Consider the following 60,683-nt stretch of genomic DNA (forward strand, 5'->3'; position numbering starts at 1 on the left):
CCTAATACAAGAAAGATAATTGGTCCGGTGTCACAAATTGATCTTATATTATTCCAATTAGCTTTGAATATTGAAATGATGACAATTTAGCACTACCTAATCTCCTTTTGCTACAGGATTTTAACCATATGATTCAATTGCATTACTTCTTGCTTGGTGTATATCAGAGCTTGCAAATCTATCATTACCATATTCATTCACATCTTTTTTCAAGAAAAAAAAAATGGATATTGTTGGCACAGTGCTATCAGTTGCTCAAACTCTGCTTACTGCGTTGCAGTGTTCAGAGCTTCAAGAGATCCTTACAGTCTTTGGCTACAAATCCCAGCTAGATGAGCTCCGACGCACCGTCTCTGCTGTCAATGCTGTGCTTCTTGATGCAGAGGCCAAGCAGGATCTCTCCCATGAAGCACAGCATTGGCTCAAGGAGCTCAAGGGTGCGGTCTTTGAAGCAGATGATCTGCTGGACGAGTTTGTCACTCTTGCTGAACAGAAGAAACTCTTGGAGGCTGGTGGTAGTCTCTCTAAAAAGGTGTGTCGTTTCTTTTCTGATAACCCACTAGGTGTTGCTTATAAGATGTCTCAAGGGGTTAAGAAAATCAGGAAGAAACTGGATGCTATCGCTTACAGTACTCGGTTTAGCTTTAAGCTTGATCCCGAGCCTATCCGGAGGAGAAGGCCCGAGACCTGTTCTTATGTGGATGCAGGTGATATCATTGGAAGAAAGGATGACTTGGAGAAGATTATTGGTATGATGCTCGATTCTAATGTGCAACGCGACGTATCTTTTCTCACGATTGTGGGAATTGGGGGGTTGGGCAAAACAGCCCTTGCTCAACTTGTGTATAACGATCCAAGGGTTACAAGTGCATTTCCGTTGAGGTTGTGGACTTGTGTCTCTGATCAAGATCAGAAGCAACTGGATATAAAAGAAATTCTTTGTAAGATTTTGGCTTCAACTCCTGGTAAGCCTGACGAGTACTCCTCCATGGATCAGGTTCAAAAACATCTACGCAATAAACTAGCAGGCAATAAATACTTGCTTGTTTTAGATGATGTATGGTCTGAGAAGTGTGATCAGTGGCGTGCCCTGGCAGGATTCTTAATCGGAGGTCAAAGAGGAAGCTGGATTGTGGTAACAACACGTTCACAAGTGACAGCAAAATTTATAGGAGATGGTCTAACATACGAGCTCCAAGGCTTGTCAGAGGAGAATTCTTGGTGCTTATTTGAAAGGATGGCTTTTGGATTGCAATCTTCTATGCCTCCTGACGACTTGGTCAAGATTGGGCTAGAAATTGTTAAAGGATGTGCTCGAGTCCCCCTTGCTATCAGAGTGGTAGGAAGTCTCTTATATGGTCAAGACAAGAGTAAGTGGCTATCGCTTGCGCAAATACCATTAGCCAACCTCAGAGAGAGCCAGAATGACATCATGCCTATATTGAAGCTGAGTTATCATAATCTCGAGTCTCCATTGAAGAGTTGTTTCAGCTATTGTGCATTGTTTCCTAAGGATTATAAGATAGGAAAGAAGAAGCTAATAAGCCTTTGGATGGCACAAGGCTATATCGTCCCTTTGGATGAAGGTCAAAGCATTGAAGATGCTGCTGAGGAATATATTTCAATTTTGTTGCGAAGATGTTTCTTTCAAGATGTAGAAAGAGATGTATATGGTGATATTGTGTGTTTTAAGATACATGATCTTATTCACGATGTTGCTCAAACAATAACCAAACTGGAGATTTGTGCAACAGATACCTTTGGCGGCGGTGTGGATGATAATTTTCGTCATCTGTCTGTTACCAGAAGCAAAGTAGCAAGATGTACATTAAACAAGTCTCATATTCGAACATATCTTTGCGTTGGCCACTGGAAACAAGTGGTGAGAATGGAGCAGTTCTTCAAGGAGGCATTATTAGCTAATTGCATTCACCTCAGGGCATTGGATTTGTCTCACTCAAGTATCAAAACATTGCCTGAATCGATAGGTGAACTGTTGCATTTGAGGTATTTAGATCTCTCATGGAACCACAGACTTGAAGTGCTTCCAAAGTCAATTACAAAGCTATGTAATCTACAAACCATAAAGTTAAGTAATTGCTTTCGATTCAAAGAGTTGCCAAAAGATTTGAGCAGGCTGGTGAAGCTTAGGACCTTATGTACGTTTAGTTGCGCCAAGATGACTTGTTTTCCCAAGGGGATGAGTAAGTTGACTGGCCTTCACTGGCTTAGTGATTTTATAGTCGGTGGTGAAGGGAGTTATTCAACTACAAAACAATGGTTTGATGGACTGGAAGATCTAAAGATGATGAACAACATCAAAGGCTGTCTTGATATTTGGTTTAAATGGCCTAAAAATGTTATTAAGATAGATGACAGCAGAGCTGAAGGATATTATCTAATGAGTAAGGAACATCTCAAGGACCTTACATTTCATTTCGATCACCGGGTGGTTGATGGAGATGTGGATACTGAGGAAGCAAGAAGATTAATGGAAGAGCTGCAACCACATTCGAATCTCAGGCGGTTAGAAGTATGGGGGTACCGTGGTGTGAGAATGCCTGGTTGGGCAACACTTCTCTCAAATCTTGTACACATTCTTCTTTGGAATTGCGAGGAGCTGGAGTACCTGCCATGTCTGGGAAACTTGCGACATCTTAAATTCCTCGGTCTTAAGAGTTTGCCTAAGTTGGAGTACATAAAACTTAGCTCATCAGTTTTCAGTTCCACGCCTGGATCAGATTGTGCTCAAGGAGTGTTATTCTTCCCCTCCTTGGAATCCCTTGAGTTGTTTCATTTGCCGAAGTTGAAAGGATGGAGAGATGATCTTTTTCTCCTTGAAGATAACAAAAGCATGCAATTATGTCTCTCTGAACTGAGAATAGTGAATTGCCCAGAGTTGACATGTATTCCGTTGTGTCTCAAGGTCAAGGATCTACAGTTAGGTAACTTCAATAAAAGACTGAAAGTATTTGATTCTGAAAATTCGAGTAAAAGTAGTAAATTAAGGACGGTGGAAATAGACAATGTGGTATGGTTAAATTCTCTGTCCATGGTGGCTTTTGAGAGTCTTGAAAGCTTAAGAATTGAGGGGGAGGTGGAGAGCTTGGAAGAAGTAGAGGAGGTGGAGAGCTTGGAAGAAGTAGAGGAGGTGTTTCGCAACTGCTCGTTTTCTCTGGAAAATTTGGGATTTTTTAATTGTGACAAACTAAGGAGTATTTCTGGAGGATTAAAGCATCTCACTGCCTTAAAGACATTACTGATATGCAACTGTCCTAATGTGAGGCTATCAGAGGATGGCAGGCCATGGCAATACCTTCATCACTCTCTCCTCTCTTTGGCATTTATTAGTCTTCCACAGCTAGTGAGTCTGCCTGATTGGATGCAATCCTTGGCTGCCCTCGAATACCTTTGTATTGAAGATTGCAAAAGACTTGAATCAATTCCGAAATGGATGCCCAAACTCACCTCACTTGAAGAACTTGTGCTCTTAAAATGTTCCAAAAGCCTGGAGAGTAGATGTCAAAAAGATCCCCCCGGGGAGGATTGGCCTTACGTCAAACACATCCCCGTCATCAAATTCCAAGAGAATTAGTCATCACTTATTTCCGCAGCTTCTCTATAATCATTGTTATTCCATAACCAGGCACGCGAACAAGCAAATTCTATTCCCGGCAATACAATTGACATCATATTTCCTATGTTCCATAATACAATATTTTCAAGCATTCTCATTTTATATACTAACAGCATTGCTGATTTGCTGCTCTTCTAGATGGGTCTTGTGCTGATTTGTAATAAGTTGTCACAGTTTGGAGTTATATGATCATCAATCAATTAGAATTGCTCTGGCTTATTTTGCTCAAATTGATTCATCTCTAGGCTCTTTGCTAACAGTAATTCTGCTTTAAATGGTGTGCTAACACTAACAGTAATTCTGCTTTAAATGGTGTGCTAACTATTTTTGTTACGTATTTTGAGTAAAAATCAAGGTTGAAATTCTACAATTGAAATTCCATCATAGCAAACATGGTTTGCAGATGAGGTTTCTAAAGTAAATAGTAAGAACAATCTTTAATTCTTTCGGCTATGGTGGTTGAGCACTTGAGCTTAGAACATTGTTCAAGAATCATGGGGTTAATGTTGTCGAACTAGCAGTGTGAACTGTGAAGTCATATCTTCTTATGTGATACCGATACATTGGATTTTTGTTGTTGATTCTAGGCATAGAGGTCTTCTCCAAACCCACCTCTCTCCGGTAAACTTTGGGGGTTTGGAGGGAACCGGGATATAAAATTGCAAAAATGCGAACCAAACAAGTATAAATACATTGTGGCCGATAAGTTTGATAGGCGATTATTTTAGCTATGCCTTTTATTGTAGGAAGTCATCTTGCTACTTTTTAAAATTTATTTTTGGGAGGAAGAACAAAGAAGAAAAGGTGTACTAGTAACTCTACATATCATTTAATCCACCTTGTATAGGAACCTCGTGCTCTCTCTTCTGTAACTATAAAACGTGTTACATCTAATAATCAACTGTAGTGTTAAATCAAACAAAGCATTTCTTAGACTCTAACTGCAGTGTTGCCGCCAAAACCACCACCATTTCCTCTCTCCGCCATAATCGCCGCCGCAAACCCCAACTCCATGTCTTCACCGCCGCAATCGCCGCCGCAAAAGAAGCAGAAAACCGCCACAAAAACCCAGTTTTCAGACATTCTGGAGGACATCATACTCAGTGAAATCCTCCCAAGACTTCCCGCCAAAACCCTAGTTCGATTCAAATCCGTCTCTCGTGAATGGAAATCGGTCATCTCAAGTACCCAATTCGCCAAAACTCATCTTACGCATTTGCCTTCTCTCTCCTCGAGGTCTGTTCTTACCCTTGATTATTCTTGCAACTTTGAGGCTCTTGATTATGGAGATTACAATCTTGATTTCTGCAGATTTGGCCCTAATGATCGTTTAATTGCTTCCAATAATCTTGATTTCAGCAAAGGCCCTAATAATGAACCTTTCAATTGGTTGGTTGGTTCTTGTAACGGTTTAGCTTTGTTGGTTCCAGATACTTGTTTTAAATCCGATTTTCGTTTTGTGGTTTATAATCCTGTTCTTCGTACTGATGCTGATGCTTTTATTGAGATTCAACATCCTCAAGGATTTAATATTCCTACTGATCCATTGTTTTATGATAACCTTAGTTTTGGGTTTGGTTATGTTTCATCTCATAAGGATTACTACATTGTTGCCATTAAGTTTCCTGAGTGCTTAACTCGTCCCGAGTTGGTTGCCTTTGTATACTCGTTTACAACCCGAGAATGGAAAATAAAAGAATCACCGCGAAAAGATCAGGAAAATAGGCTGGTATTGCAAGATTACTGGGTTAATAGAATTGGAGTTCTGGTGAAAGAAACTTTGCATTGGGGTATTGCAATAGGGGAGAATAAATGTATTGTTGTCTTTGATTTGATTAGTCAGGGAGAGTTTACAAAGATGGAATTGCCTTATGCCGATTTTGGGGAAGGTGTAAACTTTGCTTTTAGTTTGTGCTGTTTGAATGATTGCTTGTGTGCTTGGGGAATTTATGATGTTGGAGAAGTAGTAGAGATGTGGACGATGAAAGAATATGGAGTGCAGGAATCATGGACCATGTTGTTTCGTCATAGATCGGTGGATTATTATTGTCGTGATTTTTTTGGATTAACCAAATCTGAAAGGGTTTTGGTTTCCTACTCTAGGGATGAGCTAATGCTTGCTGACTTCAGTCGTGATCCTCCAGAAACTTTTTTGGTTCCTGAATTTGTGGACAAAGTGTGTGTCGTGGATTACGTTCAAAGCCTTGTGTCACCTCTTGCTGTAACTGGAAGGGAAGAGGATGGATGACGGTATTGATACATACATTGTGAAAACGGCAGATGAAAGTCTTTGCTGAGAAGCTTAGTTACTGGGTTGGATACATACATTGCGGAAGTTAGCTGCTTGTGTTGATACATACATTGCGAAATTCAGTTGCTCATGTAGGTACATACATTGCAAAAATTAGTTGCTCCTGTAGAGATACATATATACATCGTGAAATTTAGTTGCTTATGTTGATACATACATTTGTCATTCTGTTGATATCCCTTTGTAAGTCTTTTAGGATGTGGTACTGCAAATCAATGAATAAAACTTAGCCACTTGTCTCTCGAATTATAAGACAGTTTACCTGAATTTTGCTATCCTGAGGTGGTAATGAATATGAGTTGTGTTCTTGGTTTGATAAATATTTTGGGTCTCTTCTATCTCTTTTGTTGTAGATTTGATCACAAAGTGGGTCAACTACCATATGTTATTGTAGCAAAATTAAAGAATAATAATCTTGTTTGAAATGTTATTGAATTTCAATATTCTTGTAAACATAAAACTTTGGTCGGCTGATCTTCTGGAGTGCAACTACGAAGCTGGTATGTTACTAAGGTAACAAAAGTCAAGGCCACATTGTTTTGTAATTGATGTAATTACTGTTTTCCTACATCAGTATTTGGCTGCATGAAGTGTTGCAGACTGTTGTGTCGTGGACTAAGAATATGATCAGTACTCTTCAGTAATGAAACCAGGGTTAAGTAGTGAATAGTGATAGGTCATTTACTGCATTAAGTAGAGCAATGCGAGTGTTTGTTAGAAACCTTGCTCTGAACCATCAATTTGGTTTCATTTTTCATTTCATATCTGTTAGCCATGGATCATGAAATTTAATCTTACAAATTTGTGTCTACATATTATATCTTGATTTTGATGTTTATATTGTCAAAGTCCTTATTTCCCTTAGACATTTATTTGATTGAATGAATGAATCGTTTATTAAGTATCTACTGATAAAAGAATATCAGTGGGTGCCATCACTTGCAAACAAAGGGGGACAATATAAAAATGCTCTCGTCTAACTCTTAAACCCTTTAATTATTGATTTCATTTCAGCTGATCTTGTACACAGTTGCAAGTTCGTCTTGTGACCATAACTATGTTTGTTTTGTTAATGAAATTTAATTTAGTTGTTCATAGACAGTTATGATACATAATGAAAAATCAGCTGATACATTGTGAAATTTAGTTGTTCATAGACATATTTTGTGAAATAATGGTTTAATCCATGCTATTATTGGTTGATTTGTATGTTATTTTTTTCCCATAGATGTGATCATTTCTATATTGGTTTACATGATTTCAAGCTTCAAATTTCCAAATTGCATCATATATGTTGGATATCTAACCCAAAAGCTTTCCCACACTGTGCCTTAATCATGATTTTCAAAGTTTTTCTAAGGTTTATTCAACTATTGGAGATAATAATATAGAAACATCAGGTTTAAATTTGTATTCTGATGCCTTCTTGATCAGTTCATGAAATGGACTACTTTGCCTTGATTGATCTGAATCCCAAATTTCTGATTTTGAGGCTGCCTTCTATGTGGCTTTGGGTAACCGTCGTCCAATTCAAGGTCTTGATTAATAAATAGCTTGATTAATGTGTATTCCTTTGGTTTAACAGTGGAAATTTGATAGTTAAATTCAAAGTGAAGTTCCCTGATCTTAAATTGCAAAGAATTTGTGTTATTTGGGTGGATGTGTGTTTTTTTGGGTATCATTTCTTCCGCTTATGTACTTGTATCTTGTGTAAATTCTTGCTCCGCTACTCTGGAAGTACCCAATTGAGGAATTGTCATACCGACTAAATGTCACTAAATAAATGTTTCTTTTGTTTATCATGAAGATAAATTTGTATTTTTTCGGTTAAGACAATTCATATGCATTATGTATTATTCTATTGATACTCCGTAGTATTAAGATTATGACTTTTAAATTTAGGAAAAAGATATAAGAAGCTAACAATGGAAAGAATGGACAATAAATAAACATTTATTACACCGATTTCCTCGTAAATTGTCGATAAATTTCCAACTTAATACTAAAAAAGGAAGTATATTAAATGCTATATAAATGTAATACAAAATTATTATACAAAATTACAAAGTACTAAGAAACATCTATATTAGAAAAATAGACTCAATTTCTAATTTTTTTTTTTAACCAAAATATCCTCTCAATTCCCTTTTTTTAATCTTTTTTTTCCTTTTAAATAATAAAATTACCTTTGCCATGCATCATTGATAAATGATACGAGTAATTGTTTTTTCTTTTTTCCTTTAAAATATATAAATAAATAAATAAAAATTAGGGAAAATAAATAAATAAATAAACTTCTAGCATTATTTTACCGAGCTAAGTATAAAATTAGGGTTCATCTTTTTCCGTTTTTCACCTTTTGGGACTTCAAAGGTATTTTCCGCAAAAGGTAACTGTAGGCGTCAATCGAAGCGCGCCTACGTAAGCATGTTGTGAATATGTTTGGCACTCATAGGAATTGGGAATTGACATATGCAATTAGGGACAACGATTAGGGACGGACAAAGTAGGGAGCCGCCAACAAGTTTTAAGGAACTTGTAAATCGTTCACGGATCATTAAAAGGCAATCACGAAAAGGGACAACGATAGGCAACAACGATTGATCCGTGAAGGTTACACCCCATTCATAATCCATGAGATTACTAAATCCATATGGTTCGGAACCACGAAAGGAGGATCGGGGATGACGGTACGAAGTGAGTCATGGAGTCACATTCGCCCGTATTGGCCTCTACTCGATTCTTATTGTGAAAAGTAATTCCTGCGATCTCAAAGGCATACAAACAAAGATTAAATTTGCTCCAAACTATTATTAGGCTAAATTGGTTGAATGTTAATGCAACACATAAATCTAAAATATCGTGATCACTTGATTAAACAACAAGATTAAAAAGAAACCTAAACCAGTCGTTCAAATTATCTTATTAGGCGTTATACTCAATTACATATTCCCTTTAAACATGCAATATGGTGATCATTACAATAATAAAATCATCATTAACATTGGAAACATTTTAGCCATAATAATATAACGTTAGTCAAATCAAATCATAATAACCCTACTCATGATACTAGCAATATAAAATAAAATAAGTAATTAAATTAATTAATTACTCACGTTCCGTGCGCTCCTTTAAATTGCTACATCATGTTTAAATTGTTAGTAACTTCAATAAAAATAAATAATGATGGAAATTAAATTAAATAAAAGTAGAGTTGATTTGGGGCAAACCCTCAAACAGTTCTACCTTTCACGCATTGATTTAAGTTTAGAACCTCGGGTAAAGTACGAACTCCGGAAGTGCTTAGGGGATGTATTGTTAAAGAATAGGGAAGGCTAGTGTTTAGGCTAGAGCATAAGAGAGAATGTTTTGGTGTATAATAGGGAAAGAGAGAATTGTTTGGTGCCTCGAAACTAAGAAAACAGCCTTGTATTTATAGAAAAAATATGAGGGGTGAAGCACGGAACCCTAGAATTGAAGCGCCACGAAGAAATTAGTCCTAAAAATTGTCGTGTCACGGCGCAAATTGTCGTGACACGCTACAGTTTGTCGTGACACGCTACAGGTTGTTCATCATCGGATTTGGTTTTGGGGAGACTTTTTTAGGTGTCTAGAGTAACCAAAGGTGAGGTAAAAACTCAGTCCCTTGGTTAAAAAGTGGTTCCCCTAAAAAGGCACCCTGGGAAACTAAAAAACTTAGTCCCCCATTAATTGCGTCGTAAATAATTGGCTAATATTGAAACGCAGCGTTTGGAATATTTGGCTCATATTGAAATACTTCGTAATTTTCTGCTACCCACGCCACCCAACTCCTCCTTACCCACCGCCACCACCACCACCATAAACCCCCAAAAATAACATAAAAGTCCAAGAAAATTTAATCAAAAAACTGGTTCATACCAACAAAATTAAACTAATGAAAATCAACTACAAAACCCTACGAAAATCAACCAAAAAACTCACGAAAAGCAGACAAAAAAACCAACGAAAATTAACTAAAATAATCCAACGAATTTCACCCAAAAAATTACGAAAATCAACCACAAAACCCATAGGAATCAACCACAAAACACACGAAAATCAACCACAAAACCCACGAAAAAAAAAAAAAACACCCATGAATTCAAGCAAAAATCAACATGCCTTTAGCCTTTTTTTCATTTCTTAAGGTTTCAATGGTCAAATTCGACCATAAAAACTCCAGATGGTTCACCCAAAGTAGCGCAGCAATCAAGCTACTATCTCCATAAGTGCAGTAGAAATTAAAGAGGGCAAGACAAAGAGAGAGGAGAAGGAGAATGAGGAGAGACGTGAGAGGAGAGAGAGGGAGGATAAGATTGCAGGCAATTAATTTGGGGACTCAGTTTTTTTTTTTTTTTTTTTTTTTTTTTTTGGGAAAATCTACATAGTAACCTCGTTTTTTTCACTTTTCTACACTGTGACCTAACATATATGACTTTCTACGTTGTAACCCTAAATTACGAAAAGTCGCTATATGTGTGACCTCGCCGTTAAACTGTCGTTAGTTGATTCTGTTAACTTTAATTGGAGTGCGTACAGGTAGTCTGTTATTAGTTTTAGGGGGAATATTTTCCTCCAAAAAAGCCACTGCCCCACTCCTATCTTCTTCTTCCTCCTTTTATAAATCCCCTGATTTTTTTTCCCTTTTTCTAGGGCTCAATTGTAGGTAATTACAGTTTCAATTGAAGCAAGAAGTCATGTCTAGTTCTCGCTGCTCGTTCCCCTCCAATTCATCATGTTCCTTGCAATTCTTGAGCCCACGATGTTTCTGTAACCCTCCAAAACTAGCGAAGGTGAAGATTTCAACAACAACTCGCAACCCTAGGAAAGCGTTCTTTAAGTGGAACGATTGCGGCTTTTTCAAGTGGATGGATGAAGGTGATGTGCATGGTCTTGAAGCATTGAGGGCTGATGAAAACGAAATTGCATCTCTGAAGGAGAAAATAATAGAGCTGATTAGCTACATTAGGGAAGTAGTTAAAATTGGTGCTTTTATGTATGTTGTGTTACTCATAATTGTGCTGTTAAAAAGTGTGGGGTGAAGTGATTGTAATAGAAAGATTGCTGTTACTTTTATGTGTTAATGAAATGGGTGGAAAAACCCTTTTTTTTTTAGTTCAATGAAATTTCAATTTGTTTCAGTTGTTATAGTAATAATATAATGAATTCCACAATACAACAATCATAAACAGGCAACATATATAATTCTAGTAGCCCAATATATACATAATGTTAAAAGTTTGACAGCCAACATCTAACATCAATTTTTAACACCCAAAAAATCATCCACCATTTCCTACCATAAGTTTTACAGCCCAAAACATAATCACATCTTACATGAGGCTTTAAATACAAAATTCAACCAAGTGTGTTCCCAAAAGAAGCTTGAAAATATTAACAGTAGTTTAAATGTGTCCCAAAAAAAGCCATTGCCATGCTCAAATCATCCTTGACCTGTTGGAACAGAGGGGCTCATAGAATGGCAAGTTTGTTCACTATCTTTTGCCTTTTAGAAGCTATAGTTGGGGTAGGCTGAGAAAAAGGCCCTTCAGTAGTAGGAGGCTCTCTGTTTCTGTTCCTAGATGGCAGCACATATTGGCTTGAGCACTCTGCATTTGACTGAGTTGAGCTGGTACCAATCATCTGCTCAATCAAGTTGAAATCCATCTCACTCTGGCTGGTTTGCTGCCTTGTTCTCTTGCCCTTTGTTGCAGTGGTGGGTGCCTTACCTTGCTGCTCTAGAATCTCCTTCTTAGTCAAACCACCCTTGCAAGTAGCAGCATTATGCCCATGTTGTTTGCATTTGTTGCACTGAACAATAGCATACCTCTTCCCTTTTCTCTTCTCTCCTTCTATTCTCCTATTTTTGGAAGGTCTGCCAACACTTCTTTTCATTGGAGGTGGGACTAGTTTGGGAACATCCATGTCAGGCCATTGCTCAGGGGATGGAATGGGCAATATATTCCCACTGTATACCAACTTATACCTAGCCACAGAGTACCATTCCCTCACAAAATCATTTGGATCTTTCCCAACATCAAGTATGGCCCTAATTCCATGCCTACATGGAATGCCACTTACTTGCCACCTACCACAAACACAGGACCAGCTGTTCAATGACACTGGGAGCATACTTCTTCCATCAGACACTTCATACTCTCCCCTCCTAGAAGGATATGCATGGCATAACCTGGATTCGATCTTTGGTCAAAGCCCTAACCCTCTCTCTAATGGTAGGACAGATGTCTTCCTCCACCCATTGCTCAACCAGCTGTTGCCTTGTAGCATGCCTAACCGTAAACAATCCTCCTAATTCTTGTCATGGTATAAAAAGATTAGTGAAGTCAATAATCACAGACCAACATATATAATGATGGTGTTAACAAATATGCTATACCTTCAAGTAGTGTTAGGATGGGATAACACCTACCTACACCAATAGTGTTGTTGAAACTATCAACAAAATTGTTGGTATTCTCATCACAAGACAGTTGGAGGTCAAATTTCCACCTTGTCCATCTATCAAGGGGCCCCAGCTCCTTAAACCACTTCACAGCTCCAAGTCCGATCCAGCAGTAGACTGTATTTTTTGTAGAGCTTTTTGGAAACTGAAGGCAGAGTAGGCATTAGTCACCCCCCAAAACAATTTGTGCATCAGGATACCTGGGTAATCAGCTTTGAAATTTTTGCATAAATGCCTTGCACAGTATCTTCTAGGAACTTTTGGTCACACTTGATCCAAAGCAGGGTCAATTCCCTAGCACAGATAAAGACACATTAGTTAAACTGACTATGATAATTAAAATACACACAACTTAGTCTTAATTTGCATAGTGAAATACAAACCTTCTGCCTATTTGACATTATAAGTCCAGTCAATCCTTCCTGTGCCAGTGAGAGTGTTCTTAAGGTGATGAAAGAACCAAGACTAACTTGTCTTGTTCTCTAAATCTACTACAGCTACTGCAATTGGGAAGATTTCATTATTCCCATCTAAAGACACAACTGATAATAAAATTCCTCCATAGTTGCCTTTCAAATGGCAACCTTCAACACCAACTAAGCCCCTGCATCCCAGAATTAACCCTTCACACTATGCTGCAAAGCTGATGAAAAAAGACTTGAATTGGAAAGGGTGTTCAGGTTGTTGTAGGGCTTTCTAGGTACAAAATGCCATTGTCCCTAGGTTTCTCTCCTTCGGCAAATGACAGTACACATTGAGATTGTGATATGACTCATATGCGCTCCCTGAATGAGGTCCATTACAATACTCTTCATTTTGTATAGGGATGAGCAAGCCATTGTAATACCAAATCTCTCCAAAAGTAATTGATTAAGTGCTTTCGCTTTGATATCTGGGCTGGCTCTAATATCTTCCAACAACTCCTGAGCTGCCCACTTACAATTACACATTAGATTATTGACCATGTTCAGGTCACATGTATGCCCATGCTTTATACTCTTTATGGCCCAAGTAAACCCATCAATGAGTATAATAGCATAAATCCTCTACTTGCATCCGCTGTCAGCACATTCAGCAGTGTATCTGTCATGTTCAGCTTTCCTCACTACCAAGCTGAATCCTTCTTGGATGCAATAGTCTGTAACCCCCCATATTTTCCTTAATAAATAATAATTATATTTTTATATACATAAATATTTTATAATAATTCTATACTTGTATGAATAATTTTTTTTGGGAAGATTTGACAAAAATAAAAACAAGAATATTTTTTTAAAACCATACTTCCATTTTTATTAAGTAATTGACTCCTTATTTCCCTCATTCACACTTTATTAAGGAAATATACTCCTTATTTCCATTCTCAAAACCCTTGTATATTACTCCTCTACTGCTTCTCCCCTTATTACTCCTCCTTCACTGTTTTCCCATTCCCCACTCACGACACTCATACAAAAAAAAAAAAAAAAAACTTTCGCTGCTTCCCTTGCTGCGCTGCTGCTGCCTCAGCCGGAACCCACCACCGCAGCGCCGCCGGCGACCCTCGCCACTGCCCTCAGCCGCCGCTGTCCAGCCAGTTTCCTCACTTCCCTCCTCTTCTATTTTCCTTTCTTTTCTTGTTTAAATTACTTTAAAGCTTTATTTTTATACGAATTTCTTTATGATTTATAATTATCATGGTTTGATTATGTTATGAGTTATAAAAGATTGTAACTTTATGGATTATACTTTATTCGAATTATGGGATTAAATTTCAGATTTAATTTATGCGTTAATTGGGGTTTTTAAATGTTGATTTTCATGATTTTAGGGTTCAATAACGTGTTGCTAAAGTTATTTAATTTGAGCATAATTTTGTTATGATTTTTGCTATGACTATGATAATTTTAATTCAACGGCAAGTTCTTAATTTTTCGTAGCTAATTTTTTTAATTTCCGTTCGTAAAATTTCTTAATCACGTTTTAATCGCATTTTGACCGTAACTCGTCTGATTTTCGCAAAAAAATAGTGTTTTTCGTGTGTAAATGATGTTCTAAGTATGGTTTTTGTGCGGTTTTTGATTTTTATCGAAGGTTTAATTGAGTTTTCATGAAACTAATTAAATTATGATTATATATTTCAAGTTTAGATTGTTGTAGTCCTATATTCTACTATTAAACTAAAATTTCAGATTTTAATCTTAACTTTAAATAGCTTTAAGTCATGGTTTTATGATGGGTTTTCAAGTTCTCAACATACTAACGTACTATACAATGATGATTTCAAATGAAAACGTTTATGCGGTTGTTTTATAATTTTAACTAAATTTTCAGATTTATAATGTTACTTTAAAGTGCTGAAATTTTATGCTATAAGCTATAATTTTATGATTTTAGCATATAAACTCATAGTTCAAGTACTAATTATTAACTTTGGCTATTGGGAATAATTTAAGAGCATTATTTCAATGATTTAAAGGATTTTAAAGTAGTTGGTATTGCTGTAAAATATATTGCTTTGGTGATTGATTGAACTACTGTTGTTTTGTTTAGGAGAGGACTTCGTAGAAGGTGACTTCTAGCCTTAAGGTGGCCAATCAATTTGTTTACTCAAGGTAAGTACAAGAATACGAGGAACCTTGATTTTAGGAGCATGTTTAGGGACTTGGAAAAACCTAGAATCATGCTAGGGAACTTGTAGATTGGTTGGAATTGTTTGGTAATGAGTTGTTTGATGATGAATGTGATAGTTAGTTTAATTCATGCTTGAGAATGTGCATTGATTTTTCCTTATGAGCAGTATTTATGCAATAATGTTCAAAGTGAGCTTAGAGGCAAAGATATAATGAATTATTTTGATTACTTATTCGTTTATATTGAAATGGAATGAGTAAAGGAAGAATTAAAGTCTTATAAGACAAAGTTGAGAATTTGTGGTGCCTTATGCACTTAAGGTGTTTATACACCGAGGTAGTTAAAGGATGCAATAATAAATGTTGTTTGTCACTGATAAATTGAGAATTTAATTGGAAACTTGAATGATTTGATTGATTGATGTATGATTGGTTGAGTTGTTTGCATATGAGTCATCACCAAATTTTAAACTGGTAAATCACGTAAAGTGAAAGAAGGATGAGCAATAAAACTCTGGATTTGTGCACATCTAGAGTAATGACAAACATGGGTTGGGGTTCACGGGGTATTAGCCGTGCACTTTTCAGAGGTCGTCTGATCTACGAGTCTCTTGTTTTAAATTCTTTTAAAATTATAATGAGTTAGATGAGATCTCATATTAGCTATGGCCACGGAGTCGCGCCCGTCTGCCATTGGATGTTTATTAATGTCTTCCGAAAGGAGGCATAGGGTTTTCTTATTTATTGTTCCGGAATGGAGCACAGGGGGACAACCCGGTCTATTGCTTAATCCAATCAATTAATGAATTGATCAATGCTATTTAAATAAAAACTTAGTAATGAGTAACTATGGAGTCATGTGTTCGAGTCGATGATAATATTATGAGTGTATGGAATGTTTGTTGGTATCATGCTAGAACTCTTTACTATATTTCGTAACTTGTATGTACTCAGCGTTGCTGATTGCGTGCTTTTGTGTGTTTTTCTTTGGTCATGGCCTTCGCCTTCAATGACCCTGTAATGATCCAATTATTACACTTGTGATATTAGGGAGCAGATTCATCACAGGTTTTTGCATAAACTGTCTTGCATCAGGGTGATGGGATTTGAGTAGAGAGTTGGTTAACCAGTTAGCTTATTTCATAACACAGATTGAATTTTATTTTGGTGTTGGTTCCATTACTTCCTATTTTACTGGATTTTGAATAAGGGTCGTTATGGTTCCAACTTGTAAGACTTTGAGTTTTGACTTCCAGTTTTGAAACTTATATTCTTTTTAAAACCAAGTTAGTTTTCCGCTGTTATACAGATTTTATAGGTCTTACAGGTTTTACAGGTCTTACAAGTTATACAGGTTTTACAGGTTATACAGGTTATCACAGGTTTTTAAGGTTTTCTTTTAGAGAGAATTATTGGGGTGTTACATAGTCTCTAAGGGCATCCTTGAAGTGATCCCTATCAACAAACAATTGCCATGGTCTTAAGGAAATTCTCCCAACCTCTGCATCATCATACACCTCACCCTTTTTAAGCAACTTTCCCATATAACCCCCTTCAGCATCATAATATTTCTCATTAAACCTGAATGGCTCCCAACCTCCATCAACATAATTTTGCTGCAATAACTCACCCACATTCTCCTCCACTACATCTGGATCACCATCCTCACCTTCACTGTCAATCTCAATCTCTTGCTCTTCTTCAGGTATGTACTCACCATCACTCTCAGAACTGTTGCCATCATCACTATGCATGATATCATCATCATTAACCTGGACCCCACTTGCACCTCTTCTCCTAAGTACCCTACCACTCCCACCTTCTGGTATAGTTTGGGATGACTGACTGTGTGGAACAAACAAACCCTTAAGCTTTGCAGTGCTGTTGGGCAATTTCTTACCATGAGGAAAGAGAAGTACTCTACTTTGGCAAGTTTCAGTTTTTCTATAGTAGGCTCAGATGGGGGTTCATTTTGGATATTTTGTGGTGGTCTCAATGGTGCCTGCCTAAGATTTGGGCTGGGGTTAGCTTGCAATAGCCTTGGACTTCTTCTGTGTGCAAAAGAAAGCATTTGGGATTCAGAGTTATTTCTATGAAAGAAATCATCATCACATAGTGTGATATGTGGGGGAGAATGAGGGGATATTTCTTCTAACATCCTAGGTAACCTCCTAGGCTGACTGAATGAGGGGGTAAACTTTTGGGGTGACAAGGAATCAGTCAACCTTGGGCTCCTCCTAACAGGTTCTACTATACTTAAGGTCCCTGATCTACTACAAGGGTGTTCAGCTTGTGCAGGTTTTGTGTTTTTCCAAGTGGTTAATTTTGGTCTGAAATTCTTGGGTGGGCCTGGTTTGAAGGTGCCTGGTTTAGAAGAACCTGGTTTAGATGTGGATGGGTTAGATGGGCCTGCTTCATTTGGGCTTGTGAAAGGTGGTTCTGGGCAAGCAGAAGATGGCCTAGCAACAAGAGGTGGGCCAGTAGCAGAAGATGGGCCAGTAGCAAAATCTGGGCTTGTAGCAGAAGTTGAGGCCTGTGGCTTAGGCTTGATTTGTTGGGGTTTCACTGTCCTAGCCAACATCAGTATAAAACTAGGCTCACTCAAACAACCCACCCACAAATCTATCTCTTTGCTTTGTATAGTCCCAAACATTTTCATCATTGTACCATCATCAACTAAATTAAAAGCCTTCTCATTATAGCAATAATGTAACCCAGGATACTCAGGTAACTCAAACCCTCTATTAGCAAATTCCTCACACATATCATTAATCACATCAATTAGCAAACATTTATCAACATCATCAATTGTTAAATCAACACAATTACCACGATAGTGGATTTTCAAAATCCTCTCTTCATCCATCTGCAACATGTTACCAATACATCTATCAATATTTAAGCAACTTCAAAGCAATTAAACTAATCATACCCCCCCCCCCCCCCCAAAAAAAAAATTAGTCACAATAAAACCCACAAACAATCACGCAATTATAAAAAAAAAAAAATACCCCCACAATCAAAATAACCCACACACGAAATTACCCACAACCAAAGCACGCAAATTCCCAAACAACCACCACATAAACACTACAAATCAACAAAATTTCCAAACTTTATGAACTCATCAACCTAATACATTCATAATTCAACAAAAATGGAACAACTGTAAAGGGATGAATAAACGACCGAAATACATACCTCCGTTGATGCTACTCCTCCACTCTAAGATTAATCTCCACGAATGCCGCAGCCCAATTTTCCGCGCAACAATTTTCGCAAATTTTGTCTGTAATTCTCTTCTTAAGGTTTTTGATCAACGACTGAAACAGGGGGGAAGTGAAGTGAAGTAAGAGAAGAGGAGGGAATTTTGAAGGAGAGAGAAAGTACAGTATGTGTACAGTAAGAGTTAGGTGACGGAATAAATGCCAACCCAAACGTCCGTCATAAATGCATGCTGACGTAAGTTACTGTATATTCACTTTTCGTACTTTAGGGTTAAAGCGTAGAAAGTCATATATGTTAGGTCACAGCATAGAAAAGTGAAAAAAACGAGGTTACTATGTAGAATTTCCCTTTTTTTTTCAAAAAGTTAATGAAGGGACTGTCTTTTGTCAATTAATTAAACAAGGGATTCAGTTTTTTTTCGATTGGTTAAAGTTGGGTTAAGCCACCGGATTTCTAATTACAGGTCCCAAAAGGTGAAAAAAAAGTATGAGGTCCCAAAAGGTGAAAAATTGAAAAAGATGGACCTAGTTTTATACTTAACTCTTATTTTACCATAATTCTTTGTTTCTTCTACATTTTTAAAGCTGGTATATGATGTACGGGTCTTTCTTGGTCCGATACGATTTTGGATAGTCAAGTTAATTTTAGATCACTATTTTCTCAAATATACTCCCTCTATTCCGAAAGAATGTCACATTTAAGGCCTTGTTTGGTAATTACCTTTTAGCTGATTGTATTAACTGGTTTGACTAGCTGGTTATATTAGCTTATTTGACTAGCTAGTTGTAAATAGCTGATTATGTAAAAGTGTTTGGTAAATAGTTATTTATTAGCTATTTCAGTGTATTAAATACCCAAAAAGCTAATTTTTCAATAAGCTAATTGAAAAAAGCTCTTAAGTTGAGCTTTTTCAAAAAGAGTTTTTTGGAGCAAAAAAGCTCTTTTAATAAGCTATTTACCAAACACCCAAATTAGCTTTTTAAAATGGTCAAACCTCTAATAGTGATCAATAAGCTAAAAGGTTTTTAAAAAGCTCTTTACCAAACAAGGTCATACGGTAAATAAGGAAAATAAGATAGTCAAAAGTAATGATTAAATGTCACATGTATCAAATATTAAGGTATTAAATTAGCTTTGAAAATAGGAGCATTGAAAATATTTTAATATTTTTGTAAATAAAAATAGTTACACTAAGAGTATGCAAATATTTTGAAAAATGTGGATAGTTGCAATTGAAAAGTATGTATGTATGTATGTATGAGAGAAATGTGTAGATTAATAATTATTTTAATCTAGGAAATAATTAAAACATAACTATTAGAGGGGAACATCTAAAATGACAAATTAAACCCTCTTTTAGAAATGGAGGGAGCACAATTTTAATTAGTTATGTTTATGCCCGGTGTTGATAATAGGGTCATGTTTTGTTAATTCAGGTACGCTATTTCGTACTTTGGCCTTGTTTAAATAACACGGGAAATATATTCCTAAGAAGTTGCTTTTCATGAGAGGTTATATCCCTATGAATTTCATTAGTTTGTTTGGTTGGTAATATAAAAATTTTAAATACCCATGATTTTAATTAACAAAAGGACTATTTTCCATATTTTGTGGGAAGTTGAAATTCTTAGAAATTTCACTTCCTCTATTTTTGCTTTTGTGTGTCGAGCAAACAACTACTATAGAGTAGTATTTAACTTATCAATTATTGTGAATTTTCATTTCTCCTATTCTACATTAACCAAACAAGCCATTTGTATTAAACCATGGGTGGTGGCCGGTGGGAGTAGTAAATGTACCCATCATCTGCATTCGACCCGCCCAATTATCATTGTTATCGAGGAATGAATTTGTATCATTATCTATTAATTTTACAAGAAAAGCGCAAGGACTTGAACTTGAATGAAGTATGAACTACCTCATTTGTTTCGGCGTTTTCTGATGTCCTGCGGGAGAGTTACAATTCCGAGACTGGAACCGGAAGCCTGTACCTGCAAAACAAACGGATGCTCCGGATGATTGGAGATCCGCCTCCGACGGTCAAGTTAGTACTTGATTAAGGAGTAATTAATGCGGAAATTAAAGTGATTGGGTCTCTCTAGGTGAGAGTGTTTAATGTGTGTAATCTGCGTCCTCTCCCTTAATGAGGATTAAGGGAGGTATTTATAACCTCGGGAAACGTGTCAATCCTAGGTTTAGGTTAACCTTGGGCTGATTGGGCTTCCCTCGGAAGTTGGGCCTAGGTGGCCGACTTCTCCATTAGGCATGGAGTATGCCACGTGTCATGACATAATAGGTCCAAGGTGGACGAATAAGCGTGTGCCACGTGGTAATCCCTGAGAGGTCAGCTGGGGGACACTTGGCAGGACCTGATTGGCCCACGTGGCGCATTCCGATTGGTGGGAGCAAAATCCCCTAATCATTTGCCCCTCACAGGTTGCACGTGACTGGTCACGTGTTACCCGTGACAGGTGTCGCTCTGTAACAGGCGACGGCCTGCTACAGGTGTCACTCGGCGAAAGGCCGAGAGATTCTCCCGCCCAAATTTTGAATTCCGGAAGTGACCCTTCGCCTTCTCACTTCGCCTATATAAGGGAGTGCTGTCTTCGGTCATTTTCACACTTGAGAACTTTGTGAGAGAACATTCGGACCCCTGAACTTGCTCTGACATTTTGGACCCTTTCTGCCTACCGCCTGCTCTGACAAGCCGACTGCAAAGGATTTTCAGAACTTCATCAATCGTCACTCGTTCAGGTAACCGTCGGTTCTCTTACTCTTAATTTTCTCTTTACTTTATTCTTTTTTGAAATGGCACCACGGAAGCACACGACACGACCTAGGTTAGCGATCAGCCGGTCACCGGGGACGGCTGAATCTAGGACTAGGAGTGCCGCCTCCCCTTTTCTGGACCCATCTTTGCCCTTTATACAAAGTCCGACTGTATCTGTGTCTATGCAGAACATGATGGCCAGAACAAAAAAGACTGCCAGGATCTCAAACTCAGACGGCTCCTCCCACAGGGTGCCGATTAGTGAAACATCTGACCAGGCGCCAGATGTGGAAGTGAAACGAAGCGGCTTGAAAGCCGGCAGTTCTGAGGGAGGAGTCAAAGTGACCCCTTCCCATTTTACAGTTGACAATTCTACATTCTCTCCTGCTCCTTTTAAAGGAGAGGAGGCGGGCCCCTCCGGGAGAGGGGAGGAGTCGTCCTCTTCTGACTCGTCAGAGGACGAATCCGAGTCTAGCTCTTCTGGCCATGCTTCTCTGGACACATAAGAGAAAAACAGTCGCCTACAAGAGGCGAGGCTTTCTCACGCAGTTGAGAAGGGGGACAATTGGGCGGAGCCATCCGCCTCTCACCGAGAGCAAAATACCCCCTACTACTGCACGGTACCTCGGGGCCGGATCACGGCCATGCAAGAGAAAGTGGGGAGCTTTATCGCAAACCACACAATGGGCCCCGGCTTTTTAGTGTTCGTGCCGGATCCAGAAGACACAGTCGTCTGGCCGGCTGGTACCAGTTATGATGGCGCCTGCTTTGGCTGCTACGAGGCGGCCATCAAGGCTGGGCTGCGCTTCCCACTACATCCGGCTGTTCAGCGGATCTTGGATGGGTATGAGTTGGGGTTATGACAGTTAGCCCCGAACTCCTGGGTCAACGTACTCGGCTATGTGGCCAGGTGCGAAATGCACGGGGTGGAGCCGAACTTCGAGGCTTTCGCCCACATGAACTACCTCAGCCGGACCCCTAAGGCAGGCGGTACCGGCTGGTATCAATTGACGAGCCACAGGGGCTACCTCATGACAAGAGGTAAAGCAAACAAATGGAAGGACTGGCGGAGAACCTTCCTTATCATTGAGAGTTCAGACACAGAGCTGAACAAGCGCTTCAACAGGTGGAACAGGAATCCGCCCCTTCTTGCAGGCGGCCGCAGCATGCCGCCTGTTCCCCCCAAGGCTAAGAAAGAGATCCTAGATAAAGGACTCTTCAAAGTAGAGTCGAAGGTGAACTCTACTTCAGGGGTACGAGAGCAAGTACCCCTGCACTGCGTCCCGAGCTTCAAATGGCTCTACGACGAGTACTTTTTGGCCGCCTGTGGCCTCAGAAGTCGGTGCTCAAGAGGTAGCCGGCCTGTCGAATACTCTGTTGTTCCGTGCATTTCTTGTTATGACTTTTATTAAATTTGCTATTTGTTTTTGCAGCGGACGCCATGAGCAAAATTACCGCCTCCAAGACAACGGCGGCCATGTTGCGGGCCTCCATTATGCAGCAGTCTTCAACCGACTCCCCCAACAAGGGGGCACCCTTGGTGGGCTTCGAACCTTTCACTCTTTTTTTGGAGTTGTGTTTATGCATATACTGACTCTTTTCTTCTTTTTTAGACGGGCGCTCCCAGAGCTTCTTCTTCCCAACAGCCGGACCCCAAGGCCCGGAGGACGACTGTTGCGAGCTCTCCTAGTTCTGCCAGGAAATATGCGGCGGCTGAGAAACAGCCGGCCACTCCATCTAAAACTCCAGCTGGGCCACCTAGAAGTATGAAATCGTCCTTGTAAATTTTAGACTTGCTCCCTTCTTTACTAGATCTAATCCGTTTGTTTATGCTTGATGCAGCCGGCCCTCAGGAGCCTGACTTGGTCGAGGTGGCCAAGTCTATGATCAAGGCCGTTCCTCCAGCTGAAAGGGAGGCGGTCAGGGGTGTCGGCACCCTTGACCTAGACGGGATTGCAGGGGTCCTTGCTGAGGTATACTTAGCATATTTTTGAGTATTGGAATTCCAGGACGCCTGTTTTCTTTTTTGTTTGGAAACTGACGCCTGTTCCCTTTTTACTTAGGCCCTGCTCCGAGTGAACGGCCTTCGCAAGCCGCTTGACCGGAAGAACAAAGAGGTAAAGGCTGCAAAAGCTATGGCCGCCTCTGACTGTGATAAGGCAATGTTTCAAATTGCCCAAAATGAAGTTCTGACAATTGATATTCTTTATTATCAGGCGCAGGCTACCGCCGCTATCCGGGCTCAGTTAGAGGCGGCCCAGAAGAGGAATAGCGAGCTGGAGGCGACCATCAACAACCTCAAGGCCGAGCTGAGACCTCTTCGCCAAAAGATGTCCTCATACGAAACCTTGGAGAAATCCTTGGCGAGCGTGAAGGAACGCCTGGTGACCCAGGAGAAGAGTCTTACTCAGGAGCTCTCGGAAAAGGCCGAGCAAGAAAAGAAAGAGCTGGTCCGGGAGATGATGGAAGACTCTGCTCAAATCCAGCGCATGACTTGGGGCCGCCTCTTCCCCAATGCCGACTTTGCCTCCTGGGAAAAAACGTACCGCCAGTGTTCTGATAGATATAATCAAGAGATCCTGGCGGCTGCTGAGGAAGAGGCGTTGGAGGAGGAGGAGCAGCCGGTAGTGGCGCTTGTGCCGCTTGGGGGTAATGCATCGAAGAAGGATGCAGCTGAAGCCGAGTCCAGCAAAAAGAGTGCTGACCAGGCGGCAGCTGCTAATATTGAAGATCTGCCCCCTTCTTAAGCTTTATGTCTTCTTTCCACGGCCTGCGTGCCGTTTGTTTGTATTTACCCGGCCAGGGGGCCGGGGCTCTGAATGTTTTGCCGGTCTTTAATGACCGGCTTCTTTTTAATGAATATTTTTGTTTTGCTTCAAATTTGTTTAAGTATTGAATATTCTGATATCCAATTGTACACTATACCGACTGTTTTACATGGCCGATAGTTGCAGACAGGTACGGATAGTTAGTCACGCCGCCTATGCCCCTGGACGACTGGTTGTCTGTTTCCAGGCTAGACGATCAGTCGGCCATTTATCCAATCGGTATTCGAACCATTTTAAAGACTGGATCCCCTTTAGGCAGGCGGTCCTGTCATTTGTAAAATTAACCAAGTCGGAAAGTGGTTTCCTACTTGTCATGTTTTTAGGCTAGAGACTTTAGGCCGTCTAGGCCGACTATTCCCCGCCATATTTAATCTAGTGTGAACAGGTGCTGTATGAACACCTTTTTAGTTTCATACTAAATTTTTAAGGAGTGACCAAGTAAACATGATTGTTACTTAGTCGCCAAGTAACTGAGTAGTAGAGGTATCAAGCGGTGGGTACCGGTTGTTCCCCTTTATTCGCCAATGTTTGTTGGCTATTAACTCATAAAATACCAATTGTTCTTATCCCAAGTAGTTCAGTCGGTCGGTTGACCCGGATGGTTACTGCGAACACTTGCTTGACGTGATTAGTCAGTTAAGTGAGAGATATCCTTGTCCGGAAAACGGCTACGTGGTTGTCTTGGTTAGACAGTCGTATAGGTGCCGTGTAATGATTTTATAGAACAATGTTCCACCCAAAAGGGAGCTGCTCTCTGCGACGAATTTCATCCGGATGGATGCCGTCGGACGCCTGCTATAACGTTGGGACAAGTCGAATTGAATTTTTATATTTTGATCAGTTGGCTTGACGCCTGGTCTGATCATTTTAGCCATGAGCCTTTGATAGTTCTTGGTGAACTGTATTATGGGAGAGTAGCCGGTTGAGTGAAACAAGCGACGTGCCCCTCTTAAGTAAGAATAAAAATTAAACATGGAGAGTAGCCGACTGTTTGTCGGTAGGCATGCCCCTCTTAAGTAAAAATGAAAACTAAGTATGGAGAGTAGCCGACTGTTTGTCAGTAGGCGTGCCCCTCTTAGTACAAAATTGAATGAAACAACAAACTTTAATTAAGTAGCCCTTGACTATTTACATCATTCAAAAGAAATATTTCTTAAGATTATCTACATTCCAAGTTCGAGGCAACGGTTGTCCGTCTGGTGTTTCCAGACGGTAGGTACCGTCCCTGACCTCTTCACAGATTCGGTAGGGTCCTTCCCAGTTGGGAGTTAGTTTGCCAGACTCATTAGCCCTACCAACTGCTTCCATTTTTCTAAGTACAAAGTCCCCCACTTTGAGTGGACGCCTGTGTACTTTTTTGTTGTATGATCTAGTCATTCTCAGGCGGTAAATTTCATGGCGCAAGACAGCATTGCCCCTCCTCTCAGGGAGTGAGTCTAATGCCAGGCGCATGGCTTCCCAGTTTGCCTCTTCGTCATATAGCATTACTCGAAGAGTCGGCTCGTAGTGTTCTATTGGAAGAACAGCTTCCGCACCATAAGTCAGGAGGAATGGAGTTTCTCCATTCGCCCCTTTTTCAGTCGTCCTAATGGCCCAGAGAACATGTGGTAATTCATCCGCCCATAGGCCGCCTGCTCGTTCAATCTTTTTCTTGAGACCGTCTGAGATGATTTTATTAAAGGCTTCTACCTGGCCGTTTGCTTGTGGACGGCCGACAGATGCAAAGTAGTGTGCAATTCCTTGGTCACCCAACCAACTTTTGAGAACAGGCGTCTCAAATTGGGGACCATTATCAAAGACCATAGACATGGGAACCCCGAACCGAGTGATGACATTTTTCCAAATGAATGAAATTACATCCTTCGTCTTGATTCCCTTTACAGCCTCCGCCTCTACCCATTTAGTGAAGTAGTCGACTGCAACAAGTATGTACCTCCTTCCTCCTGTAGCAGGCGTATATGGACCCAGAATATCCATGCCCCACTTAGCAAATGATAGGGGGCTATGAATGGTAGTGAGGTCAGTAGCCAGACGGTGAATTAGCTTGCCAAACCTTTGGCACTTGTCACATTTTTTCACCATCTCCATTGCATCTGCTTCTAAAGTAGGCCAAAAGTAGCCCTGCCGCCTTGCCCGTTGAGCAAGCGTCCTACCGCCTATATGGGAAGCACAGTAACCAGAGTGAAGATCATCTAGTATCTCTCGCCCCTTTTCTGGAGTAACACACTTCAAGAAGGGTTGAAGGTACCCCCTTTTGTGAAGTTCTCCCTTTATCATTTCAAAACTGGTTGCTCGTTTTTTCAGTGCTGCCGCCTGTTGATGATCATCCGGCAGGGTACCGTTTGTCAGATATGCCCTGATTGGATCCATCCAGGTTGAGCTTCTGTCTAAGATTCCAATAGGGTCTTCCTCAATGCTTCTCCTCTCCATTACTTCCCAAAAAACAGTTCGAGGAGTATCACAGGAGGCGGATGATGCTAATTTTGAAAGTGCATCCGCCTGGTTGTTTTCTGATCTCGGCACTTGGGTCAGATGGAAATCCTCAAGGGAGCCGACTGCTTGTCGGACCGCCTGTAAATACTTGATCATGGCCGGATGGGTTGCTTCGTATTCGCCATTGTACTGACTCACTATCAATTGTGAATCGGAACAGGCGTCTATTTTTCTTGCCCCTGCCGCCTTGCACATGCGGATTCCGGCTAGTAAAGCTTCATATTCTGCCTCATTGTTTGAGGCCTGAAAACTGAAGCGTAAAGCATACTCGTACATGTCGCCCTCTGGCGACTGACATATGACGCCTGCTCCACAACCATTTGAAGTAGAGCTTCCATCCACATATACCTTCCAGACTTGGTCTGGAACTTGAGAGTCAGGAGGACGAGTCATCTCAACAATAAAGTCAGCAAAGGCTTGCCCCTTCACTGCTTTTCTAGGCTCAAAAGTAACTTCGAGGCTCTGTATTTCTATGGCCCATTTGATCATTCGGCCTGACGACTCCATGACGGTCAGTGGCCTCTTGATAGGTTGGTCTGTATACACGACGACTGCATGTGCCAAAAAGTAGGGCTTCAATTTTTTAACAGCCATGAAGAGTGCAAGACCAAATTTCTCCACTAAGGGATACCTCAATTCGGCATTTTTCAGTACATGACTGACAAAGTAGACCGGGAGCTGACAGCCGTCTCTTTCAGCAAGGAGAACAGCGCTTAACGCATGATCAGAGACGGCCAGGTACATGTAAAGTACTTCTTTGGGCAAAGGGCTGACCAGCCTCGGCAAGGAATGCAAGTGAACTTTCAATTTCTGGAAGGCCGCCTCAGCATCCGGCCCCCATTCAAACCTTGCCTTTTTCTTAATTGCCTGGAAAAAGTATAGGCATTTGTCGCCTGATCGGCTTAGAAATCTTCCCAAGGCCGCCAGACAACCTGTTAACTTCTGAACCTCTCGGATGGTACGAGGCGACTGCATGTCGATGACCGCCTGCACCTTCTCAGGGTTCGCCTCTATTCCTCTTTGATTGATAAGGAATCCGAGAAATTTCCCAGACTCAACTCCAAAGATACATTTCTTGGGATTGAGCATGACATGGTGCCGCCTGAGTGTGGCGAAAGTTTCTCGGAGGTCCGACAGATGATCTTTATGAAGTTTAGACTTGACAATCATATCATCAATATATGCCTCGACATTTCTCCCAATCTGATCAAAGAACACAGTGTTTATCATTCGTTGGAAAGTGGCCGGGGCATTCTTAAGACCAAACGGCATGACCGTGTAACAGTATAACCCTTGATCAGTGATGAAGGCCGTCTTCTCCTGATCTTTCTTCCATAAAGGAATTTGATGGAAACCAGAGTAGGCGTCCATAAAGCTCATCAAAGCATGGCCGGCTGTTGAGTCGACCAGGTTATCAATTTTAGGCAGAGGGTAACTGTCTTTGGGGCACGCCTTGTTTAAGTCTGTGTAGTCTACACACATTCGCCAGGTGCCATTCGGCTTTTTAACAAGCACCACATTTGCAACCCAGTCTGGGAAGTAACATTGCCGGATGAACCCTGTATCAAGTAATTTTTTAACTTCGGCGGCTGCCGCCTGACTTCTTTCTTCGCCATGGTTCCGCTTCTTCTGCCGTACCGGCTTCTTTTTCGGATCCACGGCCAGTTTATGTACCGCCAGATCAGGACTGATGCCTGGCATTTCATGGACTTCGAATGCAAAGATGTCCTTGTATTCTTTCAATAGTTTGTGAAAGTCGTCACCCAGGTCCCTTAGAGCAGTCGTCCCAACCTTGATTGTTCTGTCAGGACGCGAGTCGTCTAAGATCAGGTCCGTATGCTCACCAGTTGGCTGAGGGCGGAATTCATCCGACCGCTCCTCTGCCAATGATTGCTATTTTTTGTCTTTTCTTGCGGCCCCCGTCTGGGATGCCTTTCTCTTCTTGCCGCCTGCTTCTTGAACAGGCGCACTCTCCTTGACATTGTCAAGGTCTATTTTTCCACCACTCGACCCAGCGACCATAACAGTGGGCTTGACATCCGAGAGATAGCACTCTCGGGCCATTCTCTGATCTCCCCTTAGGGACCCGACTGTTCCATTATCCCTCTCAAACTTGAGCAACATAAGAGATGAGATTATAACAGCCTTGGAATTATTCAGGGTTGGTCGTCCCAGAATCATGTTGTAGGCCGAGAGTTCTTCTACTACCAGGAACCGGACTACCATGTGTCGTCCTTCCCCTTTTTCACCCAGGCGGATGGGTAAATCCACTCGTCCTACTGGGTGGACGACTCCTCCTCCAAACCCTACTAAAGGGTGGGATGCCGGATGTATGCAATCAGTCTGATATTTTAGTTTCGACAGACATTTGCTACTGATGAGATCTGAGGAGCTTCCGGTATCTATGAGGATTCAGCCAACTCTCTGGTTGGCCACTTTACATTCAATAACGATAGGGTCGTCATGCGGCCCTCTTACCCCTCCTAGATCTTCTTCAGTGATGACAATCTCAGGAAATGAATATTTGGAGGGCCGTTCTTGGTGAACGGAATTTACATCTAACCGTCTGATATTGTCTTTGTTGCCCCTAATAGTGGGGCCGCCTCCTGAGAAGCCGCCTGCAATGGTGTAGACGACTGCATCATCTGTATCGGAGCTGTCGGCCTGTTGATTCTTTTTGGTCGACTGCTTTTTCGAGGAAGTGTTCCCCGTAGATTTCTTGACATAAGTGTCAAGATCACCTTGCTCAGCCAGGCGGTCCAGATACCGCATGAGACTGATGCATTCATTGGTGTGATGACCAACATCTTCATGATAATCAAAGAATTTTTCTTGGTTCCGATTGTTTGCAGAACCCTTCATGGGGACCGGCTTCTCAATTGAGATCCGTCCCTTGATTTCCTTTAGGATAAATTGGCTATCCTTGTTAAACACATACTTTGGGGAGTATGGTTTGAATTCTTTTTTCTTCTTCTGGGACGGCTGTTTAGAGGAATTAGTTGCCCAGACCTCTTTTCTCTTCTCGTCTTTGTTTGACGACTGTTTCTATCGTCCTTCTCTTTTGTCGGACCTTTTCCCGTCTGACTGTTTTACCGTACTACAAAGATCAGTCGCCTGTATATAGGCTTCCGCTTCAATCAAGGCCTCTTGAAGAGTCGCCACCCTCTTTCGGACCAAATCAAATTTGAAGGTCGACCCGTCTTTGAGACCTCTGAAAAAGTCAGTATAGGCTACTTCATCCGGTAACCCTTGAATCTGTATTCTCATCAGGTTAAACCGCCTGATGTAAGAACGAAGCCCCTCCTTCTCGCCCTGCTGAATCGTTCCTAAATCAAGGGTCGTCTTCTTCGCAGGGATGTTCATGGCGAAGTTGGAGGTGAATAAGTAAGCAAGCGTCTTGAAGTTATTTACACAACCAGTCGGCAGGTTGCCGAACCATTGTTGTGCGATTCCTTTGAGAGTCGCTGGGAAACACTTGCACCAAGTGGGATCATCCAACCCTTGAAGGTACATCAGGTTGGTGAATGCCATCAGATGGTCTTCTGGGTTAGTAGTGCCGTCATAGGCGCCTACTAATACATTTTTCACTTTGGCCGGCTGAGCGGCTTCAGTAATTTCCTTGGAGAAGGCCGACGGCTGTTCGCCAAGTCTAAGCAACCGTAGCTGCCAGTCCATAGGTTGGACATTTTTTGCTGCATGTCCACCAAACGGAGGTGGCTGCTAAAAAATACTGTTGTTGCGGTACAAACGGTAAGTTTGGTACCGCCTGGTCGCTATGAAAGCCGGACTGACGGGAGGTGCCGCCTGACTGACTCTCATGATACGACTGAATATGCCTCATCGAGGAATTGCGCAGACTGTCTTGGAAGTTTGAAGTAGAGGCCGACTCTGACAATCGGTCACTCTTCTTCTGCTCTAGCAGTAGCCGAGCATCTGTGTATGTTTTCCTCGACCCGTCCGCCTGAATATGACGAACAGGTTTCCTCTTTCCTGGAGTAGGAAAATGGTATTTTGTGAAATCAAGGGCAGGCGGCTCCCACTTCCTAGACTTAGGATGAGGGGTCGCCTCTCGCCCTTGAACTGGCTTCCTCTTCCGTGAAGTGGAGGTTTTCTTAGCCGACTGCTCCTTGTCCAGAGCAGGCGGCTTCTTGTTGATCAACTCTTGAATTTCTCCCTTGAAGTCCCTCATGAAGGTCATGAGTTCGTTCCTTGTGATGGGAGCAGACCCATCAGTCGGCTGCTGCCGAACAGGCGGTGCGCCTGCTGGCTCACTTCCAGTTTGAAGATGTTCCCGTTCCCTCCTTTCGGTATGACGGGTACGTCGGGCACTTAGGGTCCCGTCTGAAGCTGTGTGAGCTTCAACTTCAAATTCATTCTCAGTATCATGGTCCGACTGAACTAGAGGGTCGTCCAGGGGACGTCTCTCTTCAGGAGTCGGTACAAACGTGGATGACATCTCAGAAGTACTCTCCCCACAGACGGCGCCAAAATGTTTCGGGGTTTTCTGATGTCCTGCGGGAGAGTTACAATTCCGAGACTGGAACCGGACGCATGTACCTGCAAAACAAACGGATGCTCCGGATGATTGGATATCCGCCTCCGACGGTCAAGTTAGTACTTGATTAAGGAGTAATTAATGCGGAAATTAAAGTGATTGGGTCTCTCTTGGTGAGAGTGTTTAATGTGTGTAATCTGCGTCCTCTCCCTTAATGAGGATTAAGGGAGGTATTTATAACCTCGGGAAACGTGTCAATCCTAGGTTTAGGTTAACCTTGGGCTGATTGGGCTTCCCTCGGAAGTTGGGCCTAGGTGGCCGACTTCTCCATTAGGCATGGAGTATGCCACGTGTCATGACATAATAGGTTCAGGGTGGACGAATAAGCGTGTGCCACGTGGTAATCCCTGAGAGGTCCAGCTGGGGGACACTTGGCAGGACCTGATTGGCCCACGTGGCGCATTCCGATTGGTGGGAGCAAAATCCCCTAATCATCATTAATTAATCCAAAAGCATAACTCGTGGGAGGAGATAAATTAAAGAAGAAGAATTTAATAAAGTGGGTCCAACATCATACTACCTTTATTTCCACGTGTTCAGAGAATGACCCCAAACTCAAACAAATATTTAAAAAAAAAAAAAAAAAAAAAACAGTTTATAAAATCTGACGTCGCCAACCCTTCTTCTCTAATTCACTCACTAGTCGTAGTTCCAAGCAGCTTCTACTCTCACTTTGCTCTTTCTCACTCTCTCTCTTTCTCTTCTCCCCCAAATTCACGAAACCCTAGGTACTCTTTTTATTTTTCTTCTTCAATTCATCTTCTTTCCTTACAATTTCTGATAATTTTGACTTTACAATTTTCACTTGTTTACCTTTTTTAATTTAATTTTTTGTTCTTTTTATGATGTTGAATTTCCATTGTTGATTGCTTCACGGTTTGAACGAACTGCTGAATTCTTCTTTTATTTCTTTTTTATTTGTTTTGGTAAAGAAATTGATTATAAGAAGTGAAATTAAGTAAATGCTGGTAATTTGATGAATTTCTGAAAATCAGTGGGTTAACTTTTTGGTGCTGCATTTTCCGATCGTTTTGAGTTTGATTAATTTATTAATTTGCTCATGCAGAAATTCTAAGTAGTGAAACTGAATGTTTGCTAGAGTTGCATTTGCAGATTTTGATCAAATTGTTTATTTGATGAACTTTCTCATAGTTTTGCAGTTTTTTCTAATTAGAATTTTGCTTTTTTTTTTTTTTTTTCCTTCTTACTGTTGTTGTTTGAAGGTGTTATAAATGTTCACAATTGATGTACATTAATTGGAATGAATTAAAGAAAGTAAAGGTTTTGAGCTTTGCGTAAGGGAGAGTAAATCTGTATCGTTAGAAGCTTAACCTAAATTACCCTAGAATAGATGTAAACGTGTTGAATTTTGGTTTTATTAATTATAACTATAATGTCGATATCATTCAGTTATAAAGATAAATCATATCTAAGAAATAACCAAAGAAGTCATGTTTGTTGTATAAATGAGGAATTTGGGTGGATAATGTGGAATTATAATTGGGCTAGAATGGGAATTTGGGACAATGGAGGGGATGTTAGGGTGCGGAGGAGAAACCTGGTTCAGGGTAGGCCGAACTTGTGCGAAAAGGCTGAATAATTGAGTAGTCGTGAACCCCGTGATCTTTGATTTGACAAAAAAGGAGAGAATTTGTTTGATGATTAAGGTTAGCTAAAATTGACTTGTAAAACCTAGGATGTTATATGAAGTGCTTGCAGCTTGAAAATTTATAAAAACAATTCCCTTGGAACCCTAGAATTCTTTCATGACCATGTTTTAATTAAGTGCTACTGCAGAAGTCACTCTGAAGCATATCCTCTTTTGTACTAGTATGACTTTTCCAACCAAATTTAGAAGGATTTACTGCTCTACGTTCAATTGAGCTTATGTACATATGTACGGTGATGATCTTTTGAACGCTTGCCCTTGTTCGTTTTTTAATCTATGGTAGGAAGAAATGAAGATTGATGTTTATTCAGAATTTTCAGATTATCTGATGTATTGATTGAATCTCTGTTTATTTTAATTTGTAATTTGTCTTCCATTTGCATTTATTTGTGACAAACCAAGTGATTATACTTTGGCAGATCTCCAGCTTCCATCATAGGAATACAAGATGCTGTCTGAGTTAAAATGTCACGTAAGATTTTAACTTTTATTCTCTCTGAGATTCACTTTCCCTTTTTGAGTACAGAATGAATCAACTTTTTTTTTAATGGAAGCACTTTCTGTCTTGATTTTTTTGATGATATAGTGTTTGTTAAGATGATGCAGAAGTTTGGTGCTAATGATGTCTGCATGGCGTGACATATGTTACTTGACTTCATGGATTTCGATCCAAGAATTACATCTGGCGGTGAGAGTTTGAATCTCTTTATTATGGTACTGTTGTGTCTCTGGTGAACTAATTGCATCTGATACCTATGATACATTATCCTGCAGGACATGGGTGGCATTGTAATTTTCACTTTGGCAATGGATATGGTAAATAATGTATTCTAGTCTTGTTTGTTAGCTCTTCTCTCTCATATGTGTTGGCTCTGAATCATCCCATCTAGCAGTCGCAACAGCTTTGAGTCTTTGATCTAATTCTTCCCCTTACCACATGCTGTTGAAGTCTTTCATCATAAATTCAAGCTTATATTTGATAATACATGTGACGAATATGTTGAATCTAAACACATTTTGGAATGTAACTGCTCCATATACGCATTGTATACAGATTAGTTTTTATGCACTATGTACTTCCTCTGTCTTTTTAGTTGCAATGCTTCTCATTTCAATTTTGCCAAATTATAATTTCTATCACATATGCCAAATCTAAATATCAATATGTAAAAATTCTAAAAATTTAATATTATGAAAGTATAAATTGAAACAAATGTAACAAGACCCCACATGACTATAATTTTTCCTCAAGTGCTAATCATAAAAGAGAGTCAAATGGAGTGTGTGAATAGTGCAAAAGTCAAACTATTGTAACTAAATAAAAGCAGAGGGTGTATTTGTCATCTTTTGATTTTGTCATCCTTTAAGAGTAATGATTCTCTTTTGATATTACTTCAGATATCATTGAAGAAGATGTAGCAAATGAAAAATGTTGTATCCAAGCGCTACAATATTTGATAGCTAAAGCAGATGCTGAAATTGATGATCTTGAAGATGAATTGGCTATCCTCCAATGTCAACTGAAGTGGGCTAAATCAGATGGACAGAGGGATCCCTATGAAGTCTGCTGTGCTACTTTCAAGCGAAAGATAGATATGCTGTCTAAATCAATTAAGAATGCGAGAGATAAAGAAATACTTAATGAGCATGACAAGGGCACAACAAAAATCCAGGCGCCAACTGAGAGAATCTATGACATCATTAGTGCTTTAATTGAGCAGAATTTTTCCTCTCCTGATGAACAGGTCTGATTGATTGTTGTCTTTTTTCAAATTATATTCTTGTTAGTATTAGTATGTTTTTCAGTATCCACAAAACTCTTGCATTTTTTATGTGTATGACATTATCTAGCACTAGTTGAAGATGCATAATCATTATTGGATACTCATTTTTTTTTTTTTTTAAACAAGTCAATGACAAGGAATGAGCAAGTATCCATGCAATTAACTTCGTGATGAAGCCAACTTAATAAAGGAAATCTATTAGTAAATATAGACCTTTTTTTTTTTTTTTGAAAAATAGTAAACATTGAACTTATGTAGTACAGATTTAAGCAAACCAAGTCCAGTTGTGTGGATGACATCTTATGTAGATGCTATTTTTTTCCTGGTTACTTGGTCTTTAAAGTCCAATTTCCATCATTTGATAACATAAATTTCTACCATCTACGTTACAATACTTTGCCTTTTGGGCTAAGTTAGATACCTTTGACATCTCATTTGGGTGTTTCAACAGAAGAGGTATTGGATTAGGTTGCTAGATCGTCACTCTTTTTTGTGCACTTGCTGCACTTTAAGTAAATAGTTGGTCTATTCCTAATCAAGTCCGCATGTTACAGCTATTTTGTCTCTATGCCTCTGTCAGCTTGAAGACACACCAACCAGTTTTTTCTTTGCCATGACAGGTGGAAGACAGGTCTAATGAATTGAATTTGCTTATAGATTCTGGCTCAATTGACAATGAAATGGAAAAAGAAACAACTTTTGAGTCATGTGCAGAGTCCGAGGAACTGTCGATAGAATTTGAAAGGCTATGCAAGGTGCTTTAACTTTCTCTATTTAAAGTCAATCACCTTATCAGACTTTCACCTCTTATCTAATGTGATCCTGGTTCTAGACTGTATGTTGAAATGATTGCTACTTTCTACCGCAAGATTAACACGGTCCAAAATATTTTGATCAGCTGGCCATGCTTCTGTCTGAGTGATTTATTGTTTTCTTTGGATGAACAGCCTGCAGCCACTGTTTCTGAAGAATCTTGTTCAGATGCTGCCCGATATGCAACAAGGGACTCCATTGAGGCTAGAGATATCAATAAGACTAATGTTGAAGTGACTGGGCAAAAGAAAGATGATGTTTACGAGTGCACACCTGCAGGGAAAAATGGATTCATAGCTTGTGTGCAGGTAAACTTATCCTTCACTTTAAATGCATCATCTCTCCAGTTTTTAGGTCTTAGGTCCTTTCATTTTTGCAATGATAACCTCAGGATTTTCAGCTGTCACTCCATCTTTTGAACTTTCTGTTGTTTGCCACATTTGGGAGTTGAGAGTCCTGCATTGATTATTTACTTTCCTTCTATTAATCAAGATGTTAGGCATGAATTGTCAACCTTAACCCAAACATGATTACTTGTGAGAAATGAGACAGAAGAAAAACTGCTTTGGATTTCTCCTTTAGCGAACACTTGCTAATCTACTATTTGATGCTCTGTACTAGATGACCTCATTAGACCAGAATTTAAGAAAGCTATGTGGACTTTAGGGCTTAATTTTCCTACATCAACCAGCTTAAGTTTTTTTCTATAGCGAACACCTAATCTTGTGCTCTAGCATTTATCCTTCCATCCAAAATTAGGGCTTGATTTTCCTGTATCAATAAGCATTATTAGTTTGTGGACTCAGAATGTTTTAGTGTCGGAAAAATGCTCAGTTGATCTGCTATTCTAGTGATATAGTTTGATTTCTTTTTTACAAGGTAGTTTCTAATTGATTAGCTGGATGTTTGCATTCTTTCAATAGGCTTACAATGATATTGTGAACTCAAAATCAAGAGCTTTGCATCATGGAGAAATTGAGGAATGTGTGACTGGATCAAAGAACAGTGGAAGTAGCTCTTCTCCTGTATCTTCAAAGACAGAAGTGATTGTAAAAGTTGAAAAAGATGATGATATAGATATGAGCATTCAACTTGTTGCTGCTGATTTCCTTTGCAATACGCAAGATCTTAAAATCGAAGATCCTGTTGAAGGTCATCATCATCAATTGGTTAAAAAAAATCAATCCCAAAGAAATAAATCCAGTTTAAGTTCAATTCTAAAACCATCAGGGCAGAAAATACAGAAGAAATATGTCAAAGCTGTCAGACAATCTAACCTGAGCCTGATGCTAATGCCACAACGGAGGAGTGGAAAGAGGGAAAACCCTTCAAAAGCAGCGAACTTTGGACAATCAAATTCATCTGCCCTTCTGGTTAATGAGGGATCTAGTTCTCTTCCAGAAGCGATTCAGCAGAGAAAACCAGGAGACATAGCAAACACAAATCTCCCTAGGCTCTTAGGACCCATGATGCTAGAACCTCAGGAAGTTAGCAGCGAAGATGCTAGTATTCAGTCTCATGAAGTGACAGTTTCAAAGGGGGATGATCTTTGTGCAAGGAGTAATGTGTCTGCAAAGTTGCAGAAGCAGCTAGTGTTTGGCCTGGAATCACCTCTAGCGGCAGAAGGGATACCTTTACTGCTTGATTCTAGTCCAGAAAATGTGCATACTGTTGAAAGAAAGAGTGCTATTGCAGAGGATGTAGAAACAAAAGAGCTGCCCTCCTATGATAAAGAAAGCTTGGCATTAAAGCTTTCTCAAGATTCTGATTTCTTGAACAAGATGAGAGTGCCAGAACTAAAAAGAATTTTAAAGTTTCACAAGGTCCGAGGTTTTTCTAAATTCAAGAAAGAGAACATGATTGAGGAACTGATCAAACTACTAAGCAACTCATAAAACTACAAGCAAGAAATGTACAGGAAAACAATCCATTTTTTTTCTTCTAACCTGCTTTTTGTCTCTGCAGTGTTTTGCTCATTTTGTCTGGGCTTTGCTGTGGGATTATTTTTCAAGTCCCGGTAAGAAGTTGACTGTAGGTATACATTGATGACAATATACATCATACAGAGTTTACATTGCCGATTGTTGCTAGGGTAAAAATATGTAGGGTCTTCTGATGCTGTCGTTTCCTTTGTTTCCTTTTAATGTTCGCCTCATTCTACTATGGCACTGATGATTCATGTACAGAGCATATAAGTGAAACTGGAATTATGTGCAACAAATTGAAGAATGTTCATTCTATAGTTTTTCATCTTACATGGTTATTTTCATTTTTCATCTGCACTTGCATCGTGTTCATACGAGAATGTTCTTAGATTCAAGCTAAGATATCCGAGTACCTTGGTTTTGCAGCAAGAATTTTTGCATATTCCGGGGGTGATAAATGTGTACTCCATGTTTGAATTACTGTACTTTCATGGGCATTTTTCTGATACTTTTGGCATATGTACAACAGTACAAGACTTTAGGGGTTTATTTTTATGACCATAGTTACGTTTTTGGCATGCTCTACCTCACCAAATTACGTTCAAATCAAGGGTTTAAATGAAACTTAACCTATGACACTATTAGTTTTCAATTTATTCATGATATGCCCTAAACTTTTTCAAGTATATACTTTGTATCCATTGGGTATGCAAAACTGTACCAAATGCCATTGATGACTAACAACTACTTTGCTACGGTGAACAACGAGTGTAGTCACCACACAAGTGTCATGAAACCCAATGTCTATATTCTTGCTCGAATCAACTACCTTGCTCTCACATACCACAGTCTTTTCGTGTTGCTATTGTTGCGTCAATATTCTTGCTCGAATCAACTACCTTGCTCTCACATACACTGGGGGCTAGGGGAGTGACTGGTGGCAACCAACAGCTAGCCCGCCAAAACCGTCAAAAAGATCCAAACACACATCCGACAATCACACAACCCTTTTTCAATGTTATTGCAAGTACGTTGCTTCCAAAGTTCCAAACCCTATGTGCCCCGCCTCACCTTTTACTTAACTCCACGCAATATTCGCACAATTGATTGAAATATTGAACTAGCATCACGTTCTAGAATTAGAATCTATAGTCAATTAAAACAAATTCACATAAATTGGGAAAATTTCAAGCAAATTTTGCTCAAATCTAATCACGAAATCGAGCATTGGTTTCTGAATTTCCAAAAAATCAACATGGATTTGGCCCATGCATGTATAGGTACGAGTACTGGGTCTGATTTTCAAATAGCCGCGATTTGTATTCAAGATAATATTTTTAAACTTCAAACATGTTTTACATGGTTAAACTAGTTAATGGTCCGAACAATGCCCCGAGTTGCTACGTTAAATATTATATTGTAATGATTATGTTAAATAAAAGAGTTCAACCTATTTTTTTTAGTTGTTTGATGATTATCTCATATGCTTTTACTTTGTATCCTTTTTAATTACAATTTTTAGTTGTTTAGTAATTATTGACTATTGAACATAAAACATGGTATCTTATGACATGAAAAAACAAACGTTAACATTTTCTTGCAATCAATCAATCAATCACTACCTATAGTAGAAATTATCAATCAATATAAAATCAATTAAAGAATTTGTATAAATTAACACTCATTCAATCCAAGTTGAATAATTGAATATGTTTCAATGGAATAAGAAATCACAACTATTAAGTAGCTAAGATGGTAAAAAATATGCTTATGTAATTCTACTTGGTCCTAAGTTCAAACCTTGTTGTTTAACATTTTTAAATTGACATTAATTGGTAGTACATTCATGATCATATATAGAGTTATATGACATGAGTATATTTCTAGTGCATCATGTATGACATGGCATGTTTTTAGTATTAGGAACGGAACGCCTTTTAATATATTTTGTAGTAGTATAAGATAGCACAAAAGGCCAAACTTAACGTATCTTAGCTTGTTTTGTAGAAGGTAAGAGTAGTGAAAATTCACTATTCCAGTCGAAGTGTGGGGAAAAAAAAAAATCAACATCAAACATGTTTTTAGGAAGTGAAAATTCGTTAAAAGCGCTAATTTAGTGGATTTTAGCAAGCATGCTTTAAGCCGTAAGGTTTTATTCTACTATTGCCATTAAGCCAAAAGAAAAAAAACCACAAGTGCACCAGTAGTTGTCACCATTAAATAAAACCTTAATACTACAAATGGAACCCCCAAGAGAGAGGACAATAGCATTACTAACATACATAGTCATCAACACCATAAGAAAATTTGCACATTTTTGTGAAGTTTAAGATCCTGTCAAAAAAAAAAAAAAAAATCCATAACCCACCTATATCCACAATGTCATCAATTCAAAGTTTTTCAAAGTGCAGCCTAACTTCAAGTTTAATTACCTTACCCTTATTTCTACAAACTCCTAGAAAAATTACGCAGAAGTCAATCCAATTCTAAAGATGGAATGCGCTTCAGAACCTTGTTGCACCAAAGTAACTTGAGATTGTACTTTGTCTAACCTACAAAAAAGGCAATCAGCATAGCATCACTAAAGCATTCTATGCACATAACTTGGTCTATAAAATGAACAGACGCACTCTTTCCTTTGCAATACACTCCATTGTTTTACTAACAATTATTAAGGATTAATTTTCCATTGTTTTAGTCTATCTTCACTCAAAAATTGTGTACCATGTTTTCAACAATATCAATCATGTTACTTCTGTAACATTTGCGGAATACACATACATCATATTCAGTATTGGTGAGGTCACAGGTATAGTAATAAGGAAAAGCATACTACATATATCCAACAAACCAAGCACACCTAGTAAGCCTATTGTTTCACACTTTCACAGTATAGTCAATATAGCCAACATAAACATTTGGGCAAAAACGGCAAGGAAGACCAGGGTTAGAGTTAAAAGAGCAAGACAACAACATATCAGCAAACACATGAACTTCTTTTGAACTATCTCAGTCACCATGTGGAAAATCATAGTTGGCATTCACATTCAACAAAGCAACTCCACTACTATTCCCAAAGATCAACAGCTAGTCATATGCAAGTTCAAAACCAGCGACATCAGTGCATCACTACATCTATATTACTCTATGAAGCTCCTAGATCTTACTATAATATGTTAATAACACCGATCACCAGCAGATGCAAATCTTGCCATCAGTTGGTGTATCTAGGATGGCCAAAATGTATACCCATGGAGATTTGTAGAGTGGCTAGTTCTAATTGTGGTTGCAATGCATGAAAAGTACATAAAATTACTCCCTCCATCTGAAAGTGAATCATGTATACTACTATATAATGTCTGGCAAAAAGTTGTCATATTTCAGAAAGTGCTAATACCAGACTGAACTGAGAGAGTATATCTTACATGCTCCAGTAAGCAATTCAGACTATTGAAAGGAAAAAAATTAGCCAGTCAAAAGAAGACTACATCCAACTATCCTAGTATGAGCCTAGAAGGAAAAAAAAAATAGGAAAGTGTTGTACCAGACAAATTAGAAACTCTAAGCAAATCTTCAATAAATGAGACACTTTTTGATCAATAAATTTTGAAGAAGTTTCAACCGAGGACAGATAATAGAAAGGATATATTGCCACAATGGTGTCGTATGAAAGATCCAATTTGGGCAACAAATTAGCAAAAAAATTAATAAGGTTTCTTTTAGAAATTATACAAGCAGTTTCCTGGAAACATATCTCATAGAAACAGAGGCACTCCAATTATTGATATACTTTCAAAAAATCAACAGACAAAACGTGTGGTGAACTCTCCAATAATTTCAATTTCGCATGACTATGCCTTTTAGATTCACATTAATATTATGATCTAGCATACTTGTAAGTCTTTAATTAATTTGAGGAAGTCAACTCACCTATTTGGTATTCAATTGCTCCAACTTGAGATCAGCCTCTTTGAGTGATCGGACAAGGTGAATCATGCGGTAGTCCTTTTTATCATTCTCAACAGTGAGCTTAGCAACCTGCATAAAACCATCAACATGAGTATAAAATTATCTTAAAGTTCCTATCGTATCTCGTTAAGGATAACCATAGAAGAAAAGACAGCACAACTTTTAAGCATAAGGGACCTTCTCTTTCTCTGCGGCTAACTCTGCGGTCACTTCTTCCAGCTTCAACTCCAACTCTTTCACCTTCTTCGAACTTTCCTCATCGCCAGCCTTAGGAAATTCTGTTCATTCAAAAAATGCTGTTAAGAAACTAAATGAAATATTACATCAAAGCACATTTTTGGCGAAGTACCAAGGTTAGTTAAAGCATTTATCCCATACCCTTCTTACTCGAAATCAAAGTCTCAAGCTCGAGTTTCGATAGGCGTTCCTTTGAAAGCAAACAAACACAACATTAGAATCTCCTCTCATTTCATCTGAGGAAATAGAAACTGCTGTAAACTTCCTAGTAGACTATGTTACTTTTTGTAGCAAGATCTGAGGAAGTTACTTTTTTGTGCATTAATTCACAGCATACCCATTATAAACACAAATTCAAAAATTTCAACAAATATCAAATGCAGAGCATAATGATCATTCATGAATTTCAACATAAAAAATCGAATTTCACAAACATAAGATAACAACTATTACAAGCAAAAAAAATCCATTTAAAAAAAAAAAAAAAAAAAAAAAAGCAATTATGAAGACAATCAACAAAAAAATAGCAATAATCAGAATAATATACTCATAAAATCACTAAATTGGAGAATTATTCGAAGAATAAGAAGAAAAATGGAGCAAAAAAATGGGGAAAATTATAGTAGAAAGCAAACCTCGGCTTCAGAAGCTCTCTGGTAGAAGGGTTTGAGAAGATCTTTGAGACCCTCGTTTGGAATCGCACAATTCGCCATTGTTGGTATGTCTCAAAAACCCTAAGAATGTTCAACGTTTTATAATCTGTACTATTATGAAAATTTGGGTGTTTTTTTTGTGTTTGCGATGGCCGCCAGCGGTGTCAACAGTGGTGGTACGCAAGGACGGAAAAGCAAAAGGTCGGGTGCCCGTCGAGGATACGTATTTTTTGAGTGGGAATTTATATTATACACTCGAGCTTAAAATTATGCATCTCGGGGTGGAACTAATCTTTTAAGCAATTGTGCCTAAATTTGGAGTGGATCATCTTATCGTATACTTGTTGCTTCATTCACTACATACAAATATATAATAAGTGCACTATTTGTGTCACTTAGAAAGTAAGGCCTCATTTAGTCATTTGGTTGACACATAGATAAATTTTCGTAGGAAATTGTATTTCATGGGATGCTTTTCCCTAATGAACTTCTATAAGTTGTTTGGTTGCGGCAATGGAAGAAATTCCAATGAATTTTGATTAAGAAAATTGTCCAGCCTCCCCAACCTCCAACGCCGGCTAACTTACCCCCTCCCTTTCCCCCTTACCCCGACTCTCCCTTTTCCCCCGTCGTGCGACCACCCAGCCAAACCCTAACCCCCAAAACCCCACCCCCTCCCTTCCCCACCACGAAATAGCTCCCCTACCTTTCCCACACCCCAAAATGACCCTCCCCCCCACTGTTTTGGGGGTGGAGGAAAGTGGAAGGGGGTTGTTTCGTGGTAGGGAAGGGAGGAGGGTGGGATTTTGAGGGTTAGGGGTTGTTGGGTGGTCGCGCGACGGGGAAGGGGGAGGGTCATGGTAAAAGGAAAAGGAAGGGGCGGCCCAACTGACGGTGAACATGGTGAAGTTGGGCGCCGACAGGGGCCCTGGGGGTGAGGGATGGCTAGGGCTAGTATGGTGGAGATGGTTTTTTTTTTTTTACTTATTTTTTAATTAGTTAGTTTTTTTAATTATTTCAAAAAAAAGTTAGTTTTAAAATTGGTAGTTAAATGTGAATTAGTAATTAATAATCTTCTCTTTAAAAAAATTTAAAATTAATTTTTGACCAATCACATGGTGACACGTGTAAATTAATCTTAAAAATAATTACTTATTCAACAGGTTACATGTCACTTAAGACCAATAAAAGCAAATTCTCATTAAAGTTCGGATTATTAAAAAATTGGGCAAATGAGGTATAGTTGGGATTATTCTAGTCATTTTTTTCTATTACATAGTTGCTTTAATAATGAATTAATAGTATTAATCTGTTTCAAATAATGTTAAATTAATTCAAAACTAATAATTTTATTATTGATACTCTCCCTGTCCCTTATTTACAAACCTATTTCCTATTTTTCACAGGAATTAAGGAAGTTGGAGATTCCATAAAACTCATGATTGGGAAGTACAAATATGCATGTGGGGTTAGAGAGATATAGAGAGAAAGAAAAGATAGTTGGTAATTATTGAAGAGATGGAGAGAGAAAGTGTTGAAAAAGGATGTCAAAAGTACAAAAAAATTAAAAGAAAAATGATGACAATTCATCAAAAAGAGGAAATGTTGTGAACGGAACTGCAGGAACAAAAACAGTAAGAACAATGTTACCGGGAATGAGACTGAGTCGCGGACTATGTCGCTCTCTTTAGAACATTCACGGTACTGCCTCGAAGTTGTGCAAGCAGCTCTTACGTAACCGGATGTCCCCCAGGATAAAACAACCTCTCAAAGTTATAAAGTACCGGTGGATTTGCACTGAACCACCGGGCAACTAAACACCGAAAAAATAAAGAAACTGCTCGAATATTTGAAGAGGAAGAGAGATGTAGAAGATAATTTTTTGCTGTGTTTAAAACGCTTAACCCATTCTCCTTTTATAGCCAAAACCAGACAGTCGTTTTGAAACCCACTAACGGCATAACGGCATATTAAGTGCTAATCATGCCTAAAAATTAGCAGAAAACGGTCAAGAAATCAATTTAATTAATCGTTCAAAATTGATTAACGTAAATAACGGAAATTTAAATCAGTCAAAATGGAACAAAATTTATTTAAAACGGTCAATCAATTTATTTAAAACGTTATAAAAATTAAGTTTGTTTAATAAACCCGACCCAGCCCAGCCCGGCTCGGTTCAGCACGCGTGTGTGTGATAGGTTGACTTGGTAGGTAAGTCCTCCCTCTTCACAAAATGTGGGTAGCCCAAGGGCCACACCCAAATACTTCACAATCTATATTATAAAGGAGGACAAACTTCCCTTTCCCATCAATGTGGGACTTCTTGTTTTTCACAAAATTCACACACCAAAGCATTTGTTCCAACAGGAAATATTGTCAAAAAGTACATTATTTAAATAGAAATAGACATGTAATTTTGGTTTTCCCAAAATAATATATGGACATGTAGATAAGGGACGGAGGGAGTACAATTTTAGGCAATTATGCTTGGGACTTGAGGGAAAACAAATCTAATGATCTAGAATGGTTAAAGGAAAAAAGAGATGAAGAATTTAAGATATTCCGACAATGGGTCATCCATTTTTTATCATATGAACTAGGGACCTATGACTCGCACTCTAGCCTGTGGTTTTTGTGTAAAGGAGGCATATGAATTTGATTATGGAGCTTCAACAAAGGAACTGTATTGTATCCAATCTGGCTTTTGCCAATCTGGGACTTTCTACTACCAAGTATTTAGGCCTATATATTGCCCCCTTTTTTTTTTTTTTTTTTTTTTTTTTTAAGAGTAGCTAGCAATAGTCATACTTGTGTACTTGTATTTTCTTTGTTAAAAAAAGTTAGTCAATATACTAGTAATAAACTTTAGGAAAAGTTGTCAAAAATTCCTTCAGATGGTTTCAATTTTATACAAGGCATAAAAACTTGTAACCTGTTAAACCGGTAGTTCATGACACATGTCGTCATATAATTGGTCTAAATATGAAATTTTGATTTCTTTTTTTTTTTTTTGTTTAAATATATAATTTTAGATTTTGTTTTGGGTATTTTTTTTCTTGAAATTTTGCTACAATTGCTCTACCATGGTCCATGGGTAAGAACAAAGCAAGGAAGGAAGCGAGGAAGGGAGTTGCGCCATGTTTTTAGAATCTAAGGGGGACCAATTACAAGACCACAATCACATCTGATATCCTTAAATGGAGCCATGGATAGAATTGGGCAACAATTACAGAACAATAAGTGTATCCTTGGTCGAAATTAATTGCCAAAAATATTAATTGCAATTAATTCAAACTACCTTGCTTGAAAGATTTTCAATTGAGAGAACAACCTAGTAAAAGAGAAGAAAGATTTAAAATGAGAAGATTAGAGGGAAATTAGGGGGGAAATTGGAAGAAAAGAGGTGGGATTAGTAAATAAAAGGTCACATGATCTGCATATAGGGGGTCAACGCCAGAAAAGACCAAGTCAATGTCGGAAAGTGAGCCTTGGTTGTCTTTAACAAAAAATTTTACAATCTGATTTTAAGTTGCCAAATTTTTTTTTTAAAAGGTTTTTCCTGACAAAAGAGTTCTTTTAAAAGGTTTTTCCGGATAAAATTTCCAATATAATATACAAATTCTTATATATGACTGGCCACACCATGTGGCCAGCCATTATAGGGGTTAATTTGTTAGTGTAATAGGGGTTACTTGGTCATGTTAAAGGGGTTACTTCGTCAGTGTTATAAGATTACTCGGTCAGTGTTATTGGGGTTACTCGGTCAATATAATAGGGGTTATTTGGTTAGTGTTATAGGGGTTATTTTGTTCTTTTATAAGTGGTCACATAGTGTGGCCGGCCACACACAAAACGGGCTGGATATAATAAGCTTAAAAAATACAATTATCCGAACTTCACCATTTGTAGCTTATTGTGTGAAGTGAATTTTTAAAAATCCTAAAAACAAACAATTTTTTGGAATTCATGATATTCCCATGAATTCCAACTTTCTCCACTTTTAGTTTTTTGTGTGAACCAAAAACTATCAAAATAATCAATTTTCATGATTTTTCACTTCCTCCATTTTATTTAATTTGTCAACTTAACAAGCATTAAGATTTTCATACTCGTGCATGTAATGTGCGCGTCGATGACTATACGGAATAATCACTTTTGGTTCATGTAGCCTACCCCACTTATGGAATAAAGGCTTTGAGTAATTGTACATGTAACGTGGACATGATATATAATTTGTGTCACGTAATAAGCTTATTGCCTTTCCTTTATAGTAGTTTCTCATATCTATTTCTGTAATTTGAACATAGTATTTGGTCCATCTGATTTTAACTTACTTTAAATTATTTTTGACAAATTAATTTCTGTTAAATTAAGTGATTTTCAAACAAAATAAGTTTAGTTAAAGTCAGATGATTTCAAATAAGTTCATGCTTCGTAAGATAAGTTATAAGAAATAAGTTGAATCAAATAAAATAAGTGGCGGTTTCATTATGGGTTCAGCTGAATCCATACTAGATCCGAAAAATTCTGATTAGTTCTTTGCCATAAAGTTTAAATAAATAAAATATAATGTAATAGCATGTGTTGACCTAATAATGCGGCCCATCGGTTGAAGTCCATTAGTTTTTCTTTCTCTTTCTTGTTTTTTTTTTGGGCTTTTACTTTGTTTCTTTGGCTTTTCCATACTTAATACCCCAATTACCCATTATCCAAAATACCTTAACCATGAAATATGATTACATTGAAGATTTAATTTTTTTTCTAGATAAGATATATAATCGTTCCAAAATTTGGAGACTTGTCAAGTTCAATTATAATTTTTTATTATTTTGCACTTGTATTACTAATGTGCACATCCAAATTATCAATTGTAATGTATTTTAAATTATGTTATTAGATTTTATCCATATGCGAAATATGTGTTTAGCAACTCCGAACCCATAACAAAATTTTTTTGGAACCGCCACTGAATAAAATCATGACACCAACTTCGCTATAAGTATTGTGTAAGACTAGCTTCTTACGGGGTATGATTTAACAGAGCGTTTAGTATGTGGAAATGAAAGTTGATATTTAAGTAGTGGGAATTGGATTGAGAATTTAGGATTAAAAATTCAATAAAACAATGATAATGCTTTATTTGGATCGTAACAAAAATTGACATGAAATAAAAATCAAAGTTTCAATATCACCCTCACCAATTTTCAGTCTTTTTGCTTTTATTCATGGCAAATTAGTCTTTTCGTTTCTTTCTTCCCAATTTCCATCTCTAATGCATGCACTCATTGCCTCCTTGGTAATAAACCCATAGGAATAGACCTATTTTATGCTCAATGTCATTCTCATCTACAATTCTCATTCCCACAACAAAAAATGGAATTACTAAGCAAAAAATAGAATATACTAAGAAACGCTTGGTCTAATAAAAAAGTTTGCATCTCACAACCATGAGATTGTGGGATCAACCCCACTAAAAGCTCTTTAATATGGGGATTTCATTACCCTTCCCTTTACCAACCAAAAAAAAAACATAAACATTGAAACATTAATATCAACCTCCTCATTTCTAAATCCCAAGCCTCAATTCCCATAAACCAAACACCCCCTTAAACCAAACACCCTCTTAAGATCATGTCTTAATGTCTCATCATTCTATTAGGCCACTTTTGTAGGTGACTAGGTGGGATTTCCTTGCAAGAGGTAGACCATATTAATGCTGATTTACAAAATTTGTAAATTAGCCTCTTTTTTTCCTTAAAAAAAATAAAATGGGAAGAAAGTAGATGAAAAAAAAACCTACCCTCAATGTATTAGATGAAATGACCTTAGTACCCTAATATACAATTTTTTGTAAAGCTGACTTATTAACTTGAATTTTCAACTTATACAAGGCCACCCTCAAAATGAAGCATCATTGCAATGCATTACTATCTCAAGAGAATTTTTATTTATTGTTTTTGAAAGATACTATTTCAAGAGAAAATAATTTAAGAAGAGAAGGCACTTGTACAAAATTTTATAAAGAAAAAAATATACAGATTTTTTTTATGGGAAAATTACAAAGAATTGATGTTTTATTTGGAGGCAAATTTCACTATACATTTGGAATTTTGAATGTACAACACTTGACTCTTGATTAAAACAAATTTAACATTGTATCTTCCCAATTACATCTTCTCAATAAAATAAGCAATAAGAATGGTACTACTTGTATGTAAACTGCATCCTTTGACCTTTGGTATAATAGCTTTATCATAAGCATATACTTCGTAAATCATTATATATGATGTGGAAGTGTTATTCATTCTTTGATCCACTGCATAATTTAATAGTGAGATATCATGAATCTATGGGCTTCCCCAGGAGTGAAGGCATGTAGAAAGCATGTGATTGAGCAATTTCGATTCGATCCCGGGGATCATTCATGTTCTCATCCCTCAGTGCTTGGAGAATGTCTTCTGAAGATTGTTCCCTGTAAATTATCACAGCAGGCAATTGACAAACTAAACATCAGTAATATGTATCTTGCAAAATTAGCTACTTAATCTGGCAGGTGTATATATCACCTTTTTATGAGTATCTTGTATAGTGTCTTTAAGATCGGGCATAACTCAACAGGAGCAACTGGCTTGCGTTCTCCATGCCGAGACATATTCAGAGAGGATTGACTCAGGAGCTCATAGAAAGCTCCAACTGCTGAGACACCCTGATAAATTCAAGCTCAAAGTCATTATACAAAGTGATAAGACAAAAGTATCCATCGAAGTGAACTAATGTTATCGAGTTTGCATTATTTTTCTTCATCAACTATCAGAGTGATTATAAATCATAATCACAACACCAACAAAAAAAACACAAAAATCTAAGCCGGCGTTAATCCCATTGATGACATGATAGATCCTAAACTGTCTAGATTGGCTGATCTACCTTGGAGAATTACTGAATTAGGTGTCCTAAGTCCTTACTCCACCTAAAGCACCAATTTTTCTGGGAAAAAATTTTTCATTTATTGAGCCCCGAGCTTGTGGTCCTCCTTTGATTACAAGTTCAATTGGATGAACATTTAAAGTTAAGGTCTTTAAACTAAAAAATAAATATAGAATTTAAAGTTTTTGAAGAACATTACTTCTAAAATGTATATATAGGGACCAATTTACGAGATAGCCAGACTGTTATGATTGTAGAAGTATTTAAGGATAATTGAGATTCTGGATTTCCGGAAGCCTCTGGTCCCATATAGTATTTATAAATGATGGTGACCAAAATATGCAGCTGCCTTGCTGCTCCTCAGTTGGCCTTCAGAAAACTAACAGCCTAACAGGTCATGAGGTCACTACCCCTAAAAAAAAAAAAAATCGAAAGGTTGCAAAGAAATTACCTGAATCATCCCCTTGCCGCTGATGCTATCACCCATATCCAGATTCAAACCACCCTTTGCCAGCATTTGTCCATACCATGCATTCCGTCCTTTCAATAACGTCACATATGTGTCAGCCAGCAACGGCCCAGCAAGCTTCTCAGGATCCTCAGCCAGCAAATGAGTAATGAATATCATCTCTGATGTACAATGAGCAAAATAAACTGATTTGCTGGTAGCACTTTCATTGGTGAGGGCAGCTACCATTCCTGAAAACGTAAACAATGGAGGTTGAACTTGGATTTATCATTTATGATTTAGGTGACAATTTTTGTATTTATACATCCTATTAAATCTGACATATATGAATGCTTCACTAGTGTCAGAAAATATAACATTCAGGTACCTTCTTAATATGAATTTCACTGTAAGATACCTTTGTAACAACTGCTCAGAAATAACAAGGCACCTCAGCTCATTGAAATGTAATCACTTTTTTTAGTAGTACATTACTAGTCAATGATGTCCCAGGTTTTCATTAAAATGTAATCATAAATGTTTCTAACTCATCAGCCAAAATTTTCAGGAACATATAACTACGTGTTAGCTCCAATAACCAGAAGATTGTCAAACTTACCAGCTCCAATAGCATACACGTTCTTCAGACCGCCCATAACTTCATGAGTGACAAGGTCACTGTTATCCCACACAATGAAATGGGGTTGCCTTAGAAACTTTGCTAGATGTTTCCTCCACTTTTCTGCACCACATATACGTGCATTAGCATATTCTTTATTGTAGATCTCAGAGGCAATATTTGGTCCACCTAGATAGAGGATATTTTCCATTGGTACCCCAGCTGCAATGCACGAACATATGTGATTAAGATTTGATAGAGCAAGGCGTGCAAACATAAAACTGATTTCTATGAGTTTGTTAGATGAAAATGAGACGTGAAATGTTCAATACATCAAAAGTCTACTGGGGTCTACAGTATAGTTAGCAATTTTGCCAGAACATGACATTCATTAATAGGGTCATAACTTTTCTAATTAGCACATCTTTCAACTTCTTTAGGTTTCTGCCTTCTTTCCTTAAACAAGTAGTTGCCTTATAAACAAGGGAAGGAGGATGATAACAGGAAACAATTATCAAACAGTTGGCACAAAGAGAAGCGTCTGCCATCAAGCTCCCTTTCGTAGAAGTAGGTCGCCACTTGACATGATAATCATGGATTCATGATCACAGAACACTCAATTTCTTCTCGCCTTCCTTTTTCTAAACTCTAAGAAGGCAGAACAAGTTATGACAGTGTAAGTTATTCCAAGTAATTTGCAATGAATTACTGGTAGATCTAGTCAAGGACTATGAAAATAGTAAAATAATTAAATACACTCAAGGACACACGTTTACTAACTTATTTCCTCAATCCTCACTAGTGTTGTTGGGAGAATTCAACAAGAACATGTTTTCGCTCGAAATGCCACAAGTTTTTAACAATTAACTTAAATGGTGTTTTCAAAAAAAAAAAAAAAAAAAAAGTAACTTAAATGAAGTGCATCACATTAGCTAGGAAAGATCAATAAGAAACAGGCTGAAAGAAGTGATTTATTATACAACTGATTAAAAGAGGGAGAAAGAGATTTTCTCACTTGCTCGGTGAATCATCCGTGTGGGAGTGATTATGTGGGGAACAGGTTGCAATGCAGCCTCAATTCCCTTAGATAAAGATATGATTATAGGAACTGTGAGCCTCTCTTTCCAATACTTGCTGATCTCTTCAAACACTTCACGAGTCTCGGTCGAAGGCAATCCATTCACAACAATGTCTGCATCCCAAACCGCTTCCTGTAAGTTGGTCACGACCTTCAATGGACAAAGTGGAGTATCAACCATGTTTAGGCAGAATCCATCCCTCAATATCTCATCTGCATAAAGTGTTCGATCACCCAACCTCGCTTCAACATACTTCAAATATGCACAACGCCGAATCAATCTCCTTAATACATCCTCTCTTGAATTAATCACTTCAAAGAGATGCTCAGCAGTTGGTCTATCAACTGCTCTTCCACACCTCCTCCATATCCTAATTTGTATCTTATCACGATACCGACCATAACTATCTTGCAACAAAGCTAGAAATACACTACCCCAAGCACCAGCCCCAACACCGGCAATTCTTAAAGGATCACCATCGGCCTTTCCCAATAGCCTTCGAAGCTCATCGAGCTTTTCCTCATTACCATTATAATTATGAATTGATCCATTACTATAATCATTATTCATGACTTCAACACTTCCAACCATATCTTCTATATCAATCAATTATCAACACCAAATACAGCAAAACACCACAAATCAATACTACAATAACCCCAAAGTCTTGTATTTATACCAAACAGGCAGTCTGCAATTTTCTAGCCCACTTGTACTAAATAATGCTTGCTTCTTAAATAACACTAGTAAAATTCTATCAATACCCACTTCGAATTACGAAATCGCTATTGCTATTCTGATCCTATTACACCAAAATTCAACTCTTTGTATCCCAAATTAGAAATCCAATCATTCAAAACAAAATCTTGATGTCTAATAAAACATAATCTTGATAGGTGGATTTTCTCACCTAAATCATAAATGATCAATATATTCTTGCTAATATAATTTTGCCCCTAAATCTTATTACCACTAAGAAAAATAACAAATCAATTAAAGAGTTGAAAAAACAGCACATAAACAACACATATTGCCAACAATATCCTTGGTTTTTCCGTCAAGTTTGTTCATCTACTTAGCTATACTTCCAAAACACTAAAACAAAAACAATCTCTAACTAATTTAATAATAATAATCAGAATCAAATTTCAAAGTTCAAACCTTTTCCTTGTCATCTTCTTCCTTCTTCTCTAGTCAAAACGGCAAAATTATACATTAAAAAAATGAAAATTTAAATCTTTTAAAAAAACCCTCAAAAACCCACTAATTTAATCAAAAATCATGCAATTATAGTTGAGAAATTAGGTGCCCAAAATCTAAACCCAGCTCAAAAGTGCATTAAAAAATTGTGGGTTTTGGCACACTAACCCAGCTCAAAAGTGCAATAATAAAATAGTAGTTGAATTATATAGGAGAGAAATTCAAAATTAGAAGAAAGATTAAATAAGGATCAATTCGGTAGGAATGAAGAAGCATTAATAGATAGAAAATACAGTGTGCCAACTCCCCCAACGGTCATTAAATATCATGGGAAAATGCTGTTGTTAAGGATGAGGAGAGAGAAAATCACAGTTTTCAGTCTTTTTCACATTGCCCATGCCTACCCAATTCAATTTTCGGAGCTAACCTTTGATTTTGGGGTTTTTTTTTTCTTTTCTTATTTTTTTTGGATTTTTTTGCCATTTTTGCTGAATTTGTACTCTGTAGTCTGTAGTTCTGCAAACCCCATACCACTGCCTTTTTCCAAGACAACTTTCTGTTTTTGCCTCTTTGGTGAACAATTGAACGTGCATTGTTTTGATGTTGAGCCCAAGCTTATGGTCTATGACAGCTAACATTTAAGACATTTAACTCGTTTTTGATTAGGGGTGATAATTAGACTGACTTGATTCGTGAGCTACTTGAATTTGGCTCAAGTGAAGTATTAAAAAATTTTAGGGTCTGTTTCGATTTACTGAAAATAACTTAACTGAACTGAATTGATTGGGGCTGAATTGAACTGAACTGAGCTAAATTGTTTATGAGAGAAGGAAATTAGGAACTGAACTAAACAGAACAGAACCGAACTGATTGGAGCTGAACTGAACTGAACTGAAATTAAGTTGAACAGAACAGACCCTTAGTTTGGCAAAATTAAGGTGAAGAGAATAGAGCCTAAATTAAAAGTTTAAGTAATACTAAGCTTGATTAAAGTATGTATTTCGCTAATTTTTACTTTTTCCTCGTTTTTTTTTTCCTTTCTCTTTCTCATTTTTCAACTTAAATCTAATGCTAACTTTGGTCAGAAATTTCACTCTTTTACAAATTCATTTCACATGTCAAATTCTTAGTGGACCAAAATCTTTAAAACATAAAAACAAAATGAAATGAATTGTGGCATTACAAGGAGATGTCGAACTTTCTAGGCATGCCCACTAGCTTCCATAATAATGGGAATATTAGATTTGTCAAAGATTGATATGACTCGAGAAATCGATACAAAGTCAGCAACATTTATATTTGATTTTACCTGAGAACTAAGGCTTTCAAAACCAGCTCAAAAATGATGTGATGTTAATCATACATTTGAATTAATATGTGAATTTAAGATTTGAACTTGGTTTGCAACCAACTGAAAGAAATTAAGACAACTGATGTGAACTCGATAACAACGAAGCGTATTGAGTTTAGTTCAATTGACCTAATAACAACTACATAACTAATATAATCAAGTAAGAATGCAAACATTGCAATCTACTTGTATATGATTTAGTTCAATTAAAAGGAATTCCACTCAAATCCAAATTCAACCCAAATGTTTAGTCTGACTTGAGTCAATGATAACTGGTATTAAGACCCCTTATTACCGGCCTTAAGTACTTACACATTAACCACTTTACTCCTTTCATTCAACATGTTTTAGCTTAGTTTGGAATAATTATTGTAATTGTATATCTTATGTGTACTTTAGCTTATTTTGTTACACTTTTAGGATTTCGTGCTAATTCTATTCTTTCAATCTTGTAGATACAACCTAGGAGGCTTACAAGGGTGGAAGAAGTGCCCCGTGACAAAATAAGATCAAGTGAAGCAGTTTTGGAGGCATAATGTTTGCACAAGAGTTTGATTCAAATGGATATATTTCCTTATATTACTCAACATCTGAGGGTGATTTAATGTGGAGGTGATAGCTCAACGAATGGTCACACTCATGAAATAGAGAGTGAAAAAGTGGAGTTATTATATCTTTACCTAAAGTTGTCTTGTGCACATGATTAAAATGGACATCTTAACTTAAAAATAGATATTGACAGCTCGTTTTGGGACTTCAAAAGCTATTGATCTATCAAACGACCACCAAAATAACAATTCCAGAGATTCAGACGTTTTGAATCACATATTTTTTTTATCTTCAACAAGTATATATCTTATTTGTAGTAACTTGTAATATTTTTTTTAAATCTATCTCTAACTTTTCCCTCGTGTAACGAACTTCCATATACGATTTTAAGTTGAGAAGGGGAGACTTCAAGAGAGAAATTAAAAGTGGGAAATTTATGGCTATTAGCCAATCTCAATGAGTGAAAATTCACTCTTCAAGTACCAAATTACATGAACATTCACCATGCATACAAGGTGAAAGTAAGAAGTCATGGTTCACTAAGCTAGGGGTCACTCAACCCCTATTTTTAAAGAACTTCTCACAAGTATTGCAAGATAAAGTAAGAAACAAATGAACTACAATTAACAAAGCACAAAATATAGTACTTTTTTTTTTGAATAGAAATAAAGTACTTATTAATAATGACAACAAACATTCAATTTGAAAAACATAAGGAACATTACTAACAAAAAAGGTGATGAACATCAAACTAACAACATACTTAAACAAAGAACAATGCATGACAGAAAGCATTGCATGTAAATGAAAGAAATTAAAGGAAAGCAATGCAAATAGATGAAAGCAATAAATGAAAATGGATAAAGGTAAAAAAAAAAAAAAAAAAAAAAAAAAAAAAAAAAAAAAACATTTAAATTAAAGAAGTACGTGGATAAGGGGATGGAGTAAAAACATTAATTGATAATGCATTTTGAGTTTTTACTTTTGCTATTAATTATATCATAGTATCACTAATTCATGGTTGTGCTTGTGCATGTTGTAATACTTTTCACAATTACTTTATCTTTGTAAATGGTAAATGTAAACGACTTACAAAATTAGTACAAGCCAATAAGTTATTTTTCATTTTACAATGGTATCAAACTTGTTTCTTTTGTAAATTAACGTCCGAATAAGATTGGTATGCTTTTTTTTTTTTTTTTTTTTTCTTCTTTTCTTTTCTTTTTCTTTTTGTAAATTAAAATTGTTGCTTGAAGTAGCAATTTATACTATCTGTTTCGGTTGAAAACAATGGGACCTTGCCGAAGGTCCACTAAAATGGAGAAGACTGGATTCGATCCAAGCTGTGTTGGGCCGAAGGTTTCCTGCACAGTGAACACACGTAAACTAGCCTCGGGGGTGTTTCCGAGGAAGGCCCCTCCGATGCTAAAGTCAGTACAATGTGTAAAAAGGAAGACACTATGCAAGAGAGTTTGTAGCTTGAGGCTTTTGTGGAGTATTCCTCAATGCAAGAATGAGCATATGAGTTGGAATAATCGGTGTATGAGATAATGCATGTGATGATGCGTCTGTTGTTGTGTCTGATCTCGTTGATCTCGTATGTGATGTTATGAGATGTCCTCTTGAATGTGTTAATATGAGGGCTTTTATACCTCATCATATTTGGAGAGGTTGGGCTTTAGCCCAATTGGCTTACTTTGTGGGCTGACTTTTGACTTTTGAGCAATTGGAGAGTTGAACCTTGACCTTGGGCTTTTAATTGGATCATTTAGTGCTCAGGCCCAATTTTGACTAAATTGGACCCAAACAACTTGCCCCCCAGACCCGATTCGGAAGAATGACGGGTCGGGTTTGATTTAACTCAGAAAAGGAGGGAAGTAAATGATTTAATTGATCCAAAAATTTGAATTTAAACCGTAATTAATGAGATAACAACGGTTAATGATTTGCGGAAGTTGGACGGATAATGGGCGGTTTAATCACAAGACATGTGTTTAATGGTTACTTAGTGGGTACTTAAGAGAAATTAAAGCACAGACTCTTCGTATCCCGTACCTGGAGATATAAACAGAGGCGCGTCATTCTCCTCACTTATTCACCAACACAAACCCAGAATTCTTCGAGAGAGAATCCAAGAATCCGTATCAAAACTTCGCAAATTCCCCCGAGCATTGAGCTTAGAAACTGAGACTTGCCACTACGAACTCGTAAACCGGCAACTTTCGCTTCAGATTAAGGTAAATTCCTTTGATTTCAGTTTATTTTTCTTCGAATTCGAACTCCTTCCCCTTTTCTTTCGACTTTTCTCTTCGAAATAGTCCATGGCAAGAGGAGTTAGAGGTAGAGCCCGTGCTCCAAGAAGAGCAAGGCCGATTCCCGATCCTAGGAATAGGATTGGGACCTGGAATGGTCGAAGGCCGGAGTCTGACCATGCTGAAGGGATTAGGGCGACTCCCCTTTCCTCGGCTCCTCCTCAAAGAACGGGTGAGCCGAGTGCTTCTGGACGGGACGATGAAATTCCCGCTGTCCTTTGGGATATCCTCCCTGGGTTTTCAGAGTGGGAGAATGCCGAAGTCGCTTCGGCCATGATAAAGAACCGCCCCTACTCATGGTGGGTAGAGAACGCCGATCAATATCGATTTGCTGAGCAAATTGAGTTGCACTACGGCATTTTTGAAGCTGATGGATATTGGTGCCGAATGCCCTCAGCATCCGATAGAATCCATCGTCCACCCCCGGGGTATGTGGGGGTGTACACGAGACAGCTTCAGTATGGGCTGAGGTTCCCTTTGGACGTTTTCGTCCGAGACTTGCTGATCCATTACAACATTTCCCTATGTCAGCTAACCCCCACCAGCATCCGAAGGGTGATGACATACTTATGGGTCTGCAAGTTCTTCAAATACGTGCCGAACCTGCACTGCTTCAGAAAGCTCCATCGGCTAGTGCCAAATATTCAGAGTGGGCACGGAAGCCATGGTTCTGGGTGGTATCGGATTGAGTCCCGGCCCCAATACTTGACCATGTGGCCAAATGACTCTTCAGACAAGGACTGGAGAGGTCAATGGATTTGGGTTAGGGCACCCACAGATCCGGGCCACCCTTGCGTCTTCAGCGCTCCCCGGTACTTAGCTGAGCCTGATCCCGAAATGGGAAGTCTAGGTCCCCCCGCAGATAACGGGGCGGATCCGAACCTGGATCAGCAACATATCTTCGGCAAGCTGCCGAACCCGGGGGGGAGTGGTCGAATGCAGCATATCCCGGAGACTTGGCTCCCCGATACGCATTACGTTTTCCAAGAGAATATGCTAGCAGCTGTTGGCCTCAGCCGAAAGTTTAAGGATGGTAAGCTTCTTCGGCTGGGGCCGAGGCTTTTTAACTACCTCTTTTTCTTCTCTCGCTTTGCTTTTTTATGCTGTGCCAACATATCTGAGCTAAACTTTTTCCCTTTCCTTTTTTCAGAGCGAGACGAGACCAACGTTGGTATTAACTACGCTCGTCTTGGTGTTAACCGAGAGCGAGTTGTAACTGAACGGGCCCCGTCTATCACTGAGCCGAGGCATAGGGAAGTTCATCTGGACTCTTCCCACTTCCAAATTGAGGCTGTTGCTCTGTATCAGAGGCAGAAGCCTTGGTGGAAGAAGAGAGACCCTTGGTTTCAGCTGCTGAACGAAGAAGCTGAAGCTGCCCGCACAGCCGAAGAGGTTGCACGGGTACTTGAGGCTTGTGAAGGAGGAGAAGGGTCCTCCAGAGCTGCTGAAGCCGAAGCTGCAGCTAGAGCAGCTGAAGAAGACGAGGCTTTGCTGAAAACCTCGGTGAGTTTTCAGACAACTTTTTTCTTTTCTTCTTTTTTTTTTTTTTTTTTTTTTTTTTTTTTTTTTTTACTCACACTCTTCTTCCCCCCTGTCTGTTACAGTCTGAAGAGAGTAACAGACACAGAGAAGGCAAATCTCCTGTTCGTCCCGAAGATCAAATACAAGAGTCTTCAGACTCAGATATGGACGAGCAGCCCCTTCTGAAAAGGCGCCGAAGGATGGCCATCATCGGCCCTCATGATTTTCAGCAGAGGCCGATGACCATCGGCGTCGCAATAAGGGAACCTGAGGAAGGCAATGGATCGCCGAGGGTTCCCCAGCCAACACCCCAATCTCCTCAAAAGACCCCTCCGCCACCTCCTGAGATGGAGGTGGATCAGAGAACTCCCGAACCTAAGGGAGGGGTCCAAGAAGAAATCAAGGAGAGTGCTGCTGAGCACGAAAATAAAGATGCCGTGATGTCCAGTGCTGAGGGCTTCACGGCAGATATCGCCAGAGAGGTTGAGGCTTTCGTCCTCACCCCTGAAGAAGAGGAGGTCATAGTACTTGACTCCTCTGAGAAGGATGATGCTGAGACAACCAAAGCTAATCAAGCTCCATCGTCGTCCTTCCCTTCTTTCCAGACTCTGCATTCTGGAGAAATGGGTTTCTCGGCCCCCCGAATTCCAATCCCAGATCACATCTGGGACCTCATATGGGGTCAAAACCGAGAAGGAGCTGAAGCCTACTTCGGCAGTTTTGCTGGCATGTCCGAAGTAGACAGGGCAAGGATCTGGTCGCTGAAGGCCACTGCTGGGATGGGCGAATCCAGTAGATCAGTTCCTGACCCAGCCAGGTCTAACCAACTGCTGATGATGCAGGTAATTTTCCTTCATTTCCTCCGAAATTCAGCTCTATTTTTTTTTATTACTTATTTTTTTTTGTCTTCCTGTTTTCAGTTCGTGCACAATCAGACTCTCACTGTAGAGCTGATTGATACCCTACAAGATAGGGTAGACGCTGCTGTGCACGAAAGGAAGGTGGCTGAAGAGGAAGTTAAGCTGCCGAAGCTCTGAAAACCTTCTGCGATGCTATGGAGATGGAGGTTTTTCCCCCACTGATGGAAGGGGAAAAATTCCTCCAGGAGCATATGGGAGTGGACGTCTCCAAATTCAAGGCTGCTATTGAGAGCCGAATTCAAGAAGGAACTGCTGCACAAGCTGAAGTGCAGCAGCGTCTAGAGGCTCTTGAAGCCAGCCGAATGGCTGCTGAAGAGTTGCTCCTGGCCAAAGACGTCCAACTCTCAGAGGCTGCTGCTGCTGCTGAAGCCCAAAGAGCTAAATTCCAAGAGGCTGAGGATCGACTGCTGATCCAGAAAGTTGAAGTGGCCCAAGCTCAGACAAAGGCTTTCCAAATTCAGCAAGAGCTGAATGAGCTGAAGGGTTCCTCCTCCAAAGTCGCTGATGAGCTGAAGAAATCCAAGGAAGACTTGGAGGAGACCCAGAAGAAGCTGGCTGATGCTGAGGCTTCACTCAAGGTCCGTGTTTATACCCAAGAGGAATATGAGATGGGTTTCAGAAACGGATTCCGAGTATGCCGAAGAGTCTGCCTTCATGTTGAGCCGAAGCTGGATTGGTCTAAATATGCTGAGTGGGTCCAGAATCCCGAAGACCCTCACATGAAGTATGCAACTCCAGCTGAAGCTGAAATTCTTAAGGCTGAGGAAGCCGAAGAGGAAGCTGAAAGACTGGAGTTGGAAGCTGAGCAGAGGGAAAGGGAGGCTCGGCAAAGTGCAAAGCCCGCCTCTTCTGCTGCTGGGGCTGAGGCCACCATGGGACTCAACGCTGATCAGTCTGATCCTCCGGCTGAAGCATAGGAACTCGGGCAGTCGTCTTCAGAATCTTGCGGTTCATCATGTGCTTAACTTTAGACTTGCCGCTTTCTGAGTTTTTTGCCTTGTTTTTTGCTTCAGCTTGCCTTGTCGTACAGCAGTTTTATTTTTTTGCTTATGTACGTATTTCGGCAGCTGTTATTTTCCGCTTGTGGGCGGCTGCCGATACTGAATTATTGAACTTGTAGCTCAAATTTTTTTCTTCAATTTTTTCTTCAGTTGCTTTGTTTTTGAATGCTTTACTGTTTCTTTTCTTCAACTCTGCCGAACATAGCTGCACTGCGTGCTTCTTGCCCCCACAGAAATTGAAGTATGACTTTAGTTGAATAAGCAATTTCTGAACTTCTTCAAAATTGATATCCGAAACACAGGGCCAACTGAAGGCAATGCTTCTGGGATACAAGTCTTACTGAAGATTGACTGTCTGAAAGTTGGATATCCGAAACACAGGGCCAACTGAAGGCAATGCTTCTGGGATACAAGTCTTACTGAAGATTGACTGTCTGAAAGTTGGATATCCGAAACACAGGGCCAACTGAAGGCAATGCTTGGGATATTAGCTTTCTGGGACTAACCTCTTTAGAACAAGTCTTACTGAAATTTGACTTCAGCTGAAAGACCAGCGTTCTTAAAGAAGACGCATATCCGAAACACAGGGCCAACTTAAGGCAATGTTTCGGATAATGGCTCTCTGGGATACAAGGCTCAGTTAAGGCAATATCCCAGGATTGTCCATGGACTCATGTCTTTGGAGAACAGGTCTTACTGATGTTTGATTTCAGCTGAAAGACCAGTGTTCTTTAAAAAGACTGAGTTTTGTAAGCCATCTGAAACCCAGTTACCCGAAGGCGAAG

At 38.9% G+C, this 60,683-nt stretch overlaps 5 protein-coding genes and 1 long non-coding RNA gene across 7 annotated transcripts; 4 read left to right on the forward strand and 2 right to left on the reverse strand.

Annotated features, from left to right (window-relative positions):
- The first annotated feature begins 223 nt into the window (after positions 1-223).
- On the forward strand, positions 224-3,595 carry LOC110707188 (disease resistance protein RGA2-like). Its single transcript, XM_021885194.1, has one exon. It carries the CDS (start codon positions 224-226, stop codon positions 3,593-3,595), a length of 3,372 nt encoding a protein of 1,123 aa, XP_021740886.1.
- Positions 3,596-4,649: 1,054 nt separating this feature from the next.
- Positions 4,650-5,885, forward strand: LOC110707189 (F-box/kelch-repeat protein At3g23880-like). Its single transcript, XM_021885195.1, has one exon. The coding sequence runs from the start codon at positions 4,650-4,652 to the stop codon at positions 5,883-5,885; it is 1,236 nt and encodes a 411-aa protein (XP_021740887.1).
- A 9,088-nt stretch (positions 5,886-14,973) lies between these two features.
- On the forward strand, positions 14,974-16,315 carry LOC110707129. The gene is made up of 2 exons (XR_002508433.1): positions 14,974-15,029; positions 16,105-16,315. It is a non-coding gene; the product is annotated as an uncharacterized LOC110707129 (long non-coding RNA).
- A 15,235-nt stretch (positions 16,316-31,550) lies between these two features.
- Positions 31,551-37,681, forward strand: LOC110707336. The gene is made up of 8 exons (XM_021885357.1): positions 31,551-31,649; positions 33,010-33,062; positions 33,197-33,278; positions 33,365-33,406; positions 33,989-34,335; positions 34,995-35,129; positions 35,322-35,495; positions 36,111-37,681. The coding sequence occupies exons 3-8, from the start codon at positions 33,233-33,235 to the stop codon at positions 37,080-37,082; spliced, it is 1,716 nt and encodes a 571-aa protein (XP_021741049.1). The 5' UTR covers positions 31,551-31,649; positions 33,010-33,062; positions 33,197-33,232; the 3' UTR covers positions 37,083-37,681.
- Positions 37,682-39,296: 1,615 nt separating this feature from the next.
- LOC110707337 lies at positions 39,297-42,295 on the reverse strand. Its single transcript, XM_021885358.1, has 5 exons — positions 41,954-42,295; positions 41,460-41,508; positions 41,259-41,359; positions 41,043-41,150; positions 39,297-39,664 (listed from the first exon to the last, which is right to left on the reverse strand). Exons 1-4 carry the CDS (start codon positions 42,029-42,031, stop codon positions 41,043-41,045), a joined length of 336 nt encoding a protein of 111 aa, XP_021741050.1. The 5' UTR covers positions 42,032-42,295; the 3' UTR covers positions 39,297-39,664.
- Positions 42,296-47,957: 5,662 nt separating this feature from the next.
- On the reverse strand, positions 47,958-52,834 carry LOC110707339 (glycerol-3-phosphate dehydrogenase [NAD(+)] GPDHC1, cytosolic). 2 transcript variants are annotated; one of them, XM_021885360.1, is made up of 5 exons: positions 50,981-52,834; positions 49,966-50,088; positions 49,350-49,597; positions 48,538-48,677; positions 47,958-48,443 (listed from the first exon to the last, which is right to left on the reverse strand). In XM_021885360.1, exons 1-5 carry the CDS (start codon positions 51,633-51,635, stop codon positions 48,311-48,313), a joined length of 1,299 nt encoding a protein of 432 aa, XP_021741052.1. In that variant the 5' UTR covers positions 51,636-52,834; the 3' UTR covers positions 47,958-48,310. The 2 variants fall into 2 exon arrangements, with proteins under 2 accessions (XP_021741052.1, XP_021741051.1); XM_021885359.1 differs by having other exon boundaries at positions 49,966-50,187.
- Positions 52,835-60,683: the final 7,849 nt, after the last annotated feature.

This window comes from Chenopodium quinoa, unplaced genomic scaffold (genome assembly GCF_001683475.1).
Source record: "Chenopodium quinoa cultivar QQ74 unplaced genomic scaffold, ASM168347v1, whole genome shotgun sequence".
Classification (NCBI taxonomy): domain Eukaryota; kingdom Viridiplantae; phylum Streptophyta; class Magnoliopsida; order Caryophyllales; family Amaranthaceae; genus Chenopodium; species Chenopodium quinoa.

Coding starts and splice junctions, on each gene's coding strand:
- LOC110707336 (XM_021885357.1), top strand. CDS start 33,233: ATGTTACTTGACTTCATGGATTTCGATCCAAGAATTACATCTGGCG. Junction 33,407..33,988: donor TCACTTTGGCAATGGATATG/GTAAATAATGTA, acceptor ATATTACTTCAG/ATATCATTGAAGAAGATGTA. Junction 34,336..34,994: donor TTTCCTCTCCTGATGAACAG/GTCTGATTGATT, acceptor TTGCCATGACAG/GTGGAAGACAGGTCTAATGA.
- LOC110707337 (XM_021885358.1), bottom strand. CDS start 42,031: ATGGCGAATTGTGCGATTCCAAACGAGGGTCTCAAAGATCTTCTCAAA. Junction 41,360..41,459: donor TTTGATTTCGAGTAAGAAGG/GTATGGGATAAA, acceptor TTGAATGAACAG/AATTTCCTAAGGCTGGCGAT. Junction 41,151..41,258: donor TAGCCGCAGAGAAAGAGAAG/GTCCCTTATGCT, acceptor GGTTTTATGCAG/GTTGCTAAGCTCACTGTTGA.
- LOC110707339 (XM_021885359.1), bottom strand. CDS start 51,635: ATGGTTGGAAGTGTTGAAGTCATGAATAATGATTATAGTAATGGATCA. Junction 48,678..49,349: donor GCGGCAAGGGGATGATTCAG/GTAATTTCTTTG, acceptor TGAATTTATCAG/GGTGTCTCAGCAGTTGGAGC. Junction 48,444..48,537: donor TACAAGATACTCATAAAAAG/GTGATATATACA, acceptor GATAATTTACAG/GGAACAATCTTCAGAAGACA.
- LOC110707188 (XM_021885194.1), top strand. CDS start 224: ATGGATATTGTTGGCACAGTGCTATCAGTTGCTCAAACTCTGCTTACT.
- LOC110707189 (XM_021885195.1), top strand. CDS start 4,650: ATGTCTTCACCGCCGCAATCGCCGCCGCAAAAGAAGCAGAAAACCGCC.